The 72089-nt window shown below is 41.9% G+C and overlaps 1 protein-coding gene across 1 annotated transcript; it reads left to right on the top strand.

Moving 5' to 3' along the window:
• Positions 1 to 29282: 29282 nt before the first annotated feature.
• On the top strand, positions 29283 to 70972 carry MTAP (methylthioadenosine phosphorylase). The gene is made up of 8 exons (XM_052645082.1): positions 29283 to 29405; positions 41763 to 41849; positions 42989 to 43047; positions 46702 to 46869; positions 59810 to 59912; positions 64533 to 64772; positions 67975 to 68097; positions 70437 to 70972. Exons 1-8 carry the CDS (start codon positions 29373 to 29375, stop codon positions 70473 to 70475), a joined length of 852 nt encoding a protein of 283 aa, XP_052501042.1. The 5' UTR covers positions 29283 to 29372; the 3' UTR covers positions 70476 to 70972.
• Positions 70973 to 72089: the final 1117 nt, after the last annotated feature.

The raw sequence follows: 72089 nt of genomic DNA, 5'->3' as shown, positions 1-72089 counted from the left end.
GTCATGGTGGAGAGTTCTGACAAAACGTGGTCCACTGGAGAAAGGAATGGCAAACCACTGCAGTATTCTTGCCCTGAGAACCCCATGAACATTATGAAAAAATAATCACTACACAGCTACAATAGTAAAGGGTCTGGAAGCCTATCCTGAGTATGTATATCAATAATAACAAAACCCTCCTCTCTTCTGCCCTTAAGTCTGCTTATCATACTATGTTCCCTGTTTCAGTGATAGTTTCCACTTGTTGTTAGGCACCAAAATAAAAGCCTGGGAAGCATGCTAGACCTCACCACTGACAATTACTAGGTCTCTTGATTTCAACAAATTGTATTTCTTAAATATTTTTCAAAGTAACCTTTTGTTCTCTAGAATCACCTCTAGCCCTTGATGTTTCCCGCCTAAATAATTGCAACATTTTCCTAAGTGGGTTCCCCCTTGTCTTTTCTTTCAAATCCATCATCTATACTTCCACCGACAGGTTTATCTGAAACACAGATCAGACCAGGTCACACTCTGTCTAAACTCCTTCATCACTTTTCCAGTGCTCCTTTCAGTAGATAGCTTTTATTTCTTTTTTGAAGGGTTCTAATGGAATTTCAAATATTGTGATCCCAGAGACTTTCAGCCTGATAATGGCAGGACACCTTATATCAGACTAACAGTTCCTCAGGAAACAATTATAAACTCTGCACAAAAAAACTTTAAAAGCAATGGAGAGTGGCCAAGAGCAGCAGAAATGGGAGGTGATGTGACCCTTGAAATTATGGGATCACATTGGGTTTATGTAGCTTTTCCCCTGAGGCTCTCTCTGGTCTCTGTGGTATTTGGAATATAGAGTCAAAAAAAAAAAAAAAAAATCTGCAGCCTTAATGACCTGAGAAATGAAATTAAGTACCTTCCTCTGAGAAAAGATGAAGTCGCAGGAAGGGATGTCTTAAAAGTTGCATACAGATGTCCCCTTAAAATCCTTGCCTGTCTCCCCAGCTGCATGTGCAAGGAAGTAAGAGGGAAAATGACTGAAAGACTGAAAGCCCAAAAGAACTAACTGAATATTTTAGCTGCACCTGCTGCAGAGAGGCAATTTAGAGTTCAAGTCCAATCAAATTGGAGGGGCTAGGTAAACTTTTGGAGAAGGCAATGGCACCCCACTCCAGCACTCTTGCCTGGAAAATCCCATGGACGGAGGAGCCTGGTGGGCTGCAGTCCATGGGGTTGCTAAGAGTCGGACACGACTGAGTGACTTCACTTTTCACTTTCATGAACTGGAGAAGGAAATGGCAACCCACTCCAGTGTTCCTGCCTGGAGAATCCCAGGGATGGGGGAGCCTGGTGGGCTGCCATCTTTGGGGTCGCACAGAGTCAGACACGACTGAAGTGACTTAGCAGCAGCAGCAGCAGGTAAACTTTGGGGGTTTTCCACTGAATTCCAGAAAGTCACACATTGAAAATAAATATGACATTCCAGGACTAAGGGATTTTTCTCTTGAACTAAGGACAAAACTGAAACAGGCCTGATTAAGCAATTTGTTGAACCAAACCCTGTAAGTCCAAAATGTTCTGTCTATAATTTAACTGTCTACTAGAATAAAACTTAACTCTGAGTGAGGGTTATCAAACTATAGTCTAGGGCTTGTTTTTTATGATCTTCAAGACAAAAACGGTTTTTACATTCTTGATGGGTTAAGGAAGAAGAGAAAGCAGAAGCAGAGGCAGGAGTGGCAGCAGCAGCAGAAGCAAAAACCATAAGTGGCCCACAGAGCCTTAATTGCTTATTATCTGTTCCTGTACAGAAACTGTTTCCCAACTCATAGCATTTCTCCAAGGATAGCATAGTTGAGTATTTGTACAGAGATGCTTAAACATTTCAACTGTACTATAAGTGAAAAATAAAAACTCTGGAAGTTTCCTGGGGGTAGAGTGGTTAAGAATCCACCTTCCAATGCAGGGGGCATGGGTTCAATCCCTGGTCAGGGAACTAAGATCCCACGTGCTGCAGGGCAACTAAGCCTGAGCCCTGCAACTACTGAAACCCATGAACTGCATCTTCTGAGTCATGTGTGCCCTGGAGCCTGTGCTCTGCAGCAAGAGAAGCCATCGCGATGAGAAGCCTGCCCTCGGTAAATAGACAGGAGCCCCTGCTTGCCACAAACTAGTGAAAGGCCCGCACAGCAACGAACACCCAGCACAGTCAAAAATAAACTAATTAATTAATTAATTTCTTTAAAAAAGAGTGCTCACCTCTCCGTAAGGACAACTTGGTTCCTGGATAAAAGTAGTTGGGAAAGTAAAAAAATGAACTTTATCTTCCATTGCCAAATTTGTATACATCTATCATTTATCAAGTTTCTATTACATGTAGAATTTGATATGGCTCACAGAAGTTTGTGACTTGCATTTAAGTATAAGTTTGTCTGTAAATGAAACCTGTACTCTTTCTATTATGTTTACCTTGCTGCTGCTGCTAAGTCACTTCAGTTGTGTCCTACTCCATGCAACCCCATAGACGGCAGCCCACCAGGCTCCCCCATCCCTGGGATTCTCCAGGCAAGAACACTGGAGTGGGTTGCCATTTCCTTCTCCAATGCAGGAAAGTGAAAAGTGAAAGTGAAGTCACTCAGTCATGTCCGACCCTCAGCGATCCCATGGACTGCAGCCTTCCAGGCTCCTCCATCCATGGGATTTTCCAGGCAAGAGTACTGGAGTGGGGTGCCATTGCCTTCTCCTTAGACCCTCTCAAAATATACATATCCATACACAGAGTTCAATAATTATCTGTTAATTTAACGACTAATGCTAAACTATTATATGGAATCCAGTGACATGTGAATACTGGCCTTCCCTAGGTTTGGTCATATGTTTCCTGAAACCAGCAAGTAAAGCTATGTCTGCATACACCCTGAGCCAAAGCTGGCCAAAGCAGTTAGATATTTATAGCTTCAGCCTCATTCACTGATTCAGTCTATAATTCATCTTATTTCCCTAAACAAAGTAGTTAGTGAACCAGTATCAACCACCATGCTGCTTTCTTTGCCCAGCATCTGGCTGATGTGTTTTATAGATCCGTACTGAACTCCTATTGTAATTTACTACAATGAATTCTATTTGCCCACCTAGGCCTGAGGCTGCTGTTGGTTGAAGCCAGTCACAAGACATCTACCCTTCAGTATAAGTGGGCTCTACCTTCTTTAACCACTGGCAAGGACCCTGATCAAAACCAAATTGGCCATGTGAAGCCACACTAATGACTTGAAAACTTCTCTATCTCGCATGCTATGAAACACCAGCCTAGACTGAGTATCAGCCTACTTTCTGGTCATATGGGCATTGAAAAATGTTCTGTTATGCATGAATGACTGTCCTATCAATGAAAGTCACGTTCTGAAAATCATGGAATTTCTCAATTACCTGATTCCCTCTTTTAAGCACCAGGTAGACATGGGGGTTCCCAATTGCTTAACAGCAGAGCCTGCTTAAGATTTGGAGTTTTCAAAGTCCAATCCCAAGGAATATTTATCTGACTATGGAGAATATTTGTGGTAGTATTTGTGTTTAGTGAGCATTCAATCTGAGGTAACACTCAGAAAACCTTACATATACAAAGTAACAATAATAATATTAACTAGATGGTGATTGCACCCATGAAATTAAAAGATGCTTACTCCTTGAAAGGAAAGTTATCACCAACCTAGAGATAGCATTACTACAGAGATATTACTTTGCCAACAAAGGTCTGTCTAGTCAAGGCTATGGTTTCTCCAGTGGTCATGTATGGATGTGAGAGTTGGACTATGAAGAAAGCTGAGTGCCAAAGAATTGATGCTTTTGAACTGTGATGTTGGAAAAGACTCTAGAGAGTCCCTTGGACTGCAAGGAGATCCAACCAGTCCATCCTAAAGAAGATCAGCCCTGGGTGTTCATTGGAAGGACTGATGCTAAAGCTGAAACTCCAGTACTTTGGCCACCTCATGTGAAGAGTTGACTCGTTGGAAAAGACTCTGATGCTGGGAGGGATTGAGGTCAGGAGGAGAAGGGGACAACCAAGGATGAGATGGCTGGATGGCATCACTGACTCGATGGACATGAGTTTGAGTGAACTCCAGGAGTTGGTGATGAACAGGGAGGCCTGGTGTGCTGCGATTCATGGGGTCTCAAAGAGTCGGACACGACTGAGCAACTGAACTGAACTGAACATGTATTAAATATTTGTATGGGCCAGATTTATACATGTTTTGTCTCATTTAGTTCTCACAACAACCATAAAAGAGGAGGGTGGAAAGATGGTAATGATGGCCCTATATGCGAGACAGCAAAAGATTCACAGATGTAAAGAACAGACTTTTGGACTCTCTGGGAGAAGGTGAGGGTGGGATGATATGAGAGAATAGCATTGAAACATGTATATTACCATATGTGAAATAGATCACCAGGCCAAGTTCGATGCATGAAACAGAACACTCAAAGTCAGTGCACTGGGAAAACCCCAAGGGATGGGATATGGAGGGAGGTGGCAGGGGGGTCCAAGATGGGGGACACATGTACACCCATGGCTGATTCATGTCAGTGTATGGCAAAAACCACTACAATATTGTAAAGTAATTAGCCTCCAATTAAAATAAATTAATTAATTTAAACAAAAAATAAGAGGAGTGTGGTAGGCAGAATAATGGTCTACAAGCTGTCCACACCTTAATCCCCCAAATCTAAGAAAAGTGAAGTGAAATTGAAGCTACTCAGTCATGTCCGACTCTTTGCGATCCCGTGGACTGTAGCCTACCAAGCTTCTCCATCCATGGGATTCTCCAGGCAAGAATACTGGAGTGGGTTACCATTTCCTTCTCCAGGGGGCATTACATTATAATGCCAAGGAGAAGTAAAGTAGCATTTAAATCAAAACAGGGAGAATATTATGGGTTATTTGAGTAGCCTTGAGGTAATCAAAAGAGTTCATAAATGTGGAAGGCAGAGGCAGGAGAGTCAGTGTCAGAGTGATACAATGTGAAAAAGACTTAAATGGCCATTGATGGCTCTGAAGATGGAAGGGCATCACCAAATGAAGAATGTGGACAGCCTCTGGAAGCTGAAAAAGGCAAGAAATTGACTGTCCCTTGGGGTCTGCAGAAGGCATACAGCTCTGCCGACATCATGATTTTAGTCCAGTGAGACGCACATCAGGCTTCTCACTGACAAAACTGAAAGATAACTGTGTGTTGTTTCAAGCCACTACATTTGTGATAATTTGTACAGCAGCAATAGAAAATGAATACAAAGAGGTACTGTTATTTCTCTGAATTTAAAGTGAGAAATGTTGGGTCCCAAGTAAGGAGAGTTAATTATCTCAATGGACACATACTTTGTAATGAGACAGTCTCATAGTTTGGGATATGAAGAATGTGAAATTTCTGTTTATTTTCTTTAATGATATTATTATATCAGCTACTCCTTCTCCTAAAAATGGGTGTGAAGCTATGATTGATTGCACTTGTCATATAGCACATGGCTTTTAAAATTATAAAATTGGCCTGTATATAATAAAGGAATTCTTTCTGAAAAATCTCATCTCACAATCATGGGATGAACATTTCATGTAACTCAAGCGACAAAAGCATCTTCCCAGACCTGGTAAAATTTCCATGTAACAAGTCCAAGAACTTTAAAGAAAGTAAGTAGAAGAGAGTCAACCAAGCAAAGAAATCCATCAGAAAATGTTTTAAATCCATCAGAAAATGGCTTAAAACTGGGAAGAGCATATGGATGTTTTTAACTGAGCTAAAATGCCATTTTCTATTGTTGACTATATAAAGCAAATAGTTGTATCTCTTGAAATCAACCAGCTCATATTAGTATCTCTGGTATATAACAGAAGTTTAGTGTTTGTGCCAAATTCCTTAGGGGTGTCAGACACATCACAAGAGCATATTTCATGATAAGCCCTATGTGTGTTTTTATTAAATATCACAGTAAATCCTCACCTGCATAACTCTGAATAACATATTTCTGTGGTAAATCCTCCACCAGGCAATGATCTATACTGAGACAAAAAAAATGCCTCAAGCACCTTCATTTTTAGCACTTTGTTCCAGTGACTTTAATCTATAGCTTATTTCATCAGCAGAGTACATACTGATATATCTAATGGGGCCTAAACACTTTTTGGCTTAAAATGACATTCTCTAGGGAAATGAAATGTGCTTACTGGTATGAAGTCAGCTAGTAACATAAAAACTATCTTTAGCAATTTATTAATTTCATTTGTTAGGCTGCACAGCAGAGAGCCAAAACAACAATTGCTTTAATCTTTTGTTCCTTATCCTGTTTCTACTCACTGATAGGCCATCATTTAGGTGGCTCCTAGGGCTAAGCTTCGGAGTCTGCCTGGGGCAAAGCTTTCACACTGGTGGGGCTTTCTCTACCCTTCATCTTCAAGCTGTCCCCAGGTCCAGCAAACAAACACTCCTGAACAAGTTCTCATGTGCTTGGGCCATGTATTCAAGTCCCTTAATCACAGCCCTTCATTTCTGACTTTGTCTATGATGACTCAAGAAGACTATTTTTCATCTTATGTATCTCCAATTATTTTATGTACACATTGTGGCTGTATTAGTCACCTTGCGGCATGATATTGCTACATAACAAATGAGCCTTAAAACTCAGTGACCTACAGCAGCAAGCATTTATCCTTACATTTATGGATCTGTGCATAACATGGTTTGGCTAATCCAGGCTTTCTTTCAGGCTGTGGGTGGGCTAGCCTTGGCTCTTGGCTGTAGGTTCAGTTCAAGTCTGTCTCAAGTATTTTGTTCTGGGGCTAGGCTCATGGAGAAACCGCTGTCGAGGCCATGTTCCTCTCATGGTGGAGCACTGGAGCATAAGAAGGCAAACAGGACCATTCAGGCACATTTCTGGTCTCTGCTATGTCACCCATATCTGATTACTAAAGCAAGTTACATGTCCAGGCCCAAAGTCAGAGACTAGGAAAAATACAGTTCACACACATGAGGGAAAGGCAAGGGAGGAAATGATATAAGTATCTCATGGGAGAAGGAAGAATTGAGACCAAAAATTCAATCTACCACACTGGCCCATCTCCACAGAAAATGTTGGGCTTCCTAGTGAACCAATTCCTGGAAGGAGAGGGGTAGAGAAGTGTTTAAAAAAAGAAAAAAGCAAACTGCAGTTAGAAAAGCTATGAGTTTCCAGCAATAAATCAAATTAAACAGGTATATGATAGGTTTTATTTGCTAGCGACCTTAATCCTTGCATTTTTAGCATAGTTACAATTCATCCACACCTTCTTTTATAGTTACTGTTCCATTTTCCACCTGTGTAGGCATCCTGCTACTAGCATTGAGGTTTTTAAAAATAGTGCTAGCTCTGGAGTTTGAAAGGCCTGAATTTTAACCATAGATCTACCATGTATTTGTGAAGTAACCCTGAGTGAGTCCTTGTGTGTTTTGTGGCTTAAGGTTCCTTATCTTTAAATTATGGTGATATCTGTGCTGTTGAGTTCTTGTAAGGATTAGTCATAACACATGTAATACTTCTGGCACATAGTAGGAATCCAAAATAAGAACTTATTTTCTTATAATTTGTCCTTCATCTCTCCCCATCTCTCTGTCCTTTGCCCAGGATCCACCATAGAAATTTGTTTGTTGGTTCAGAATAGCTGGTGGACATCTGACCATCTGTCCGCGTTGACCATTTATCAGTAAACAAATAAAAACTTGGAGCCAAGCCATTTGGGGTTATCAAGAGCACACCATCTAAAGAATTTTCTCACAAATTGGCAAGTTCTTGATTTTGCTCTCATTCCTGTGAAGTATCTTAGGAAAATATAAGTATAGAATTTCAAGCATGTCATGTCTGACTGTACAATCAGCTTTCAACTAAGCAAGAAAGAAAAACGGATCCCACCTCCTACCAGGGTGCTCTAGGTCTACAGGGTTTAGAAGTTTAAAACTTCCTTTATAAGAAAGGATTCCTTGAGCTCCTACAACACCACCTCAAATGTAATGTTTAACTCCACCTCAACTTCCTAATATGTGTTCTAATTCACCAAAAAATAGTGCAATCAATTGACAAACCACAGTCTATTTTAAGAAGGTTGACTTCATCTCTCTCACCACTGTAATTTTACCATTTGGCACAACAGATGCTCTATAAATATTTGCCAAATAAATGAAAGAATTAATGACTGAATTTTTAAAAAGCTATGATGGTGGTTTGGTTGCTAAGCCATGTTCGACTCTTGTGACCCCATGGACTATAGCCTGCCAGGCGCCTCTGTCCATGGGATTCTCCAGGCAAGAATACTGGAATGGGTTGCCATTTCCTTCTCCAGATCTTCCTGACCCAGGAATCGAACCCAGATCTCTTGCATTGCAGGTAGATTCTTTACTAACTGAGCTACAAGGGAAACAAAACAAACTATAGAACTTCTAATTAAATACAAACTAAGCTAAGCCCATTATTTTTATTTCTCAACTCAAAATGTATTTTATTACTCAATTCTATTGACTTTAAGCTGATATTCAAACTGTCAGTCTTAGGCCCTAATATTTGGAGTATAATAAATTACTCTTTGAGATTTTCTGTGTAATACTCAGTTTTATACAAACCATGCATGCAGCATTTTAGGGGTTAAAGAGGAGGTCGTTATAATCTAACCAGGGATATATTTGAATTTATAAAATGAATAATAATGCTAAAATGAAGTTTTCATTATTCCATAGTTTGATCTTTAAAGAATTGGACTTCAACTTTTTAATTCTCATGAATTAAAAGAAGTCTTGCATCTAGGGGTATTTATTGTATTTTACCTGCTTTAGAATCAAAAGCAAATGTTTGGCAATCATTTAAAGGGATTATCATACTATCGCATTTCAGAATTTGAACTGAAGCAGCAGTTCAAGAGCTACTAAGGAACTGACTAAACAATGAAGTTATGTGAGTGTGTATGTGTGGGAACACATATGTGTGTGTAGACATAACATGTACAATATACTCTAATCCACCATAGGTAATCATAGGTAATATTGTAATCATAAGTAATATTGTATTCATATACTCTAATATATAATGAACCTATAATACAAAAGTTTAAATATAATTTCAAACAATGCCTTAACTCTTAGAGTCTCCTTTTTGTGAAAAGGTTTCAAAGTAACATTTGTTTATTCTAATTACATTAATTTGAAAAAAATTATAAAACTATCATAAAAATAATATATATAATGGGTATATTCCTATACACTTCATTGGCACCACCCAGGAAAAATAGTCCTATTGCATTTTTGGTATATTTCTTTTTCTTTTACTATGAGTATATATATATGGGTAGGGTGTGTGTGTGAATGTACTCAGTTGTGTCTGGCTCTTTGTGGCCCCATGGACTATAGCCCACCAGGGTCCTCTGCCCATGGAACTTTCCAGGCAAGAATACTGGAGTGGGTTGCCATTTCCTGCTCCATGGATCTTCCAGAACCAGGGGTCAAACCTGCATCTCTTGCATCTTCTGCATTGGCAGGAGGATTCTTTACCATTAGCACCACCTGGGAAGCTCATATGGGTTGGGGGAGGATTAATAAACACTGCATAAACAGCTTTGCTCTCTCTTTCTTTCACTCAACAATACATACTATATAAAAAGGATATCTTTCAAAGTTATTTATTTGCATCATTTTAATGATTGTATAATATTCTATACTACATATTTAGTCAATCCTCTAATGTTGGTCATTTAAGGTATTTCAAATTTTATAATATTATAAATGAGACAGTAATTATTGTCTGCTGCCAGCTATTCTGTTCTACCCAGAAGCAGGCTTCAACCTAAGTGGTAATGCTCCTCTTGGCCAGATTTTCAAACCAGGACAACTTGTCGGTCAGTTATCAAACAATAGAGTGGTGATTCTTCAGCTAGGTATTCACCCCTGGTTGAGCTAGTTAAGGTCAGCAGAGATCATATGTTCACAGTGTTGAAAATAGTGCTAATCAAAGTGTGGTAACTGCAGTGGTATTCAAAGGTAGACAAGATGGTTTTAGGTGGTGTATTTAACGCATAATAAAATAATATCAATAGGGTAACCTCTTTGCATGAATACTTCAGTCAGTTTCAGTGATGATTTGTGCCTTTCATACATTCTTTGAACAAACTCTCATTGAGAATCTCCTAAATCCTAGGCTCTGTTTCTAAGCATGGGGAATGCCAGTATAAACAAGATGTAAGTTTTCTAACTTCAGGAGGCTTGCATTCTAGCAAGCTGCTGCTAAGTCACTTCAGTCGTGTCCGACTCTGTGCAACCCCATAGACGGCAGCCCACCAGGCTCCCCCGTCCTTGGGATTCTCCAGGCAAGAACACTGGAGTGGGTTGCCATTTCCTTCTCCAATGCATGAAAGTGAAAAGTGAAAGTGAAGTCGCTCAGTCGTATCCGACTTCTAGCGACCCCGTGGACTGCAGCCCACCAGGCCCCTGCATCCATGGGATATTCCAGGCAAGAGTACTGGAGTGGGGTGCCATTGCTTTCTCTGATTCTAGCAAGAGAAACAATAATTAAAAAGTAAACAAATATTTAAGTTCAGGAGGAAATTAAGAGGATGGAATATGATTGGGTAGGCTTGGATTCATTTTAGGAAGAGAGATCTGAGTGTATATTTTCATTGGAGGTACCCCTTCTATGGGGAAACAGTGGAAACAGTGTCAGACTTTATTTTTGGGAGCTTCAAAATCACTGCAGATGGTGACTGCAGCCATGAAATTAAAAGACGCTTTCTCCTTGGAAAGAAAGTTATGACCAACCTAGATAGTATATTCAAAAGCAGAGACATTACTTTGCCAACAAAGGTCCGTCTAGTCAAGGCTATGGTTTTTCCAGTGGTCATGTATGGATGTGAGAGTTGGACTGTGAAGAAAGCTGAGTGCCGAAGAATTGATGCTTTTGAACTGTGGTGTTGGAGAAGACTCTTGAGAGTCCCTTGGACTGCAAGGAGATCCAACCAGTCCATTCGAAAGGAGATCAGCCCTGAGTGTTCTTTGGAAGGAATGATGCTAAAGCTGAAACTCCAGTACTTTGGCCACCTCATGCAAAGAGTTGACTCATTGGAAAAGACTCTGATGCTGGGAGGGATTGGGGGCAGGAGGAGAAGGGGACGACAGAGGATGAGATGGCTGGATGGCATCACTGACTCGATGAACATGAGTTTGAGTGAATTCCGGGAGTTGGTGATGGACAGGGAGGCCTGGCTTGCTTCGATTCATGGGGTCTCAAAGAGTCGGACACGACTGAGTGACTGAACTGAACTGAACTGACCCCTTCTATTAAATGAAGGAATGAGTCATGTAAAGATCTAGGGGATTAGCATTCTCAGCAGAGTGAGCAACAAGGACAAAGACATGAAAGAGAACAAGCCTGGTGCATTCTGGAAAACAAAACAGCCTGCTTGACTCAGTAGACTGAGCAAAGGGAAGCTGGTTAAGATGAAGTCAGGAGGGTGATTCAGGAGCCAGATTATAGAGGGCCTTGTAATCTGTGATAAGGATTAATTTCTTCAAAGTTCAATAGCAAGTATTCAAAATGTAATAGCAAGCCACAAGACAGTTTTAAGTGGATTTTAAGGAACAAATTTATATTTTGGAAATATAATCTGCTGCTGTATGGAATATAATTGGAGGAATGCAGTAACAAAAATAGGAAGGCAAATTAGGGATTTAATTGATGTCACAGCCAGTTATAATAATAACTTGAACCAACATGACAGATGGATATGATGAGAATCGTCAGATTCAAGGTATGTTTGAAAGTACAGCACACCAGACTTGTTGACAGAAGAGAAGTAATGTTTGAGAGAATAAACCACGTATTTGATTGTGTAATTCAGTAATTATGTAACTTGATGTGTGTGCTAAATACAGAAACCTCTTGAGAAGTCTTGTTATAAAGAAAAGCCCAAAAAAGCTGCTGGAACCAGAGTGTGATAATAAGTCTAGGAGGGTCATTTTATTTCATTGAGATGGGAGGTCTATTTGTATGATGATGAGAATGATCCATTATTGGGGGTGGTGGGGATGGATGTTCACAGGGTACAGCAAGAGTGGAGGGACTGTCCTTCAGAAGAGCTGGACCTGCTCGTCCTTTGTATCTAGAGGGAAGAGCATAAGGGTAGGATCAAGGAGGCTGGTAGATTTGGTAAAGGGGAAAGGAAGCAATTCTCTTGTTCTTATTTTCTTGGTGAAATTTTTAAAAGTCAAGATTATCACCTGACAGTGAGGACTGGGAAGGAATGTTGGAGCTTTGACAAATGAGAAGATATAAAGCACTCTTTTAAAAACAAAACAAAACAAAACAAAAACGTGGACAGGAAATGGATAAGAGGATTCTAGCAAAATTATCTATCCTACAGTTTTGAGATCTGTGGCAATACCCAAAAAGCAAATGTGTTTTTCTTCCATTTTACTTAGCTGCTTAAATGTAAGGGTCAAGTAAGCAGAGTTTGGGTTTGGGTTTTGCCAAAGAAGCACAATGGAGACAGGGAAGAACAAAAGAATTGACAGTATATGAAAGGGAGTTATGGTGACATCTATGGAATCTAAGATGGGTAACTAAAGAAGGACAAAGCGGAGAACTGGACAGAGCAGAGGTATGGGGTGGACCCATGAATTATTGGAGTGGTAGGGTTCTTGAGGAGACAGGAACAGATGCTCTGGATATTAGAAAGTGGGATGATGGAAAAGAAGAATTTGGAGGTTACTGATAATCATAAAATCTAGGCTATGACTGTGGGATTAGGTGAACACAGTCGAGGGTGGGGGTGGGAGGGAGGAAGAGATATTGGAGTGACGAGGTCAAAGAACTAGAATTGATCTCCCAAATAAGTGGTTCTGAATCGTTTCTGTTCATTCAGAGCAACCTGAGAGTTAAAAAAAAAAAAAAACTTAAATACTTGAATTCCATCTTGACTAATTAATCTACTGACACTGTTTGTAATAAAGGAAAGTACAGTGTTCATTTACAGCATGCCAAGCAACAAAAACAAGGTAGTTCATGCTCAGAAGATCCAAACTCCCTGGTGGATTTCAGGGAAGGGTTTTAAAGGCATTACTTGGGGTGAGTGTTGCAGCTTGTGGACCTTCTTCTGATTGGCTAATGGTGAGGTAACAGGGTGATGATTTAGGAATCTTAATCATCAGCCTTCTGGTTCTAATCAGTCTGGGGTCTGCTTGCTTGTGGTCAGCATGTTGTCAGCATCCTCCCCCAGAAGGTCTTAGTTGAACAATTCAAAGATACATGACAGACTGTTACATAGAGAAAGAATATTCTATCTGAACCATTGTCATTACTTTTCTTGCTTGACTGCTTTTCCTTTCTGCAATCCCTGTCTTCTATAATTGGTAACTGCTTGAGTCTATTCTTGGCAACCTCAGGGAAAATCTAGAAGAGTAATGCCTTTCTCTACAAACAAGAAATGGAGAACATGGGGGGCTTTTTTTACCTGAGACAACTTCATAAGGTCCTGCTTGGTTTTAACCCCCACTTCTCTTTGATACTCTTCAATCTGGAGGGGAACAAGGATGAGACAAGAAAGGGAATAAAGTTTCCAATAGAGATGTTAATCATAAACTTGGCAGGGGAACTTGGTTTTAGGGAACTCAATTTCAGAAGTAGTGGTGAAGGGAAACACAGTGAGCCAGCTGCTAAAATCTTTCATGCATGAAGCAGAATGACTGAGTAGATAGGAAATGAAAGCACTTTAACATAATCTCAAGGGAACTGGGGTTTCTGAAAGAGAAGCAATGATGAGAAACAAGGAGAATAACTATTATTCTATTCCTCCCTCTGATCTGGAAATGTGGGGCATGAAAGCAAAAACAATTGTCCTTTGAAAGGGCAGCAGGTAAGCTGGATGTAACTGGGAGAGTCAGGTCTTAGAAGGTGATGTATCCAGAGAATAGTCTGAGACAAGAATTCAGAAAAAACAATTTAGAGAAGAGTGTGAAGGTAAAAGAGGTTCAAGCCCTGAGTTCCAAAGGCTGCCCTGGCAAGGACTGCAGTTTGGGAAGGAATGAGAGAGTAGGTCAGGTAAAGGGATATTCAGAAATGTATGGATGAGAGTCCCCATGCTAATCTGAGAGGCTGGAGTTGTAGTGATTAGTCCCATGGTCTCTCAGGGAAAGGTGGAAAATTAATTCTAAGGATCACTTCCTTCTTGGGATAGGTTGCTTAGGTAGCATGTGATGAAGCAAGTGGAGGAACTGGGTAGGTGGAGTGGGAATCTGTGAATCTCAAACCCTCTGAAGTTGGACTGAGAGCAGTGTCAAAGCTGTAGAACAATCGTTCCCACAAGTGTAAGCTATGAGCTTTCCTTAAAATCTTTGACATGAGCAGTTAAATGGCCTGAAAATCAGAACTTAATGAGTCCTGTTGTATTATCTATGTATCGTTTACTAGGCTTTAAATTGCCCTAGCAGAATCTTTTTTTATTAACTTTTTATCCTCAGCACCTAGCACAGTGCTGGCTGCAAAGGAAGTGCTTAATAAATGTTTGATGTACTGAAACGAACTGCTTAAAAAGCTAAAGACAAGACTTTATTGCATCTAGAGTTAAGTAACCAAGTGAGGCACAATATTTTGTTAGCAATTCTGGACTGCAATCTTACCAGGCTGGACCTACTGCTAAGCACACTTACATTTCTAACCACAAAGAGCACTTTTATTTTTCACTTGTTAAAATAATTAAATTAAAATAGTTCCTGCCAGGAATTGGTGCCACAATATACGTGGTTAAGTATTACATTAAGAAATCAATATTTCTAGCTTGCACTAAGTACATTAGCATCCCTTAATTTTAGAAGCGTGAACAGTATGTGAGCTTAAGATTCATTTCATGAAAGTATAAATTAGATCAGCTAACCCAAGGAGAAAATGAGACCTCAACATAGTTTTTAGTTCTAAACTTTTTGTTCTATGTGGGGCACAGGTTTTCCCTTTCTTTGGAATTTGTTGTTTGGACTCTGGGCAATCTAACACAAAGCAAAAGCAAAGAGGAGAGAATCTCTGCTCAAAAAATCTGCCGTCTGATCTCAGTCTCTTGTGTTAAAACCCTGTTGTATTTCTTCCTCATTTATAATGATGTATTTCAAAAATCCAGGTACCAAGTGTTTAATCTAACATGTGATTTGCTAGTATATTATTTTTAAAAAATCTTTTTTATGCTATATATTAAAATAAAGATTTATTATGAGAGAAAAAATAAGGAAAATAGAACAAAACTATTCTAAATTTATGCAACCCAAGTGCAATAAAAAATACAAAGGAAAATATTCAAATATACAAAAATTTATAAAATCATAAATATGCAAATCACAAAACAATTGAAAGGAAAAATATTTTCATTAAATAGGAAAAAGGGTTAATAAGAAAAATAACCTCAATAGTTAAATAATCAAAAGATATGAATGACAACTTCACAAAGAGATGAAAATTGTAAAGGAAATAAACTTAAGATAACAATCAAAATAATAGTTTATACTTAACAAATGAGCCAAACTAGATTAATAAAAATACAAATGCTAGTGAAAGTGTGGTATAAAATATTTGCACAGAACTTGTAATATTGTAATTTAGGGTAACCATTATAAAAACTTATATTGAAGTGTTACTGTTTTAACATTCCTACCTTTATATTTAATGATTCTAGCTCTTCAGTTAAAAAAAGAAATCAATAGAGTGGATACAAAATTTTCCAAGATGTCCACAGACTATTTTCGATTGTAAAATCATAATAGGAACAATCCATACAAATAATAACAAAGGGATAGGTATAGTTAGAGTACTACGAAGGTTATATGAAATCCGTAGACTGACTGCTCTACAGAAAAACCCCTCTTATTTATGGTTTCACTTTCAGTTACCTATGGTCAACCGTAGTCCAAAAGCATTAAATGGAAATTTTCAGAAATAATTCATAAGCTTTTTAATTGCACACCATTCTGAGTAGCAAGAAAAAAGCTTGCTCCATCTCACTGTCCCATCCAGGATGTGCGTCATCCCTTTGTCCAGCTACCCTGCCTCTTAGTCACCTAGCAGCCATCTCAGTTATCAGATCAGCTATCACACTGTCGCAATGCCCGTGCTTAAGTCACCCTTATTTTACTTAATAATGACACCAAAGCACAGGAGTAGTGATGCTGGCAATTTGAATATGCCAAAGAGAAGCTGTAGGAAGATTCCCTTAAGTGAAAAGGTAAAAGTTCTTGACTTACTAAGGAAAAAAAAAAAAAATTGTATGCAGAGGTTGCTAAAATCTAAGTCAGAACAAATCTCTCTGTGAAATTTTAAGAAAGAAGAAGAAATTCTTGCTGGTTTTGCTGTTGTACCTCAGATTACAAAAGTTATGGTCACATTGTGTGATAAATGCTTAGTTAAGAGAAAAAATGCTGGTGACTCAGTGGTAAGGAATCTGCCTGCCAATGCAGAAGACGCTAGGAGATAGATGTGGGTTTAATCCCTGGGTCAGGAAGATCCTCTGGAGAAGGAAATGGCAACTTGATCCAATATTCTTGCCTGGGAAATTCCATGGACAGAGGAGTCTGGCGGGCTATAGCCCATGGGGTCACAAAGAGTCAGATGCGACTCAGCATGCAGGCACGCACCACAAGATGGAAAAGACATTAAGTTTATATCATGAGATATTTTTAAGAGAGAGAGAAACCATATTCACATAACTTCCATTACAGTATATTGTTATAATTGTTCTAGTTTATTATTACTGTTGTTAATCCCTTACTGTGCCAAGTTTATAAACTAAACTTGATCATACTATATATATATATATATATATATATATATATATATATAAAAACATGGTATATGTGGAGTTCAACATGGTTTCAGGCATTCAATGAGGATGTTGGAATGCACCCCACATAAGGGACTGCAGTAGTACATGACAGTGGAACAATGTCATGGATTATATTAATTATTATCAATATATATTATAATTATTATAGTAATTATAATAATTAATAATTATTATAATTAAATAAGCTTACAAAGTCTATTTAGCCACATGAAAAAATACTTCTGTAGATCAACAAAAAAAATGCGAAGTTTAAACTTATATATGCCCTGATATTACACTCAATAAAATACATGGAATTTGGATTAAGATTAAAAGGAACTAACATTTTTAATATAACTATTTCAAAATGCATAATAATAATATTGGAACCCCACTCCAGTACTCTTGCCTGGAAAATCCCATGGACGGAGGAGCCTGGTAGGCTGCAGTCCATAGGGGTCACAAAAAGTCGGACACGACTGAGCGACTTCATTTTCACTTTTCACTCTCATGCACCGGAGAGGGAAATGGCAACCTACTCCAGTGTTCTTGCCTGGAGAATCCCAGGGACGGCGGAGCCTGGTGGGCGGCCGTCTATGGGGTCGCACAGAGTCAGGCACGACTGAAGCGACTTAGCATAGCATAGCATAATATTTACTAAGCACTTACTTGGGCTAAGGACTGCTCTAAGTACTCTACGTTTTTTATCTAATGCAATCCTCAAACCACCCAATTAAGTAGGTATTATTAATATCTCCATTTTGCAGATGAGGAAATGGGAGTCCAAAGAGGTTTCATGTTTAGTAACTTTTTTCATGGTCACTCAGCTACAGTCAGAAGGCAGAGAGTCAGAATTCAACCCCTGCCAATCTGGCCTCATGGTGACATAACAATGAACTATTTTCTTTTTCAAGCTGCTTTATACTATGGTTGAGACATTGCTTAAATGATGAACAAAGAAGGGTTTTTATGCAAACTACTCTACACAGATAAATCTAAAGGTATGGAAAATAGAACTTTTAATTCTTTGCCATGGAGATTTCTCTAACTCCTAAGAATCATTTATTTAAAAGGAACTTGGAAAACAAGGAGCATTCCTTGTTTCTCCATTCCTGCTATCATTCCTAATAAACCAGTCTCCGCTATAACTGATTCAGGGAGAGTTAATACTGTCAGCTCTAGGGGACAATCAGCCCTATCTCCATACTGAGATAAAGATAACGCTTATAGGTGCTCATCCACCTGGTGAGTACTGTTACCATTCAGCTGTTGAAAAAGCTACAATCAAATCATAGAAAATCATGCTTCCTGGGGGCACATGAAGAAATGCAAAGGCACAGGCTAGAAAAAAAGATACAATAGCAGATGATATCACTTATACCTGGAATCTAAAATATGGTACAAATCAACATATCTACGGAACAGAAACAGACTCACAGACAGAAGAGACTTGCCAGTGGTGGAGGAGGGTAGAAGAGGGAAGGCATGCGAGTTCTGGATTAGCAGAGGCCAGCTATTACATATAGGATGGATAAACAACAAGGCCCTACTGTATACCACCAGGGACTATACTCAATATCCTGTGACAAAAGAATGTGAAACTGGAAAAAGAACGTGAAAAACAATGTATCTATATATATATATGTATCACTGAGTCACTTTGCTGTACAGAAGAAATTAATACAGCATTGTAAATCAACTATACTTCAATAAAATTTTTTTAAAGATTATATTAAAATGATTGAAATTTTTTCCTATTTCAAAAATAAAAAGCCTGTAGGAAATCTCGCCTTGAGCATTTTTGCCCAATGTCATAGCAATCTTCTTTTGCTTTCCCTCAAAAACAAAAGTAATCTGAGTGTCCTCCAGCACACACATGCAGTTTAGATTCATTTGAGAGGAACAGTCCACTGGTGTCTCTGGCATAGCACGAGACTGTGGGGTTGTGGAGACATTTCCAGCAGACCCAGAATACTGATTCATCACTCCAAACTAGCCCTCTTCTCTAGCTCACTCCTAAGAATCAATATTCTTTTCAAATGTTCATTATTTTAATCTACAAATAAGACAAAGAGTCTCTTTACAGTCCTAAAAATGGCATTACAGGAGGCACCAATGTGAATGCAACTCAAATGTACTCTGGGGGAAAAAGAAAACAATGGGAGCTTAAAAAGGCAACAAAGAGAAATTACACAGGTTATCTTTACAGAGCTATGATTGGTGCTGGCAGGCATTCAGTCACTGGCTGGCAGCAGATAGGTTGCTAGGCTGTGATCTCTAAGGAATAAAGCATTCTAGGTGGTCTCCAGAGGGCTGGATCCAAAGTTCATGTTGTGTTAGGGGTGGACACGTGTAAGCTCTACGTTCTTAATGACCTCCCAGCTCCCTCTCAGATCACTTTGAAATAAATGACTTCATTTCTTATTGATTTAAGCCACTGATACTTAAAGAGATTTGTGTTACAACACCTAGTACTCTCAGCTAACCATCATTTATGGCCCCCTCACCTCCCTACTCTTTTCGACTTTGGAAGGCTCACCCTACTTCTTCACCTTCTGCCTCCAGAACACACAGAATCACCAATTCAGTCTGCCACAGACTGGGCCTGTTAAGCAGCAGTCAGTGTGACTGCCAATTAGGGCCTGAAAAGGAAGAAGGTATCCTTGGACCTAGATATGTTCACCAATCTTCAGTCCAGTTAGATTTCAAAGACTATCCCGGGGACATCTCTCAGTGAAAGAAAGGGGGGGAACCTGTAAACAGAAGAAGTCTGAGATTGCTTCTCATAGGACACATCAGTTCAGTTCAGTTCACTTCAGTCGCTCAGTCGTGTCTGACCCTGCAACCTCATGGACTGCAGCACGCCAGGCCTCCCTGTCCATCACCGACTCCCGGAGTTCACTCAAACTCATGTCCATCACATTGGTTGACTTAAAGGACATGAGTTTGAGTGAACTCCGGGAGTCGGTGATGGACAGGGAGGCCTGGCGTGCTGCAGTCCATGGGCTTGCAAAGAGTCGGACACGACTGAGCGACTGAAGTGAACTGAACTGATGGTGGTGCTGGTGCTGGTGGTGTAGGCACTAAGTTGGGTCCGACTCTTTTGCGATCCCATGGGCTGTAGTCTGCCAGGCTCCTTTCTCCATGGGATTCTCCAGGCAAGAATATGGGGGTGGGTTGCCATTTCCTGCTCCAGGGGATCTTCCCAATCCAAGGACTGAACCCAAATCTCTTGCATTGCAGGTGAATTCTTAACTCCTGAGCCATTCAGGAAGCCCCTACCGTGGATGGGCCTCATCCAATTATTTGATGGCTTAAAAGAGAAAAACTGAGTTCCACTGAGGAAGAAGAAATTCTCCCCCCAGACTGTCTTCAGACTCACACCTGTAACATCAACCTACCCTGTGTCTCTAGCCTACTGCCTGCTGGCACAGCTCTCTTGCTACAAACCAACTGATGCTTTCACAGAAACTGAGAGCGTGAGCCTAGGATTAGTTCACCCCTCTCATGATTACCCTGGTGGCTCAGTGATTAAGAATCCACCTGCCATTGCAAGAGATGTGAGTTCCTTCTTTGTGTCAAGAAGATCCCCTGGAAAAGAAAATGGCAATACACTCCAGTACTTTTGCCTGGGAAATCCCATGAAGAGAGGAGCCTTGTGGGCTACAGTCCATAGGGTTGCAAGATAGGACATGACTTAGAGACTATACCACCACCCCATGATTAGCTTCCCTTCTCCCGTCCCTGACCCAAAAGAGAAGTGCGTATGAGATGCTTCATAAATGTTTCGATCGTTCTGGGCTTTGATCCCAGCACAGCTGCTTTTGCTCTGGAAAAGCACGACTGAGCGACTTCATTTTCACTTTTCACTCTCATGCACTGGAGAGATCCATGCATCTAACCTTCCAATGGTTAGCCAGGAAAACATTGGGTTTATTTGTGTCTGTCACCTCAATTTAACTCAGGTGCCTTTCTCCCAGAAAATCATGGATTATTTGAAGATGAGACATTGTCTTTATTGTAACAGTGCCTTTTATATAGCAAAACCCCTCTGCTAGAAATACTTGGCTGCTTCTCCATAACTGTTGTTTTGTACCATCCCCCTCCCCTGCTGAAATGTATGCATTCCCTTTAGCCCTTTCCAGAGGTCCTAAGATATGATTTTATCTCACTATCAATTCTGAGGGGACCATCTATTGATCCTTAAAGGAGCCGTCAAACTAGATTGAATTCTCCTCTTAAAATCCTGGACTTCTGGCATACCTTTATAAATAAAAATAACACAGAAGTGACTGGACGATTGACCACTCCCTCCCTAACAAGATTAAAAGTCATGGTTTTCAAAGAATGGAACTGATTTACTAATAAAATCATATAGTAAAAGCCAATGATATTCCATTGCCCTGTAGTGTGTCCAGTCACTTCTCCTGATAAAATGTTTGCTTTATCCTCCAGATGAAAATGCAATTAGATCACATAGAATCTCCTCCTTAAAACACTGTAATGCTCTGCACGCCCTACAGAAGAGAGTCAGAACTTCTTAGTGTATATAACATAAAGATCAAAGAAGTAACTGCTGATGGACAGGAGGCTGATGACTGTGCTGAAGGAGGAGAGACCCGGCGCAAACTGGGCGGTGCACATGCCACCCCTGTCGCTGTGCTGGAACTGCAGCAGCATTGCCAGATCCTCTAGATTTTCTGGAAAGCCCGGAATCCCTGGTTTCCCAAGTAAAACATGCTAAATTTTAAATGCCGCTGATTTAAGGAAAATATTGAATGAGCCAAACAAAACCAATCTAACTTCAAATTCAGGCCACAGGGCCCTCTTTGCAAGGCTGAACTCTGACATCTGCTGCCTGTAGGGCATCACCTCTCACTCACCCGTTAAGCGCATACCCTGTGCTCAGGTCATGTTCTGAGAAAGGCAGCTCTGTAAATGCCCTGCCTTCAGCCCCATGTTCACAAGCCCCTTCTTGCCTGTGAACACATAAGTCATATTTCATGATTCAGCTCAAGGGCCTTTCCTCAAGACACCCTTTGACCCTGACTCAGACCATATTCACCACACTGTCCTTGTACCCTTCTCTCCAAACTCCATGTATCTTCTCCCTTAATCTGTAATTTATTGCTCTTTTTTATTTATCCGACTCCTCCTAAGAGACTCTAAACTCCCCAAAGACAGGAGCAATATTTTATCAATTTCTCTCTCAATGCAGCGCCTGGTACCTCACCATCATCACTAGTACACACAGTATTTAACCGTGTTCCTGATGCCTTGCAAGTATTAACTTGAACTTTCACACCAGACTAGTAATATCCTCCTCATTTGACAGATGAGGAAACTGAAGCACAGAGTGCAAGAAGATTCAACGCCAAATAGTCTGGAATTGGACACTAATCTAGACACTTCTGGAGAAGGCCATGGCACCCCACTCCAGTACTCTTGCCTGGGAAATCCCATGGATGGAGGAGCCTGGTAGGCTACAGTCCATGGGGTCGCTAAGAGTCAGACACGACTGAGCGACTTCACTTTCACTTTTCACTTGCATGCATTGGAGAAGGAAATGGCAACCCACTCCAGTGTTCTTGCCTGGAGAATCCCAGGGACAGGGAAGCCTGGTGGGCTTCCATCCATGGGGTTGCACAAAGTCGGACTCGACTGACGCGACTTAGCAGCAGCAACTAGACACTTCTAGACACTAATCTGGAAGCATAGTCTAGACGTTAGACCACGTTAGACTATATGGAACAGCATTATTCTTTGGAAATAAAATTATATCTAACGGTCATTTTCTAATACAGGATCACTCTTTAGTACTTCTAATCCTTTTCTAATGTATCTTTCAGTTGCTAATCAGAAAAGCTGAAAGACTATTTTGTCAAGAAGGCAAAACTTCACTAAAATAATGTTTAAAGAATCTAAACCTACCCAGGTTTCTGAATTCATCTGCCCTTGATTCAGCCTTGGTGAGAAACAGTGCAGCTTGACCTGGTGATAACCCCATTAGGGAGTTTCATTTGGTGCAAATAGCAATTTAAGCAAATATGCCCTTCTGTTTTTCCTAGTGCTCTTTGTTATTACAGTAAAATCCAAGTTTGAGTTTCATGTGGGAAATCAAAGAGCCAAAGAAAGGGACTTTTCATTATATGCAGAAACGCAAAGAAATGCTTTGTATTCCCGTTCAAGCAGTTTTTATTTTTCTGCACAGCTAAGGGATGGAAATTCTGAAAAGAAACCAAGTGCTAGACTGGCCTCTCCTCTTTTACCCAGATGGAGGTTTCGCAGGCCTGTGTGAGTTTCAGGGTAAGTGCTGTCGGTCTCAAAAAACCAGTAGGTCTGCATTTTCCTTTGCAGCTCAAGTACTCAAACTGTAGACGTTGTTACTGTTTTTAATCTGATTATAAATGTCCAACTAAAGCAGTTGAATGTTTAGAAAAGGTGAAGACCTGATAATAGGTAAGAGACTTTGAGGTACTCTGTTGACACTCAAACAATGTAGCCAAGGACAACGCAGGAAGTCATTTAGTGCTATTCATCTGTAATCTAAAAGCATTGTGTCTGTGTGCAAGTGTCTTTTTCTTGGCTAACATCTGTGAAATGATCGTTGAAAAATCTGATAAGGGAACATTCTTGAAGTATGCAGGAAAATCCAAATGATTGCCATCAATTACAGCTCACCTTTTGTAAGGCTCAAACTTGACATTTTAAAACATTTTTATCACCTTGCTTCAAAATGAACAATGTACTCATGATTAAAATTCTACCCTCCTTTAATCTAGATATTTGTGACATAGAAGGTCTAATCCTCTAGTTAGTATTTTTACTTCGGTAATTTTTAAAATAAAGTTTTCATGCCATCTGTCTTTTCCCCCCTCCCCCCGCCCCAAATAGTGTTCTATATTCCTGACCCATGAAAAGTGCTGCCATCTGCTGGCCATTGATACATATAACTGCATATGAACAGTTTGGAGATTTTTGAGGAAAGAATTCTGGAAAAAAAAAAAAAGGCGCCTTGTTCTATACAAGCAATGGAAGCTGAGGACAGTTGTTTAACCTTTAAATTATCACACTCTCTTTCTCATATGAAGCTAATATGACTCAAGCGTTAAACAATGTTGACTTGCAGGGTTAAAAGCAACAAAAAAGCTAACGTTTGCTGCCCCCTGCTGTTCAAATTCCTTGGTGTTTCTGAACTTTAATTCTCGCTGAAAGCAAACATAATTAATGCATCGGTTCCTCTATTCATTCACTCATATAGCCGTTCACTCAGCTTTCATTAAATGAAAGAACGGAAGCCATCCTATGCACCTACAAACCATGCTGTCTGCAGGCAACTGAGACACAAAACTGATCAATGTGACAAGGAGAGAACAAAGAAGAATTTCAAGGCAAAATTACATGAAATCTGTTTTTACACGTCCCTAGAACCCATCAAAGATTGAAGGCAGGAGGAGAAGGGGACAAGAGAGGATGAGATGGTTGGATGGCTTCACCGACTCAGTGGACATGAGTTTGAGTGAACTCTGGGAGCTGGTGATGGACAGGGAGGCCTGGTGTGCTGCAGTCATGGGGTCGCAAAGAGTCGGACACGACTGAGCAACTGAACTAAACTGAACTGAGAACTCATCAAATCAGTTGTACAAAATCTGTGGTGCCTCGGCTTGGTAATAATATGAGGATGAGAAAGAGAGAATGGCAGGGGAGGACAGGTGAGGGGCGGGAGAGGGAGAAGCAGGGTGTAGGTAGGCACAGTGAACATGACGAAATGCAGTCTTGACAACTTGCTGCACCTCTTTAGTCCATGACAAGCATTAAAATTTTTAGTAAGGCGCTAGATGAGTTTAACACAAGCATGTTCCTTTTGGAGCAAGTTTTCTGTCTGATGTTTTAACTTTCTCCAGGATGACTAGGAAACATGCTCTGCTCTGTCCTTTCATAGTACCTAGTGGCAGTCTCTGTCCTCACCCTCACCACAATGTGTGATAATATCTGACTTCCTGACTCCTCTCACCAGATGGCAGTTCATTATGGGCTGAGAGGGGATAAAGTCATACATCTTTCTCTCTTCAGCTCTTAGCTTAAGGCCCAGCACATGGTGGGAAGGATAATACAGTCGTTAAGAATTTAGACTTTGCAGTTAGATTGAGAACTGAATCCCAATTATCTAGTTATATAAATTTGAGAAGACTTCTTAAATGTACTGAGCCTCATGTGATAATTGGCATAATAACACATACCCTTGTGCCTTCTCTAACATCACATTCCACCTAGAATTTTATTATCTTAGTTTATTTTAATCTCTGTAAAATTCCCAGATCCCTAGGAAAGGTAACATTAAAAACTGCCACTGGACATTTAAAATTTATCAAGAGTGATAGATGTGATGGACTTTTAGATGGCAGGTGAGGGTGGGAGAGAAAGACTGAAGGCCCAAACAGACAAGGAAGCTTTTGAAAAAGGTAAATAAGCAGAAAAAGCGGGGTGAGGGTGAGTCAGCTTTTCTCAGTCTCGTCAGCTTTACAATGGGGATTATAACAGCATCCAAGGTGATTGTAAGGGTTAAATCAAGAATTTGTAATTTTCAAGAAATATTAGCTGTTGTTATTGTTGTTCATAAAGATTCGCAGAAGACAAACATGACCCCATTCTCAATTTACTTTTAAGATATTATTTCCAGACAGCACATGGATTTAGCAGGGAAATAAGGAAACATTATAAGTTATTTCCTATATTTTAATTTTTCTCCACTGCCCACAGGTGTGCCTGATGTTTTAAAAGCAGAATGAAGAGAAGAAACCACAGTTTGCTATCACAAAAATACCACATATTGCGGGGCTCAAACAGCAAGCATATTTCACAGTTCAGGAGGCTGGCAAGTCTAAGGTCAAAGTTCTGACAGATTTGGCATCTAGTAAGGGTCTGCTTCCTAGTTCATAGGTGACTGTTCTCTCAAAGGGCAGAAAAGGTAAGGAAGATCTCTGGGGTCTTTTTTATAAGAGAATGAATTCCATTCATGAGATACCCCCCTCCATGCCCTAATCACCTCCCAAAGGTCTCACCTCTTAATACCATCACATGGGGACGGGTTAAGATTTCAACATACAAATATTGGAAGGACACAAACATTCAACACATAACATTTGTCATAGCTCAGATACTGACTTACTGAACAGCGCATATTACATCGCAACTGTATGTTAAAATATAGTTGAGCACTTAAAACATCCTGGGCCTTTTTCTTCCAGAGTACAGAAATGCCCATGTCTCTTTCTCTTTTCTTTCCTTTTTTTTTTTTTTTTGAGAATTCGTGATGCCTATGTTTCACAATAAGAAGGAGATACAGAGAACGATTCAGTTACGTAGATACTCTATGGCACATATTTTTATTTTCAAGCATTTTCATGTAATGTCATTTGCATCTTGTTTAAAATGTATTTATTTTTAAAGTAGGTCCTTTTTAGTTATCTATTTAAAATACAGTAGAGTGCACATGTCAATCCCAAACTCCCACTCTCCCCTACCCTTCCCCCCTGGTAACCATAAATTCACTAAGTCTGTTCCCTGTCTCTTTATGACAAGATTGCATGCTCTTTGCTTCACCAGCGGAGGTGAATAGGCTTTAGGAATTCACGTTGATATTCCTTTTCTTACAATAGAAACAATAATAACTACCTCAGAGGATGTGAGGACTTTGTAATTCCAGGATGGAGAGCCATTCTGTTAACCAGAATGCATTCCTCCTGTGCAGCATTGCTCTAGGGAGAGTGATCAAGATTTTCCTTCAACAAATCCAAATAATACATAACAATTCACCTTTGGTGGGATCTCCAGAAATGAAAGGACAGACACAATTTGAAGTGAACATGGAAGAAAAGATGACTTGAATGGAAGCTATTTCTAGGCATTTTAGGGAGAAATGAACTCATGGTAGAAATAAGTAATGGAAAAAACTAAAGAAGTAGAAATTGATTGGATGAAATAAGACAATTAAATAGAGGAATCTCCAACTATCTCGAGCACACCAAGTTCAAAATAGCTGGTCAAAACTGACCCTTATTATCTCATTTCAAATCATGTGTTTCCTCCCTCAATCAAAGATACAAGTTACATGTTATTGCTGGACACTCCATTTTTATTAAATATGGGATTGCTGGGGCTTCCCTAGTGGCTTAGCAGTAAAAGAATCTGCCTGCAATGTAGGAGACTCGGGCTCAATCCCTGAGTAGGGAAAATCCCCTGGAGGAGGAAATGGCCACACTCTCCAGTAATCTTGCCTGGGAAATCCTATGGACAGAGAAGCCTGGTGGGCTACAGTCCATGTGGTTGCAAAAGAGTCAGATACTACTTAGCAACTAAACCACTGAAATATCTATATAGTACCTTAATCAGAACTTATAAGGTGGCCTGAGTACTTTTTTAGAATTGTCTTCAGAAAGACAAGGTACAGATAAACAGAGGGAATTTACAGGGCAAGAAGAGCAGGGCAAGATAAGGTTATAGACACCTTATCTTGTTCCAGATTCTCTATGCCAATCATAAAGGGAGAGACCACTGACTATCAGAAATTTTGACCTACTTTGATTCTGGGCCTTGTTAAGAAAAAAAATTATCCAAACTTGGAAATAAGCCCAAAAGATTATTGCCTGCTTATCAAAGCGTTGTCTGACAAGCCAGCCCAAAGGTCATCTGCTTCTGGGAGGAGAGAAGTTCATTCAATTAGATATTATCTATCTTTTTCCCCTATGAGTAGTGGGCTATCAGCAACAGGACAAGCTCTCCACAGCTGACCCAGCTTTCCATCTGTTTTTGTATAGCTTCAAACTAAGGATAATTTTTACAATCTTAAGTGACTGGGTAAATATCTAAAGAATATTTTGTCACAGGTGAAAACTATATGAAATTCAAATTTAAGTGTCCATAAGGTTGCACTGGAATACAGCCAGGCTCATTCAGTTAGATATTATCTGTGTTTTTTAACTTCACACACTCCTTAATTTTTGCTTCTTTGTAGGCAAGTTTTGCAGACCTCTTACCTAAGGGCTGTAACTGTGTTTTATTGTTTTTTATTGATAAGGGTTCAAACTCTGGTGGTAGTTATCTTACATCAAAGCACCTAAGTTTGTCAAGATTCCCTAACTGTGAAGCACCATATAACCCAAGGTCTCTGTGTCCCTGCAATGGTTCCCCTCTGAGCAGACAAGCTCCTAGGAAACCACATTCAGGAGGAACTTGCAGCCCCCTGCCCTTTCAAAGGAGCACTCCAGTCTTCCACTTTGCCATTTCATTTTATAATTTAAAAGAAACAGAAGAAAACTTTACATTGCAAGAAAATTTACATCTTGAGCAAATAATGAGTGAAAATTTTTACTGTTTTAAGTAAACAGGATATGGGAAACACCCAGTGATGTCTGAATGAAGTTATACTTGTGTGGGGTTTCAGTTTTACTGCTGTAGGGAAAAAAGGAAGTTCACCCCTCCACAGCCATTCTCCCACCCCCAGAGTAAAATCTTTGCAACATTTCTGCCTATCAGAATATCACTGTCACCCAGCATTTTGTTGAAGAGAATTCAACTCATCCAAAGAGTTTAAATTGGATTATCCCAATGGAGGGCTGGTGCAACGTGAAAGGGCGGGTGGGGGTGGGGGGTGCCCAACTAGTAGTTGAGTGATGACAGAAATCCGGATTCTGAATCTAGTTGAATTGGACTTTGATCGGGTTGGTTAGGGTTGAAGTCGGCCTTGGCATTGTGGACCCAGGCTGGAAGTTAGGGAATGGTTTATCCCGTGGAAAACCTGACCCATAGCCAGAGTTTGTAGGTCAGAAAGTTTATCATTATCCAGCAGCACGTTACACTGTTTATTTTCTTTCTGTCATTCCAGAGTCTTGGGCCAGCCAACCCCACTCTGTTCTGTCTCCAACGACTTAACAGAAAGGAGCAAACCCCCGGTTGAGTAGCGGGGATGAGACGAGTCAACGGCACCCCGCCCCGCATTCGCAGCTGGAGGCAGCCTCAGCGAAGAGCCTGTCCCCTCGTCGCCACGATTCTCCCTCGTCCGCCCCCGAGAACTTCTGGAACAAGATGGGCCCGACTCTACAGATGAGGCCGAGCTTGCCGCGGATACGAGACGGCGCCAGAAGCGCTGCTCTTCCTTGTGTTCTTGCGAAAGTTAACGGAGCCGATGAGAGTGCAAAGCACAAAGTCTGGAACAGCATAAGCTGGCAATCAACGGTCCCTATTATTATCACTATCATGAACCCGTTAGCTACAACTGGGGTTAAGGCGAGGCGGGGAAATCAACCGAGAACAGAAAAGGTCTGCAGAAGAGGCGGGAGGCGGGCGTCTGGAATTGAGAGGGGAGGCGGGGGAGAGCCCACGCCAGCAGCCAATCCAGCTGTCCCCGGGAGGAAGAGGAGGAGCCACCGCCGACCCCAGGACCTCCCTGCTCAGTCCCGCGCCGCGCGCCTGCACCCGCGCAGCTGCTCTGTTCCCCGCCTCCATCCCGAGCGTGGCCGCCGCTCCTTCCTCGCCGGACATGTCCTCAGGTGCCACTCCGGCTGCCGTGAAGGTGAGATTAGACGTCCTGGCTGCTGCGATCCTCCCTGACCTGTACGCTGTCTCTCTCTTCCGGGAGGACAGCGCCTCTGGGCCGTGCGCCTAGCGGGGGCGCCCCCGCCGTGGCGGGGAGGGTCTGCGGCTTAGCCCGGGGCGGCGAGCGAGGGACAGGAAGCCACGGCAGAGTTTGCCATTGCCTTGCCTTAGGTCTCAGCGGCTCATGCAGGGCGAAGGCACGCCCTTCGGAGAGGGGCCGCGAATCGGTACTGCAAGTACCTTTCTGAGCAGATGGGTCAGGCTGGGGCTGGGTGTGCCACGGGGTGGGCACCTACAACCCCTGAGGGTCTCCTCGAGCCCTGAGCCCTGCCCGACTTAAACGCTTCCGCTCTGACTTGGCCCTCTGCCCGCGGCCCACGTGGGAAAACTGCATGCTTGCTCTTTTGCAAGCTTCCGGCTTTTTGTTTGTGTTCTAAACGTAGGCCTTCTCTGCTTTGGGAACTCTTGAGAGTTTTTACAACACCGAAATGGAGTATAGGAGTACTGGGCCGCTCCCTGTTTGGAGGCCTCTGGCTTTAACCTGCTTTGCTGTTGTTTAGTCGCTAAGTCGTGTGGGACTCTTTGGGACCGCACGGACCACCATAGCCCACCAGGCTCCTCTATCCTTGGGATTTCCCAGGCAAGAATACTGGAGTGGGTTGCCATTTCCTTCTCCATAGGATCTTCCCGACCCAGGGATAGAACCCCGACTCCCCCTTGGCAGCGAATTCTTACACCATTGAGCCACCAGGGCAGCCCAAACTGCTTTGTGGGCAACCTTGGAAGGTGGAGATCAGTTTCCTTGCCCTCGGTCTTCAGGGGTCTCCATATAAGGGATCATTGTACTGTGGAAGCTTTGACCAGTAGTTCCGAGGTTTGCAACGAGTTTCCCAGGGGCTTTTAAGCAGTTTTTCCTGTTGGTCCTGGCGGGGGTGGGGTGGGGGGTGTGGGGGGGAGGTGGGGTGGGTGTGGAGAATGTAGAATTACAGTCCACAGGAGTAAATTAATGATCAAAGTTAACATCGCTTTCAGGCCTAACCAGCTAAGAGGTCAGTTAACTTGTCTGGCTTTAGACATTCTTGGCTGATGAGATAGGAAGGTCCATGATTCCACGTTTTGTGGAATCAGTTTTCAGTTCCCCTGGAGAAAGCAAATCTGTGGTCAGTGTGTACTCAGCCAGAGTGATTACCTTAGTAGGCCCTTGCAGCTATCAGAGACACTAGATGAAAAGGGGGTGGGGTGGGCAGAGTTGCAGTCGCACTTAGGATACTAAATTCCTTTTTCCATTTCGAAAAGAATCTTGCATTAAACAAGTATTTGTAGACTACCTCTTCCTTATCAGTCACAGAGAACAAAGCAGAATTTTTACGAAGCTCTTTTTCATTTCAGTAAAATGGGAACCTTACTGTAGGGTTTGCTGGGACATTAGAATTGTATTGTCTTTTAGCATGTGGCTGAAACTTATTCAGTGGTAGCGCTTCCAAGTGGGGGAGCTAAGATTAATTTTGATGATCTTTTTTCCAAAAATTAAATTAGGTTGCAGCTTTCAGCGGGCAAGCAAGAAACTATTGCCTTTCTCTTACAGGAATGCACTTAGAGTGACGTTAAAGATCAAGAGGGGTGATATTTAAAACAGTCTCACTTTAACCTCGTTTGGCATTCTCCCTACCACACAGTTTCCCTGTAAATTAGTGCATTTAAGTGCAGAATGGGCACTGTGATTAGAACTCTGATGTAAATACTGAATGATGTATATTTGTTCTTGGCCAGCTGCTGAATATAAAATTAATAGGTCCAAAGAGTGCTGGGCCTGCCTGCTGATTTCTCTTTGGAGTCAGAACAGGTGAAAACTTTGCTGTTGCAATTCCTTTATTCCTACACCATTTCTGCCAGACTGTTGAGGCAACATCCTGTATAAAGAACACGAGATGGTAATGTCCTGAGCAAAATAAGCTAATGAAAATCATACCGTAGCCCCAGATCATAAACTGTAGAGCTAGAGTGTTCCTTAAGACCATATAACCACACATACCTCTTTTTTCAGAGGCCCAGAAAGGTCACCTAAAGAGTCCAGAATTACACAGCTGGACCTAGACAATGATTGAACTGGTGTAGACATTCCACCAGTTAGATGCTGTGAGCCATTTCTGAACTCTGACACATGTGGTCCCTGTACCCTGTTTTACTGTGTTGAGAAAGGTCATGCAGCTTTAAGGAAGAGGGAGTATAAAGTGTGTCCATAAGCAAGCAGCCTTCCAAGTGCCTTCTGGACACTCTCCCACAGAATTAATAGCAGCCAGTGTCTGAGAGGACCTCAGATATACCATATCCTACGGCACCAGGCATGGGCAGGTGGCATGCTTAACCACGTAGAAGGTTTCCAGTCTCTGCCATTCTGAGGGGCTCCTTTAATGCGCCATGGCTCCCTTAGGCAGCTGCCCAGCTTCTACTCTGAAAGATTAAAAATCAATCTTGTTTACATGATTGCTATGACAAGGAGGGGATGTGGTCCCATCATACTTGGGTAGTGGGCTGTAAACAAAATGGTAGTAAGGGGGATGATGGGCCAGTTATGGGGTGTAGACTGTGGAGGACAGGCCTTTGAAGCTCTCCCTTTTGCTGGCTGAGTGTGGACCTTACACTGAAAAGTCCTTGAGTGACCTTAAAATCTGGTAGACAACCCGCAGACCCCAACTGGAAACCACATGACAAGGAGCCTTTGTTTTCTGCCTAGAGACCCAAGGACTGGATGGTTCCTCCCTTAGTAGAACTGTCCTGAGCATTGTTGGACATAAAAGAAACACATCCTGGGTCTCTTCTCCCCACAAAATGCTGGTAGCACTCCCCCAGTCATGGTGACGGCCAGAAACGTCCCCGTGGGCTCCCAGGCACCTCCCAGGAGAGCCTCCATGCTTGGTTGGGCACCCCTGAAGCAGAGACCGCCTGGTGAGGAGATGACACAGCCAGGGTTGTGCTCTGAGTAGCAGAGAAAGACAGAGATAAGGGGCTTGTTGTTGTTGCATTAAGGAAGGCTTTTTTATTTTACTTTTGCTGGAGGTGAGAAGGTGTATAGAAACAGTGACAGATACAAATGCATTATTTCATTTGATTCTCATAGTTGTACAGATTAAGGAAAGGCTGGGCTTACCTGGTGACTAAGAATCTGCCTGCAATGCAGGAGACCCAGGTTCGATCTCTGGGTTAGAAAGATCCCCTGGAGAAGGGAATGGCAACCCACTCCAGTATCTTTGCCTGGAAAATTCTATGGACAGAGGAGCATGGCGGGCTATAGTCCATGGTGTCATACAGAGTTGGACATGACTGAGTGACTAACACTTTGACCCATTAGAATAATACCTTGACTTTGCAAGGAGAGGTGGGTTAAATTAAAACCATGATGTTCTGAACCTGCAGTTATTTTAGATTAGCACCCCCACCCCGAGACCTCAGTTAATGTTACTTGTTCAAAGACTCATTCTCCAAAAATAGTCAAATTCTGCTCAATGTCACTAATCATCAAAGAAATACAAATCAAAACCACAATGAGGTCACCTCATACCTGTCAAAATGGCTATCATCAAAAAGTCGCCAGGACTTCCCTGGTGGGCCAGTGGTTAAGAACCTGCCTGCCAGTGCAGGGGACATGGGTTCAATCCTTGGTTTGGGAAGATTCCACAGGTGCAGCAACTAAGCGCCTGCACCACAGCTGCTCAGCCTGCACTCTAGAGCTCGAGAGCCACAACTACTGAGCCCTCATACCTACAGCCCATGCGCCCCAACAAGAGAAGCTACTGCAGTGAAAGCCCACGGACCGCAGTGAAAAGTAGTAGCCCCTGCTCACCGCAACTAGAGAAAAGCCCCCATGCAACAGTGGAGACTCACACAGCCAAAAATAAATAAAGGGCCTACAAATATCATATTGATGGGAGTAACCTAAGTGCTCATCAACAGATGAATGGATAAAGAAGTGGGGGGTGTGTGTGTGTGTGTGTGTGCACAATAGAATCAGTTCAGTTCAGTTCAGTTCAGTCGCTCAGTCATGCCCAACTCTTTGCGACCCCATGAATCGCAGCACGCCAGGCCTCCCTGTCCATCACTAACTCCCGGAGTTTACCCAGACTCACGTCCATCGAGTCAGTGATGCCATCCAGCCATCTCATCCTCTGTCGTCCCCTTCTCCTCCTGCCCCCAATCCCTCCCAGCATCAGAGTCTTTTCCAATGAGTCACCTCTTCGCACGAGGTGGCCAAAGTACTGGAGTTTCAGCTTTAGTATCATTCCTTCCAAAGAAATCCCAGGGCTGATCTCCTTCAGAATGGACTGGTTGGATCTCCTTGCAGTCCAAGGGACTCTCAAGAGTCTTCTCCAACACCACAGTTCAAAAGCATCACTTCTTCGGTGCTCAGCCTTCTTCACAGTCCAACTCTCACATCCATACATGACCACAGGGAACACCATAGCCTTGACTAGACAGACTTTAGTCGGCAAAGTAATGTCTCTGCTTTTGAATATACTGTCTCGGTTGGTCATAACTTTTCTTCCACAATCGAATATTAGCCATTAAAAAAAAAGAATGAAATTCTGCCACTTGCAACAGTGTTGATGGACCTAGAAGGTATTAGGCATAGTGAAATAACTCAGAGAAAGACAAATACTCTATCACTTGTATGTGGAATCTATGAACCAATGTCTATAACAAAAAAACAGACTCAGAGAACAAGCTAGTGATTACCAGTGGGGAGAAGGAAGGGGGTGGGGTAAGATAGGGGTATAGAATTAAGAGATACAGACTACTCTGTATAAAATTAAAAACCAACAAGGATATACAACACAGGAAAATATAGCCAATATTTTGTAATAACTTTGAATAGAGTATCATTACAAAAATTGAATCACTTAGCTGGAACTCTAACACTTTGGTCACCTGATATGAACAGCCAACTCATTGGAAAAGACCCTGATGCTGGAAAAGCCTGGACACAAAAGGAGAGGGAGGCAGCAGAGGATGAGATGGTTAGATAGCATTATCAGCTCGATGGATGTGAATCTGAGTAAACTTCAGGCAGTAGTGAAGGGCGGGAAAGCCTGGAGTGCTGGAGTTCGTGAGGTGGCAAAGAGTCAGGCACAGCCTAGCGACTGGACAACAACAATGCGACACACCTGAAACGAGTATTGTAGCATGACTGTACTTCAGAAATGTTTAAATAGTCAAATTCTGAGGGGTTAGGAGTTAGAACGTCAACATATGGATTTTTAAAGCACAATGGCATCCATAACCATCACCTACTAGGGTGGCTTAGAGAGAAGGGCCTCCTGTCAGAGATGGAGCCGCTGGCTCTCACCATGGACCATATTGCAGGTTCTGGACAGGCTCCCAGACTGAGACATTCGGCCACGCTCCCCGTACAGCTGACCTTCCAAGATTTTGCAAGACTCTGGCTAGAAGGCCTCACAGCGAGGTCAGCCCATTAAGAGGAGGACTTTTGTCGGCTGTACTTTCAGACCTGTCAGTGGTGACCAAAGCTGAAGGACTGCAGTGCTCAGAGCAGGGGTTGCTGCCAGCTGGAGCTTTGGCTCTTCCCTCATCATGGGCTTGAAGAACTCAGAGGCAGCCCATCTCCCTGGCAGGGGCTAGTCTCACCTGCTCGGGGTTATGGTATTTTTGAGAGTGCCTTCATGGAGTTCTAGGTTCCTCCATGTAATATTTCCAGGCTTCAAATTGATGGTGAGTGGTTGTTGAAAACAAGTGGTGTATGTGAAATCAGTTGCTGGTAGAGTTGCACACAGAGTAGGGGTTAGCATGAACCCTTCTGGCATCATTGGAAATAACCATTCTTGCCAGGTAAGCCAACATTTAGATAGAATGCTTCCACAATCTCAGAAGTCAAGCCCTCTCTTGTTTTTGAAGAGTCTGACTTGGTCTGCAAGTGGAAAAAAAATGTGGGCAGAATCAACTTAATGTTAAAATCTAGCAGTGGCCTTAAATGACCAGGGGATTCTTCTTTCCAAACTTTATCTTGTGTAGTGAAGAAGTCCTGGCTGGGCAGAACTGGCCCAGAAATTCCATCTCAGACCTTGAACACTTCTGAGCATTCTAGGGTTGCTTGGATGCATGCAACACCTTGAAGACCTGATACATACGCATGAGGTCCTGGATGGACTGCCCCCTCCGTTCTGGGGTGGTTCACTCAGACGCCCAGAGTTGCATTTCCATGCTTGTTCTGTGACTGGTCCAGAGCTTGAACCGAGCATCAGTTTCTTCCTAACATGAAGACAGGTTTCTAATTGTTGTTGTTCAGTTGCAGTCGTGTCCAACTCTGCGACCCCAGGGACTGCAGCACGCCAGGCCTCCCTGTCCCTTACCATCTCCCAGAGTTTGCTCAAGTTCGTGTTCATTGCATCAGTTCTAATAGGGTAGGGTGTTATTATGGATTCCAGGGTATATTGGGAGGTAATACATCATAGTGGTTGAGTATGAAAACCTGGGTTCCTATCCCAGCTTTGCTCTTTATAATTTGCTCTTTGAAAATTCTTAAGTTTTGTGTTTCTGTTTGCTCTTTTGTAAAATGGGTATTAACACTATAGAGCCTATTTTACAGGATGACTGTGGAAAGTAAATGAAGTAAGGCAACTGAAGCACTTAGCACAGTGCCTATGATGTGTAAATGAGAAGACAGTTCCTTTATCAAGGCAGATACTATGTAGACCATTTGAATTTAGAGACTGGAGGGGAATGACAAACACTCTTTTCCAGCAACACAAGAGAAGACTCTACACATGGACATCACCAGATTGTCGATACTGAAATCAGATTGATTATATTCTTTGCAGCCAAAGATGGAGAAGCTCTATACAGTCAGCAAAACACAACACGGGGAGCTGACTGTGGCTCACATCATGAACTCCTTATTGCAAAATTCAGACTGAAATTGAAGAAAGTAAGGAAAACCACTAGACTATTCAGGTATGACCTAAATCAAATCCCTTATGATTATACAGTGGAAGTGACAAATAGATTCAAGGGATTAGATCTGATAGACAGAGTGCCTGAAGAACTATGGATGGAGGTTTGTAACGTTGTACAGGAGGCAGTGACCAAGACCATCCACAAAAAAAAAGAAATGCAAAAAGGCAAAATGGTTGTCTGACAAGGCCTTACAAATAGCTGAGAAAAGAAGCGAAAGGCAAAGAAGAAAAGGAAGGATACACCCATTTGAATGCAGAGTTCTGAAGAATAGCAAGGAGAGATAAGAAAGCCTTCCTCAGGGATCAATGCAAATAAATAGAGGAAAACAATAGAATGGGAAAGATAGACATTTCTTCAAGAAAATGAGAGATAACCAAGGGAACATTTCATGCAAAGATGGGCACAATAAAGGACAGAAATGGTATGGACCTAACAGAAGCAGAAGATATTAAGAAGAGGTGGCAAGAATACACAGAAGAACTATAGAAAAAGATCTTCAAAAAAAAAGAGAGAAAAAGATCTTCATGACCCAGATAACCATGATGGTGCGATCACTCACCTAGAGCCAGACATCCTGGAATGTGAAGTCAAGTGGGCCTTAGGAAGCATCACTGCGAACAAAGCTAGTGGAGGTGATGGAATCCCAGTTGAGCTATTTCAAATCCTAAAAGATGATGCTGTGAAAGTGCTGCACTCAGTATGCTAGCAAATTGGGAAAACTCAGCAGTGGCCACAGGACTGGAAAAAGTCAGTTTTCATTCCAATCCCAAAGAAAGGCAATGCCAAAGAATGCTCAAACTACTGCACAGTTGTACTCATCTCACATGCTAGCAAAGTAATACTAAAAATTCTCCAAGCCAGGCTTCAACAGAACGTGAACTGTGAAATTCCAGATGTTCAAGTTGGATTTAGAAAAAGTCAGAGGAACCAGAGAACAGATTGCCAACATCCCCTGGGTCTTTGAAAAAGCAAGAGAGTTCCAGAAAAAACATCTATTTCTGCTTTATTGACTATGCCAAAGTCTTTGACTGTGTGGATCACAACAAACTGTGGAAAATTCTGAAAGAGACAGGAATACCAGATCACCTGACCTTCCTCCTGAGTAATCTGTATGCAGGTCAAGAAGCAACAGTTAGTACTGGACATGGAACAACAGACTAGTTCCAAATCGGGAAGGGAGTACATCAAGGTTGTATATTGTCACCCTGCTTATTTAACTTATAAGCAGAGCTACATCATGAGAAATGCTGGGCTGGATGAAGCACAAGCTGGGATCAAGACTGCCGGGAGAAATATCAATAACCTCAGATATGCAGATGACATCACCCTAAGGGCAGAAAGTGAAGAAGAACTAAAGAGCCTCTTGATGAACGTGAAAGAGGAGAGTGAAAAAGTTGGCTTAAAGCTCAACATTCAGAAAACAAAATCATGGTATATGGTCCCATCACTTCATGGCAAATAGATAGGGAAACAGTGGCAGACTTTAATTTTTTGGGCTCCAAAATCGCTGCAGAAGGTGACTGCAGCCATGAAATTAAAACACGCATACTCCTTGGAAGGAAAGTTATGACCAACCTAGACAGCATATTAAAAAGCAGAGACATTTACCAACAAAGGTACATCTAGTCATATCATGGTTTTTTCAGTATCATGTTTGGATGTGAAAGTTGGACTATAAAGAACGCTAAATGCAGAAGAATTGATGCTTTTGAACTGTGGTGTTGGAGAAGACTCTTGAGAGTCCTTTGGACTGCAAGGATATCCAACCAGTCAATACTAAAGGAAATCAGTTCTGAATATTCATTGGAAGGACTAATGCTTAAGCTGACACTCCAGTACTTTGGCCAGCTGGTGCGAAGAACCAACTCATTTGAAAAGACCCTGATGTTGGAAAAAGTTGAAGGCGGGAGAAGGGGACGACAGAGGATGAGATGGTTGGATGGCATCACTGACTCGATGGACATGAGTTTGAGTAGGCTCCAGGAGTTGGTGACGGACAGGGAAGCCTGGCGTGCTGCAGTCCATGGGTCCAAACAGTTAAACAGGACATGACTGAACTGAATTGAACTGGGGAATGATAGAATTATGCCACTGGTGCTTGGGACTTTTATCCCCTAGTTGTACTTTACCATGGAACCAGCAGGTGGCGACTTTGCCACATCTTTTCACTGCTGGCCTCCATATGCAGCAAGAAAAGGGTGAGTGATTCAGTTCCCTGGTTTGGCTCAGTTGCTACACTTGTTCTGTATCCCTTATAAGATAATGGGTTTTCATAAACCGCTGAAGCCATTTTGACTGGACAGGCTCTCCTGCGGATAATTCCAGTACTAGAGACCATATCCTGGCCTTTCTGAGTTGTAACAGCTCTTGTTTTCACATCCAGTACTAAAATAAGTGAAATTAAAAGACGTTTGCTCCTTGGAAGGAAAGCTATGACCAACCTAGACAGCATATTAAAAAGCAAAGACATCACTTTGCCGACAAAGGTCTCTCTAGTCAAAGCTATAGCTTTTCCAGTAGTCATGTACAGATATGACAGTCCATAAAAGACTGAGCTTCGAAGAATTGATGCTTTCAAATTATGCTGGAGAAGACTTGAGAGTCCCTTAGACTGCAAGGCTATCAAACCAGTCGATCCTAAAGGAAATCAACACTAAATATTCACTGGAAGGACTGACACTGACACTCCAATAGTTTGGCCACCTGATGCGAAGAGCCGACTTGTTGGAAAACACCCTGATGCTGGGAAAGATTGAGGGCAGGAGGAGAAAGGGGTGGCAGAGGATGAGATGGTTGGATGGCATCATCAAGTCAGTGGACATGAATCTGAGCAAACTCCAGGAGACGGGAGGACAGAGGAGCCTGGTGTGCTGTAGTTCATGGTGTTGCAAATACTTGGACACAGCTTTGCAATTGAACAACAACTAAGTCTTGCTCACCAGGGCTGAGTGGCTCAAAGGTTAAAGCCTCTACCTGCAGTGCCGGAGACCTGGGTTCAATCTCTGGGTCAGGAAGATCCCCCGGAGAAGGAAACGGCAACCCATTCCAGTACTCTTGCCTGGAGAATCCCATGGATGGAGGAGCCTGGTGGGCTACAGTCCACGGGGTCGCAAAGAGTCGGACACGACTGAGCGACTTCACTTTCACTTTAGTGCATGGTCACTATGCAGCCAGAGTGGGATGGGCTGAAGCTTAGGGCAGCTGAGGGTGGGCTCCAGGGCACTGAACTTGAGCAAGACCCCAACTGGCATTTCTTATTCACTGCTGTGTTACTGAGCTCGCTTGCCTAAACAGAGAGTAGTCTCACAGCCAAGTCAGATTTGTTTTGTATATACGAGTGTGAGTCCATTGTTAAATCCAGAATGGCAGATGCCTTGGCCTGAGGAAACAGCCAAGTCAAAGTGGTAGTATTTTTTTTTAAATTAAAAAGAAACCCCCAAAAACCACCCGAAGTTTGCATCCGTAGCAGAATCCCCAAAAGTAGGCTGAGAGTGATTTCAGAGTCATCAACTGAATTTGGTGGTCTAGGGGATGACATGGGTTGAACAGTTCATTACATCCCCTACCCATCCCAGCTATGATCTGAGATGCCTTGGCAGTACATAAAATGATAAAAGGGGGATGCCAGCTGGAGGAAGGATTAGGATTTCATAAAACAGTGTGATCTTAAAATTTTCTTCTGAACTGGAATGATATAAACCCACTGACTTAAGTGAATGAGCACTTCCACTGATGTGAAAACTGCAACAGTGTACTGGTTAGTCTTCACCTATGATTAACAAAGCAGAAAACGTTGAACTGCTGCTGCTTGCTGCTTGTCACTTCAGTCGTGTCCGACTCTGTGCGACCCCATAGATGGCAGCCCATTAGTCTCCTCTGTCCCTGGGATTCTCCAGGCAAGAATACTGGAGTGGGTTGCCATTTCCTTCTCCAGTGCATGAAAGTGAAAAGTGAAAGTGAAGTCGCTCAGTCGTGCCCGACTCTTAGCGACCCCATGGACCGCAGCTTACCAGGCTCCTCCGTCCATGGGATTTTCCAGTCAAGAGTACTGGAGTGGGTTGCCATTGTAGTTTCAACAACGTGCCACAAGGTGGCAGCAACCTCAAAAACAGGTTTAGCCACCCAATGTGGTGGGAATGCTTTCAAAGTGCTGTCATAAACCTGATTTTGTAAAAAATTTAAAGTTCTTTGTAAAAATCTTACGCAATTGTGCTTTTTCTTACTGTGCTGATGTCTTTTTCTAGGGAATAGAGCTAGTGAGGTAAATGCTTTCCCACATATTAGTATATTCAACTTGTGTAACCCTATCTGAAAAGTATTTAATTTAGATATTCAGTTAATTCTTAACTTGGAAAATTTTTTTCTCAAGGAGCTACTTTCTCTCATTGAATAGAAATTTTACTCAAGTGACAATATATTTAAAGCTATTCATTGAAAAAAAATTGCTCAGGTGACTTTTCATTAGGTTTCTAGTAATGCATCATCTCTGTAGCTTATTGCTGACAGTTTATTATTTTTCCTTTAGGAAGTATCAGCCCAGGGAAACCTTGCTAATGATTTAAGCTATTTAATTTTTAGTTTACAGTTAATCAGTTATCTTTGTAATTGTTTTTGTTCGTGTGTCTTAATCATCAAATTAGATTAACTCTACAGGATAATATCAGGTTTTTTTAATTCAAATTAATCCCTGAGGATAAGCACAATAAAGTTAATCGCTGGAAAATGCAATGTAACACTTAAAAATAATTTAGGACTATGGCCTTTGAATTACTTATATTTACATATATATGAATGATAGCTGGATTTCATAAATATACATGAGGCTAACTTTAAATGCTTTTCCGTATTCCTCTGTGATCCCTTACAGCTCTGATTTTAGTCGCATAGGAAAGAAAATCTCTCGTTTCTTTACAAGTGGGGTAATGAGAAATCCTTACCAAATGGAAATACCAACTATTTTCTATCCTAGTTGTCTTTTGAACATTTATTCCATTACTTATTCAATAAAGATAATAAAATTGGTTAGAAAGTACTTTCTCCAACCATATTTACTTATCTTTATGTTTGGTTTTATAACTTAAAATAGTTACTTTACTATGCTAAGTTGTTATTCAAATAGTGAGCAAAAATGTGATTTAGTCCAAAAAGGTGACTCATGCTTTGGTTATTTCTCAAATACAGAAGGCTTTCGAGTATTTCTTGAATAAATGACTGCTTTTCAGTAATGCTCAGATTTTTAAAAATAATTCAGGGCTTAGCAGGAATGGAGAAGAGCATCTAAGTATGGATAAATGAATTTGCTTAAAATGATGAATTTGTTTCTACTGAAAAATGATCAAATGTGGTATCTTTTTATTGTCTCCTTTAGATTGGAATAATTGGTGGAACAGGCCTGGATGACCCAGAAATCTTAGAAGGAAGAACCGAAAAATATGTGGATACTCCATTTGGCAAGGTATCCGTTTATGGAGACATACTGGCTTTTTTCTTTTTCCTTGCTAGCTTGATTTTTTTAAGTTGCAAAAAAAGAAAAGTTTAATTGCTTTTGTCTTGGCAACACAGGGCTGCCTGCCCCAGGCGGAGAGGGGCCAGGAGTTCTGCCAACTGAGCTGGTGTCCCTAGGGATGCCTTGTACTTGACTACCAAGAACATAGCTTTTAAATACATACAAAAAATTTCTTAATTGTATCCCTAGAAGCCAGATGCTCATTTCAAACACAGGAACTGTACCCTCTAGATCAATGCATTCAAATCAGCTTCTAATTTGGGGCTTGTCGGTCATGCCACAGTCTTTAACAAATGGGAGGAAATATCAAACGGTCTTTTCTTAGTAAACCCTGGCTCAAGGGGAGATTTTAGGGGGACTGAGAGCACAACTGCAGAACTGAATTGGAAATAAAACATTCCTCCTTGTCTATTAAAAGGAGGCTGTTTAGTTTTCCCAGACCATGTGTCATCCAGCCAGGGGGAGGGTGTCTGTCTTCTCCTAATTCCATAGGGGTACTTCTAAACATGTGGTTCCTCTGATCCTCCTACAAAGATCCCTGCATCTGGCAGTCCCAACCCAAATCCCCCTTTTCAGCCAGGTCCTTAGATTTGATATCTCATCCTCCCAAGTCCTGCTGTCAACTTGCTGACATGTTTTCTTCACCTCCTAGGTTCTCAGACCTTTATCTGAGGCCTAGTTAACACAGCGAATGCTTCCAGTGCCGAGTTCATAAATTGCCTGAGAGTGGCCTCCTACTCCTTTTGCATTTCACTCTCACACCTGTTCTTGAACCTGCCAAATACCCTTGACACATCTGTGTATGATCAGTCTGGCATCAGAGTCCCCAGGGGTGCTTGCTACAAATAGATCTTACTAAATGGTACCTACCCACGCACCCTTCTAAGTCTTACATGTCTCTGTGCTGGTAGAGAGGGCTCAGTAGCTACTGAGTGATTAAGTTGAACCATCAAATCTAGACTCTTCTACGTCTTTAAAATGTATCTTCAGACCTCAAGTTTCTATGAATCCTACTGTAGTTGAGCAATTTTTGGTTGTTCTATGTATTTTCATATCACTGACTTCTAACCGTTTTTCATTATGTGCAGCCTTCTGATGCCTTAGTTTTGGGGAAGATAAAGAATGTTGATTGCGTCCTCCTTGCAAGGTAAGGTATTTCAATCTTTTGAATGTTACTACTAAAGGACAGTTTAACTTAAATTCTGAAAAGAGTATTGGTGCAGGTATGAGTTTTTAATGTGTTGGTGGAGCCATAGCATCTGGGTCATCTTTATCGCTTATGGTTTGGGGGTAGGTTTTACTGACTTTGGTGATTAAAGATCTTGCCCATACCCCCTTAGGTTGGGAAAATGCTTAGAAGAATCTAATGACCGATGCGATGATTTGACTAAACTTGAAGCTCTGCTTTCAGTTCTAGCAGCAAGAGGCAATGTTTTCTTCTGTTCTTTTTTGTCTTTTATCAAGGTCAAGAAAAACTGTTTTATTCATGACCTTTTGTTTAATAATAGTTCTGGATCTTTGGGAGGGGGTTTCAGGTCCCTGAAGTTGAGTTCTCTATGGTGTCTATACCCTTGTTCCCTTGACAAGGCTCATGCTCTTCCGTAAAGAAAAGGAACAAGTCATTTTTCACAGTTAGAAATTAGTGAGACTGCATATATTAGCTTTCTGTTGCTGCATAACAAATGACCACAGATTTAGCAGCCTAAAACAGCACACATTATCCCACAGTTTCTAAGTAACCAGAGTGTGGCCACAGCTCATCTGTGTCCTCTTCAGGGTCACACAAGGTCACATGGGTATATATAAGTGCTTGTTTTTATCCGGAGCTCCAGGTCCATGTTCAAGCTCACATAGTAATCGGCAGAACTAAGTTCCTCAGGGTTGAAGGACTGAGGCTGTCACTCCTAGAGGCTGTCCATGCTCCCTGCATTGTGGCCCTCCCCATGGTCATTTCAGGAGACAGTAACTTGCTTGTGCAAAGCCAATGGGAGGTCTCTAGTGCATGCTGGAAGGAGGGGCCTGATCATGGGAGTGACTTCCAGCTCCTGTGTGCTGTGTTATATTGGTTAGAAGCATCTCAGGTCCACCCACACTCGAGAAAGAAGGAATTATTCAGAGCATGAAAATGAAGACCACCCTAAGGTCTGTGCCACACTGCATTTTTGAAACAAGTGGCTTTGCTGAAACCAGTGAATCTAAACTTTAATTTTAGATGGTCACACAGGGTTGGTTTCAGGCAACCTTCTTGTTAATCTGTGGTCATTGCTAGAGAAACACTTAATTTCTTCCAGACTCTTAAGAGAAAGTGGTTGGTGTTGTAGCCCCGTGGTGAAGGTTTTATACTCCTACCAGCTGAACTGAAGTGTTGGATTGTGAACCACTCTATGTAGTGGTTCATAACTCCTTTTGATGTTTGAACTTCTATTGAAAATCTAATCAGAGTTGGATATGACTGAGCGACTGAACTGAACTGAATCAGAGATTTGGAGACCAGACTTAGAAAAATGCAGGTACAGTAGTAGTCCACTCTCATTGGAGATTTCAGTTACCCATAGTCAGCTGTGGTCCAAAAATATTAAATGGAAAATCCAGAAAGAATTCATAAGTTTTAATTTCTGTGCCATCCTGCTCCGTATGCTTGGACCAGGAATCACCCTTTATCCAGCGTATCCACCTGTTGTAGGACAAAACTGCATATATGGAAGTCAGTACTACCTGCATTTTCAGCAGCCTCAGGGGGTCTTGTAATGCATTTCCTGTGGCTAAGGAGGGGCTGCTGTACTTTCTGGGCATTCATGGACTTCCACCTTCGGAGAGGCCATTTTTGACCTTGGGGTAAAAACCCTGATATGCTGTGCTTATCTGCAGTTAACGTACGAATTATTTTGATAGTCTTAATTCTGTTGTTAGTGATCAGAAGAGATAAAGTTATTTCAAAATATAAATATGGAATGATATAAGAGATACTGAGTAACAACCCTGTGGTACTGGTTTCTATTATCTATTTTAACAAATCTCGTCCCCCAACCCCCGCCAAAAATCGGGGCTGAGAGAGCTGAGTGACTTTGAGGTCACACAGCTAGTAAGTGGCAGAGGTAGGATTTAAACCCAGGCAGTTTTACTTCAGAGCCCAACCTTTATATCATTATGGTACAAAGTAAGATTTTTGTGTGTCAGTTACTTCCTTGAGAGGCTGCTTATTGCGTTATGTGTGAAGACCACTGGTCTCCTGACACTTAGCCTTGTTATAGTCGAACATTACCCGTGATGTCTGTAGTTTTCCAAGCAGCTCAGGATAATTTTAACTCTGAAATACTGCTGTAAATATACCCTCTAAGGTGTGAGTTTTTAAAAAATAATATTAGAAATTGGGTTCCCTTCACTGGCTGTTTCCTGGCACCCTGGGTGGGTGGGTGTGGGTGGATGTGAGAGAGGGGGGTGGAGAAAGTGTGTGTGAGTACTCAGTTTTTTGTCCAGTGAATGACCTAATCATGGCAAGCGCAGTTCTAGGTACCAGCAGAGAAGACAGATAAGGGGCTTTCCCTCTCAGCACTGTTGCTAGTGGAAAGATGGGTGATGAGAAGGAAATAGTCTGAGTGGCCAGTAGGTGCCAAGAAGAAAAATAAGGTCAGGGGTAGTGATGTATTGTAGATGCCGTGGTCATGGAAAGCACGCCTCTGGGGAGGTGACGTGGGGGCCAAGCCTCCGCAGGAGTGGGTACAGCTGAGCAGCGAGGCCAAGCAGGCGGGGCGGGAGAAAGGTGAGGGCTGAAGCGGCCATGTGCAGGCTGGGCCCAGATGATCTGAGGGCCACGGTAAGGTGTTTGGATTTTCTGTGAAGTGTGACAGGAAATCATTAGTGGCTGTATGAAGTTTGCTGGGGCTGCCACAATAAGAAGCCACAGGCTGAGTGAAATGGGAATTTGTTCCTCACAGTTCTGGAGGCCAGAGGTCCGAGACCAAGGGATCAGCAGGGTTGGTTCCTTCTGAGGTTAGGAGCGAAGGGTCTGTTCCAGGACCCTCTCTTTGGCTTGTAGAGGACTGACTGTCTTCTCCCGGAATCTTCACATTTCTTCTCTGTGTGTGTCTGTCCAGATTTCCTTTTATAAGGACACCATTTGTATTGGATTAGGACCCACCCTAATGACCTCATTTTAACTTAATTACCTCATTAAAGAGCCTGTCTCCAAATACAGTCATGCTCTGATATACTGGGGGTTAGGACTTCAGCCTAAGAATTTGGAGGGGACATAATTCAGCTCATAACAGTGGTGATGTGTGAGGTGACCCCTTCTTGGACCATACCTGCTGATGTCAAACAACTGGGAAATCTGGTATTTTAAATGTTTCAAAATTTAAATTTATTTGGATGATCGGGCAAAAAAGAATAGAGAGATTAAACTGAAAACTTGAGTTTCTATTTCTGTCTGTCTGTTTCTTCATTGGCACCTCTTGTTTTCCGTGTTGTGGCTTAGGGGAGACCAGATGCCTCGGATTCGGGGGTATTGGTGCCTCACAGGATAGACATGGCATGTCTTCCCGGGGAGTGAATTCTAAGTTAGCTGTTAACCTACCCTCGATAGGAAAGTTAATATGGAGAGTAAAGTGAGTCTGCACTTTAAAACCAGATAGTTTATACTTAAAGTAGGCTGGTAATTGCCTGACCTGTTTGCGTTCTTCCTCTGCCAAGGAAAGCACTTTGGTGGAAAGGGCTGGAAGGCACTGCTGGAAATGAGTTTTCTTTTCCAGAAGTGTGAAAATGCCCTGCTCACTCCTCTACTGTGTGTACTCTCCTTCCTTAGGCATGGGAGGCAACACACCATCATGCCTTCGAAAGTCAACTATCAGGCGAACATCTGGGCTCTCAAGGAGGAGGGTTGCACACATGTCATCGTGACCACAGCTTGCGGTTCCTTGAAGGAAGAGATTCAGCCTGGCGATATCATCATTATTGATCAGTTCATTGACAGGTGAGCAGTCACCTAAGATGCTTCCGGCTCCTGTAAGACCATTCCCAGCCCCGGGGGATAGTGTGGGGACTTGGGGGAGAGGCGGCACAGGCCTACAGAAACAAAACAGAATAATCCCCATGAACTCTCAAGTTCCTAATTCCCAGCTTCAACATTTATCAGTTTGTAACTTTTAAACATAAGAATTCTTTAAAAAACAAATTACTTCATATTTCTTTAGAATTAGGTGTCTAGGCAGTATTTTTTTCCCTGTTGTCTCACAAACTTTTTTATAGTTGATTTGTTCAAATGAAGATCCAAAGAAGCCTGTTTTTCCTTTTTTTTTGGTCCTTTAGTCTTCCCCATGTGCTAGATTCTACTGATTGCATCCTCAAGTGTCGTTTAGTGTCTTCCTCTGTCCCGTGCATTTACCTGATAAAACAGTGCTTAATTCTGGAGGCCTGATCAGAACCAGGTCCGAATTATTGGCAAGAATCTTTCTGCGTCATATCAGGAGCCACGTAATGTCTGGTTGTCTTTTTCTGATGTTAAGATCAATAGTTTATTCATGAACTAGGGGATTTTTTGTTACTGAATTGCACAAGGAATATATAATGTTCCTTTACTAAAATATTAAACAAGGATGGACTGCCAAGATCCTGGGCTTTGCATTTAGAAGTAGGTGAAGAAATGGACGAGAGAGAGTGGGTGGTCTCCTAGGGATCCCATCCACACACTGCCTTCACCTCCCATTCCTGGTGGGAGTAACCGCCTCCCAGAATGCACTCGATAGAGACAGGTTACTGCACTCTGCTACTTGAGTTGGGGAGAAGTACCACAGAGAGTAAACGGCCCGGTAGCTCCTGTCAGAGTCCCCCACCCAGTCACCCAGACCATCACCTCGGTCCATCCTGCTCTTCCTGCTCGCGATACCCAACGCCTCTCCTACTGCATCTGTTACAGGAGGAAAGTTTATTCAGTCCTATTCTGTGCCTTCTGTTTTCATGGATTTAAAATGATCCCTAGTCCATCAGGAACATTCTCGAATGTTTCCTGATGAAATGAAGCTACTAGCTTGAACCAAATGCAGTGCTTGTTCTGTAAGGTAGAAGTGGTTGAACATCAGCAGTTTCGTGTGGTGCAGTCTGAGGATAGACTAAAGTCATTACCTGCCCCTTTCATTCTCTCCAGGCATTTCTCTGCATCTGACACTGCAGGTTTTACAATCTCCCCTCTAGAATGTAAAGTGTGAAGGTTACAGACCCCACGTCTCCTGTTTGCCACTTCATCCCCAACACCCACCACACTACCTGGCCTGGGGTAGTTCAGTCAGTAGTTTTTGAGTGATTGTGTGAACGTGGTTGTTTGAAGGGAGAGGGAGGCTGGAGTCTGTGTTTAGGGGATATCTTGATCAAAATCTCTATGGCTGTCAGACGAGTGTTTAGGGGTAATGACTTAAGAAAATGGGTGTAATGTGGTTTTTTAATAATGCAATACACAAAACTCTAGAATGATGCGGATTTATAAAGTATTATATATGATACTGGAAAGAAAAGTTTGGCTTGGTTACTAAGCCTGGGATTAATTTGTTACTTAAGTGGTGTAACTGTACGCTGTTCTATTTCCCAGATCTTTTTCTCACATAGTAAACGTAGATGTTTCACATACTGGCTCCCACGAAAGCATTTGGGACACAAAGACAATAGAAAGTGTTGCCATCAGATCTGGTTTCTTCCTGTCTTGGCACTTAGCTGTGCGACCTTAAAATCTCCTGGTATCTGTTTGCTTCTGTGTGCCATGTCCATTAACCTGCCTCCTTACACTCAACTTAGCGAGTGCCTTTAATGGAATCTAGTTGGTGTTGCTGCTGCTGCTGCTGCTGCTAAGTCGCTTCAGTCGTGTCCAACTCTGCGTTACCTGCCCAGTAAACACCTTTACTGTGAGTCTGGGCTGGAGTATGTCTACTAGTTAACATCACTTGGTAAAGACAGAAGAAATGATCTGTTAAAAGGGAGAATCCCCTAAGAATCATTTAGAATGCAATGTCAAATTTTATATTGATTATCTAACAGTAACACTTTTTATATATTAAGTTCCATAAGATATAAAGCTAATTTTTCCTATTGATGTGATTGCTAGAAAATGTTAAATGACATATGTGCCTTGCTGCTGTATAATATTGCTCTTGGAGAGCATCTTATATATTGCTGCTGCTGGCTGAGCTATGTGGTTTCTGTTACCCAGGCTTGAGAGTGTCTTATGGGATAGGAGAATCCGAACTTTTTGCCTTGTGAGAAATGGCCTATATGTGTTGTACTGATAGTACTTTATTATTTTAACAGAGTAAATGCTGGTGTGTTGAGGCAGGCACTTCCACTTACTCCTGTCATCAGGGATGAATGGTGAGCTGGAGGCTGTACTGCTTGTAGACTGAGCGCCCCTAGCTAGAACCACAGCCTCAACATGTTGAGTAGAATTGCGACACCCTGCCAAGCTGCACGGTGGATTAGTGCTGTGGGGGCAGGAGCCCTGGACTAGAAGGATTCAGTCTGGCTCTGTGTGGCCTCAGGCAGATCATTTCACCCCTGTGGGCTTTGGTCCTCTCTTGGGAATTACAAGTTGAATTCTATCACTTAAGCTCCTTTTCCTTGAACGATCCATGGGTTCTCCTCTAGGGACTGATCTCGAAACAAATACTTGCCTACTGCTATAACTTTGCCAGCACATCATCTAAGAAACAGTGTCCTCATCCTAAAGTGTCTTCAAAGGCTAGAAGGATTGTTTTAATCTCTGACATACATTCATGATAAAGAATCAAAAGGGAAGAGTGTGGCTGTTCTTTTTTTAACAGATGACAGGACTGGAACCTCTTGCTTTCTCTGCCCTTGGTGCTTAGCATAGGGAAAAAAGACATCAACCTGGCCTCTCACCTATGCTGGGCATACCTTAGAGGTCATTACAATTTAAGAGTAACAGGCAGCTTTGATTTTTATGGTTGTTTTTTAAAATCATCAGATTTTTATAAGCTAAAAATGAAAAATATCCTTGAAAGGTATCTGACAGGCTGAAAGCTCTTTTAAGAAAATAAGATCATTCTCTTCTAAAAATCATTGGGATTGCTCATGCTACCTTCCAGCCTGTGAAAACTTGAAAGCCTGGGCATGAGAAAAGGGGAATCCTGGGTGTGGCTGATCTGGAGAAATCAGGACAGCAGACAGGTGGGGAGAGGAGTGGTTCCAGTATTTTTAGGGTGTGTCCTCTCAGTCCTTCTGTTTCTCAGACCTGCAAGGAGATAACCTTTGCTAACGCGCAAAGTGAAAGTAGTCATTCTTTTGTCATTAGGGCTGCTGTCTAAAGGAAAATGGATATGGATCTAGCCCTTAAAGCTGAAAGGAGGAGTCCTTTTGTCATTTCCCATGTGTGTTACACAGTGACAGGTTTCCCAGTGAACTCTTCCCTCATCCTGACTCACATGTGCAATATTCTTCACAAACCAAAAATAGTAACTCATTCCAGGGAGCTGTAAGAGGCTCACCCACACTGAATGTCCTCAGCGCCTTGGGCCTCCTGATGCACTGCTTTGGTTAATCCCTTTCTTCTGCTTGGTGGAGGACTCCACTAACAGAGTCATGAGTCATTTGGCAATTCAGGAGAAAACATGGGTGAGCATGGGGCTTGTTCTGCTTCTTGACCATCGTTTAAGTCCATATGAACTGTGGAGAGAATGTGGCTGACCTTTCATCTGTCTTAAGAGAAAGCTGTGAGGCTGTTTCTACTTTAAAAGGATCTTATAAGGGAGATGCTCCCAAGATTCATAATCTGGGGTGCTTCTGTGGTACAAGTCTGTGTCTGAGCAGGACACACCCGGTTCTCACAGTATCACCGCTGGGGAAGCAGGACTCTCTGAGCGAGGCAGAGAAAAGATCTCATAGGAAATCCTAGTCCATCCCCTCCCCAGAATCTGGCTTTGCTCAGGAAACGGAGAGAGCAGTCTGAAAGCTCAGCTGCTCTCTCCGTTTCCACTGGGCTTTTCAGATTGTCCCTCTGTTGTGCTTCACGCCTGCCTGCATCCTTACGTCTGGTGCTCTCCCGTGTCTACTTGCCCCCGCCCAGCAAGCGCTTGGGACAGTCAGCAGGCTGTGTTTGTTCACTGGTTCTGCTCCCCTCCCTTCCTGCTGATAGAAGCGCTCCCCTCCTTTGAGCCCAGCAGGATCAGTGGTACTTGTTCTATGGAGCTGGGTCCTCCCTGCCTGAGGTTTGGTGATGGCTCCATATAAGACTAACCAAATTCTGAGATGAGACTTGGAAACTTGGAGGCATGACTATGCATTTACTTGGCTTTTGTTTCGTTTTTGCTTTTCAGCCTTGCAGGTAAAGACATAACCATCCCTCACATCCTGCCCCCACTTCAGCCTGACTTTAATGATGTGTTATAGATGGAGTGGAGAGCTGACCTCTGATGAGGTTTTTGCCATTACAGAGCAAGCAGGACTGTTTGCCCACTAGCTGCTTTTTCCAAAGCAGGAGGCATTTTGTTGTCTCTTCCTGTTTCCCTTCTGCTGCCCATCCCTGCCAGTGTGGACCAGTTAGGTACTTCTACAGATTCATTTGTCTTCGGGGTAGGGGGGTGAGCCGATTATATGGCCTTTCACTCCAAACTAGTAACTGTCCATACCATGGAAGACGCACATGGGCAGGGGATTCTAGAAGTTTCCGCAAATGACCTTTCTCCTCTTCACTGTCAATCCTGATTATTATCATTGAAGGGAATTCAACTTACACATTTATTAAAGGAACAACTGGATCTGCAGAGTGTTTGGAAAGATGCCCACATTATATTAGGTTTTAAAAAAGATGCAAACTAGTTGGATCTCTTAAATTGCTTCTGTTTCTACCAGAAATGTCTCAAGGTGAGGCTGGGTAACATCCATAAGGGTAAGAATAAGATTCTTTCTTTTTAATAGTGGCCTCTTAAGGGGTGTTTTTGTTTGTTTTTTTAATAATGAGAAAAGTATGACCAAAAAATTAAGATTAAAAAAAAAAGCAGGAAGTAATTCCTAATGCCAGGTGTTTTTTTGCAAAACGCTGTTAATACACTGGCCTCTGGCCCCCGGTTAGATTCTATTAAAAGAATGTGGTAGAAGTCCTGGCTTGGAAGTGAGGACATCCAAAATTGTTTCCTGGCTCTGCCCCCAAATTCCTGTGTCACTTAGTGTCCTCATCTGCTAAGTGAGGGTGCTGGATTGATTCCTAAGAGTTCTAATGTCCACCCTCTTAAGAGAATTCTTTTCTTTTCTCGCTAGAGTCGGGAGAGGTTGGGGGTTGGGATAAGCGTTGGCTGGTGATGCAGGCTTACTCATCAGGAAAGTCCCGCTGTAACAGTGGTAAGGGATTATGTCAGTTTATTTCCCTCTCCCAAAGACACAGCCCTGCCTTGGGCTTCCCCCACTGTGTCTCAGTGCAAAGTTCTTCTTTGCCACCCTTGGGAGGTCAGCCTGGGGAAGTTGAGATGTGTACTAATGTCAGTTCATTAGTTCTTCCGCCTCTTGGGCAGGGGGTGGGTTCTTACCAAGAGAAATGGAGGTTTATGATAAAGAATTATACGAGAAACCTTTGCTCAGTGAGCTCTTTCTCCCGTTCCTGTCAGCAGTTATTTTAAAACCTTTCTGTTCTCTCATAGCTTCCTGCTCATATCCTTCACTCTTGGTTGAAACGGTTGCCTCTTTACAAGAAAACAGATGTTATTAGGCACAAACACGTCATCTTCCTTCACCCTCCCTTTCACCAGTTACTTGCATCCCTGTTTGTCATCATGATATTGTCCTTGAAGTGGGGGCCTTTATTCCCTGGGTGAGGTTAACTCTTTTCCTTGTTCTGCAACCTACCTTCTCACCTTCTGTCCTTACTCTTATTTAAAAATGCTAATAAGCTCCCAGTGTTTGAGTTCCCACCAAGTGCCACAAATCAATTAACCCTGTTTATAGCTCAGTTGGTAAAGAATCTGCCTGCAATGCAGGAGACCTGGGTTCGATTCCTGGGTCGGGAAGATCCCCTGGAGAAGGAAATGGCAATCCACTCCAGTATTCTTACCTGGAAAATCCCATGGACAGAGGAGCCTGGTGGGCTACAGTCCATGGGGTCGCAAGAGTCAGACACGGCTTAGTGATTAAACCACCACCGCATATAAGGATCAGTTTAAATTGATGTTACTTAAGCTTAGAAATACTGGTCATTTGCTAATAAGTGGGACCTATGGGATCTGAATTTGGGTTCATCTCCAAAGACTGACCTCAGCCACTCCTGATCTGTGGACTTCCCAGATCTGTCCTCCCCCTTGAGATCCCCCTTGGCTCCCAGATACAGGACAAGGTCCCAAAGACATCTCACACTTTGTAATTCAAGTGTATGTTATCAGATCAAGTGTGTAATATTGTATGTTAGTACATATATGAACTCTAGAAATATGGTATAGATGAACCTATTTGCAAAGCAGAAATAGAGACACATAGAGAAAAAAGGTATGGACACTAAGGTGGGAAAGGAGAAGTGGGATGAACTGGGAAGTTGGGATTGACATATATCCACTACTCTGCATAAACCAGGTAACTAATGAGAACCTGCTGTACAGTGCTGGTAGCTCTTAATCCAGTCCTCTGTGGCAACCTAAATGGGGAGGAAGTCCAAAAAAGAGGGGGTGTATGTCCGCAAAGAGTCAGACACGACTGAGCGACTGAACTGAACTGAACTGATGTATAACTCCGCACTTCGCTGTACAGCAGAAACTAATACAACATGGTAAAGCAAGTATATTCCAATAAAAAGCTGTTTTTAAAAAGACTGAATTATCCCCCTTGGCTGTCTTCTAACCCACACCTCCCCCCATCCCGAGCTCCCTCCTCTCCACTTGGTAAGTTGCTGCGTTGGTCATACCACGGCACTGCCGTCCACCACGTGGTCATTGCTGAGGATCTGTCACCCCTGTATCCAGCTGGTCTCCAAGTCGTGCCCATATGTGCCCTGAATCCACCCTGTTGTCCATCACCACTGCCCTCATCTGGATTATTAAGTTTCTTAACATTTTTGCTTCTCTCAGCTTGACTCCCTGGTTTCCGTACTACTCCCTGGAAATAGAAAGAAAGACACAGTCACCAAGAGAGCTGGAAACCAAGCCCAAACATCTGCTGCCTCTGGGAGGGCTTGCCCTGAAACCTGTTACTGTAATCTGATGTAATTTTTCCTTGTTCCTTTTGTCACTGATGGTAATGATCTTTGACGTAAACTTAAAAGTGTCCCGTCCCCTTTGTGGTGGTTTCTTCACTGCTTTTCTACTTCACATCCCTGCTCATATTCCTTTCCCCAGTGAAGGATTAATGTTTATTATCTGGTCATCTCTGGTCTTTGGAACATGAAGTTATTTCTGGATATTTATGAAGGGGGTGGTGGAATACTGAGTTCTTCCCATTTATGAGGGAATGCTGTTAGGTCCTGGGTATTAACATACATATATGTGTTACTGGTAGAGATGGTTAGAATCATAAAAGGTAATCTGCCACATAACTAAAGTTTTAATGTGCATGCCTTTCCAACCAGCCTTCCCCCTTTTGCAATTTGTAGTCTTACGAATAACTGCACCAAAGGATGCGTTTTTCAATTAGGGGTTCTCCTGAGATAGACTGTTTGGATAGACCTTAAGAGATGTGGGTGGAATCATTTCCCTGAACCCAAGCTCCTCATAACGAGCCCTTGGCACTGCTTTGCTGGTAAATTAACTGCCTGGTATCCCTGTGTGCTGAGGCTTATGGACATGTCCTGTGCTCCAGAACTACCTTGGAAGTGTGTAGGTGTGTGACAGGTGTTTCTGCTGTGGGACAAGTGTTTTCTTTCAACTTGTCTGCAACTCAGCATTTCTTCAAAGGAAAACTATTAACAGACAGCAATCTTTGTTTGCAGATTCAAGGGTCTTGATCCTGAAAGAACCTACCAGTCATTCTTTCTCTGCGTTTTGTTCCCTGCTGTGTCTGAAAGTGCCCGGTGTTCTCTCCTCGATGGCCTTGAACTCATTTCCCTTGCCAGCACACACCATAATTTTGTCTCCTTCACTCTTCCATGGCAGTTCGTTGTTTGTTTTCTAACTTTTCTTATCACATATCTCTTTTTGGGGGGTATCCTTGACTTGAGGCCCATGTACAAGCCACCCTCAGAGGTTGGCAGACGAGAAGTGCAGAAGCAGATTTCGACCGGCAGTGAGGACTTGGGCTGAGCACTTGCTTCGTGTGCTCTTGTCTTCACACTGACTGTATTTCCCCTTTGTGTCCCCGTTTTAAATATGAGAAGACTGATAAGAGACAGGTAGACAGAGGTCAGGGTGACCTTCCTGCAGGCACACAGCTAGCCGGGAAGTAGTAAAGCCAGCCAGTTGGGCAGTCCCTGAAGTGTATTTCCAGTGGGTGTCCCAGGATGATGGTGCGGTTGGGAGTGAGAATTAGCAGTCCCTTAGCCCCGCTAGGAGGGTTCACCAGTTGAAGCAAGAGTTGGAGGCAGACCTTTGGCATCAGATCTTTACTACCAGAGAAATTACACTGTGTTAACCAGGTTCAATCATATCAGCACATGTATTAGCTTCCTTTTGCTGCTGGAACAAATTTCCACAAACGCAGTGGCTTAAACAACACAACATTATTAGTTAATTCTGCAGGGTAGGAGTATAACATGGGTCTCAGTGGGCTGAAATCAAGGGCTGAATTCCTCTCTGGAAGCTCAGGAGAATCCCTTTCCTTGTGTTTTGTCACCTGCATTCTTGGCTCCTGGCCCCTTCCATCTACAATGGAAGACAATATGTTCTGGGCATTGGGGTATGGATATTTGGGGGTATGGTGGGAGGCATTATTCTGCTTGCTACCACATGCCACTTTCACAGATTGGTAGGATGGAGCCACTGCCCCCAAACTGTCATCCTTGGTCTAGGTTGCTTCTAGCAACTGGGTGATCCTTCGGTTCTTCTCGCCCACAGTCTAGAACACTGCTTCCCCACGGATCCAGCCAGTCTGACGTTGTCTAAGGCTAATTTTTTTCCTATGGCCCAGCAATGTATTTCAGTTCTAGCTCTTAATGGAAGGAAAAAGATATCCCATTAAGGCCCCTGTTTATCAGGAAAAGATGCTCACTTGGGCACCGCTCCAGATCTAGAGAAATCTGCAGGTGTCTTCCATTGACGGGCTCCATATGCTTGCTTCTGCTGTGCCTGCATCCATCTGTAACGTGACTTGTGTGAGTCTGTGTGCTGGATGCTTTGTCTGTCCCCTCACTGATCCTCAGGGCAATAGTAGTAGTTCTTTGTAACAACTATTGTTTATCCCCAAACTCACACATTTGACATAAAAAAATGGAGGAGTTATTGCATCTGCCTGTTGGGATGTCACTACTGGAGATTTCTGTGACTCTGTTTTCATATTTAAACAATATTTCAATATATTTAAACATATTTAAACAAGGGTGTAAGCGTATGTTGTTAATACGTTATGAAGAAAGAACTCACAGAGGTTAAGCAGTTTTCTCAAGGACACATGAAAAATCAGTAACAAGATTGAAATCCGTGTACAAAACTGAGGATGAGCCACTATTCTGTCTACAGAAGAGCTTTTCTTTTTTGACTAGAAATTAGGAGTGAACAGGCAGGGGAGTCCCTGTCAACACAGGCTCAATCAGGTAACAGTCCCCACTGTGGGATGTCCCTTGCTTCTTGCAGACTCGTAGAACCTCTGACTTCTATTTAATGTTCTCAGGGGGAGGATAGGAGATCTTAAAATTACATGTATTTTCATTTTAGAATTTCCCTTGGGTGTGTCGTTCAGTACCTTCACTTGTGGTTGCATACCTCATTGTTCTTGATCTGAATTTCACTCAGCATAATCATGCCTCATTTTATGCAGTATCGGAATATTCACAGTGATTTAAATTCAGATCATTATTTGAATGTATTGCTGTCTGAGTTGTGCAGAACACCATGATTAGGTGGGCAGGCTGCATGAAGAGATGTTTCTTATCAGCATTTTCCTTCCTGGAATCTTAACAGTATAACCCTGAAACTATTAGACATATGGGTATTAAAGTCCCCAGGTCTTCCTTGGGGCTACCCCTCCTGCAAGGCTGGGTGTTCTGAGGGCCAACTACAGCTTCTCCTTGGTGCTGACTCCTGATTCAGCCTCCAGCTCAGACCTCAGTCCTGAGCTGCTGTGGGGTAGCTGGGCCTCAGGGCTGACTTAATCCTCATAGCACTCTTACAAATGGGTAGTGAACAATACATTTTATAACTGGAAAATGAAGAATCAAAAAGATAAGGTGGTTTTACTATAAACCGTAGAGGTGGAAGTTAGGGAGCTTTGTTTAAAGGGAAAAATGTAAAATGTTAAACTGTAGGCAGTTAACATCACATGTTTATAGCATAACATAAAGAATTACTCCTTGGAAGGAAAGTTATGACCAACCTAGACAGCATATTAAAAAGCAGAGACATTACTTTGCCAGCAAAGGTCTGTCTAGTCAAGGCTATGGTTGTTTCAGTTGTCATGTAAGGATGTGAGAGTTGGACTATAAGGAAAGCTGAGAGCCAAAGAATTGATGCTTTTGAACTGTGGTGTTGGAGAAGACTCTTGAGAGTCCCTTGGACTGCAAAGAGATCCAACCAGTCCATCCTAAAGGAGATCAGTCCTGGGGTGTTCATTGGAAGGACTGCTGTTGAAACTCCAATACTTTGGCCACCTGATGTGAAGAGTTGACTCACTGGAAAAGACCCTGATGTGAAGAGCTGACTCATTTGAAAAGACCCTGATGCTGGGAAAGATTAAGGGCAGGAGGAGAAGGGGATGACAGAGGTTGAGATGGTTGGATGGCATCACCGACTCGATGGACATGGGTTTGGGTGGACTCTGGGAGTTGGTGATGGACAGGGAGGCCTGGCGTGCTGCGGTCATGGGGTTGCAAACAGTTGGACATGACTGAGCAACTGAACTGAACTGAGCTGAAGAATAATACATAATTGTTGCTTAGTAACCAAGTCAGGTCTGACTCGTTTGCGACCCCATGGACTGTAGCCTGCCAGGCTCCTCTGTCCATGGTATTTCCCAGGCAAGTACTCTGGAGTGGGTTGCCATTTCCTTCTCCAGGGGATCTTGCCAAGCCAGGGATCAAACCTGCATCTTGTGCATCTCCTGCATTGGCAAAAAGATTCTTCACCACTGAGCCATCTAGGAAGCCCACTAATGATGTCTTAAGGTAAATGTTCAAAACAGAGAGAGGAGTAATTAGGCGAAGAAGGGACGGGGAGAGAGGGGGACAGAATAGATAAGATGGGGTGTTACTGCATAGATGTCTACTGGGACATAGCCCCTGAAGGGTTCTGTGGCCCTGTTTTTACACTTAATCATGGTTGTAAATAGGATTATTGCTAATATTTGATTCACTGAAGGCTGAAACCAAGTCAAAGCTGGAATATGTGGCACCATTTTATTGGTCAGTTTTACAAAAAGAAAACAGCCTCTGTGTATATAGGCTGGAAGAGTCATTTGACCTGTTCTTCAACCCCATCTGGAATTGCTTGGGGTTAATTTAGCCTTTCTCTTAAGACTCACGTGATAAGGGGGTTGAGAGGAGCATGGACTTTGATTTCATTCCTCCCAAGCTCTGAGGCCTAATCTCTGAGAGAGGTGGCTTTGATGCCAGCTGGTATCACTGTTTAACGTGTGATGGGAGGAAGTGACAGGTGAACTTTGAGAGGTAGACATGCCAGCTGTGTAAACTGAACCAGAATGTTTCTCCATGCTGTTCTCTGCCCTCCCAGTAGAAGTAGAAATGAAGCGATGTACCTTCAGCTGTTGGTTTTCCCATGCCCTGTTGCTACCCTGCTCTCCCCTCTCTAGGAAAATGAGGGCTCTCTCTTTCCTATATTACTCATGAGTTCAAGTTTAGAACAGTGCAATGGATATAAAAAGTGCTTTATTCTGAAAACTTTGAGAGAGAAGTTGCTGGGTGACTTGGCACTGGGTTAATTTTGGACTCTCTTATGGACTCAAAAATGTTTTATCAGAAGGTTAACTTTAGACCTTTCATGAGACTTTAGAATTAATTCTGGCAGGCAGACGCACAAGTTTAAGCAAGACAGCAGAGACAGATGCTTCGAAATGCAGAGCCGGATGAATGGCTGCTTTCTTCAATGGATCAAAGGCATGAAAAAATAAGGTTGAGGGTGGAGGGCAGGAGTTACTCTCAATTTAGTGACAAGGCAGTCAAGTGCAAAATTTGGACCTTGGACCTTGTTTAGAATATGAAACTAACCAAACCACAGTTTTTGAAAAAAGAAAAAAGACTTTATTTTTTGAGGAGGACACGAGGGAAATTGGCAGATGGTCTATAATATATTAGATAATACTTAGGAATTGTCATTTTTATCAAGTGTGATAATGACATTGCCATGGAAAATAATCCATATATTTTAGTCTCTCTGAAGTAGGGATAAAGTGACAAAGTCTGGGATTTGCAATACATGAAGTAGGTTTGATGAAATTTAGGAAATTTTTGAATCTAAATATATATAAGGGGTTCACTGTACGATCCTCTATATCTGAGATGACGGAAGATGTTCACAGTTGACTTCTTGAGTGTTTCACCTGGCCTGCTGAGCCCACAGTTGACTTTCTCCTACTGTTCAGTGTGGTTAGCCTGTCACGGTCAGCAGACCACAGATACTTCAACTCCTGTTGGGAGGCAGGTTACTACCAACCCAGAGCCAGAAAAACCAGGTACTATCAAGAAGCTCTCTCTCTTTTTAAACAGTTTCTTTCAGCTTATCCAGAACTATTGATTCTAGAGTGAGGACCAAGATCCTGACCTAGATATAACTGGTTACCAGCTCTAAAGGGTGGAGAGGTAACTTTTTAAAAAATAACTTTTTTACTTTATTTTGTAGGACTACCAGGAGGCTTCAGACCTTCTATGATGGAAATCATTCCTGTGCCAGAGGAGTGTGCCATATTCCAATGGCTGAGCCATTCTGCCCTAAAACAAGAGAGGTTCGTAATCTTCCTGGAAGGTGTGCCAGAGTAAACCATGAGGGCTTGGGGTGGCATCTACAGACAGATTAGTTGGCCAAGCATGTGGTCTCTCTTCCCCTCTCTAGTTTGATGCTTATGCAAGGTTTTAGGAAGAGTTGTTTACCTTTGTTAATAATCCCACTGTCTCAGTCATCTATAAGCTGAATTGCTCAAATTTGCAACCTTTTTTTTTTTTTTCAGTAAGTTGATTTTAGTGTCAGGATACCTGGATACCTTTTAAAATAATTTAGACAGCATAATATGGAGTATACACTCTGGAACCAGATTTCTTTAGATCAGGTCTTTATTCTTCACCTTATTGTTGCTTGTTTCTGGATCAGAACCTTGGACTCTGATTTCCTTATTTATAAAATAATGATAACATATTGATACTTCACAGGACTGTGAAAGATAAAAGAGTAACTTACTTATAAAGTGCTTTGAGTGATGCCTGTCAATTATAAGACATCTAGTGACTGGTAACTGCTTTTATGAATTAAATTATTAATAATCTATAAATAGTCAGATTGGTATCATTTGCCTTTGAGCTGAGTTTGACTTTTCCTGTCCAGCCTCCTCTCCTCTCCAGGATTATAGTAAGATCTCAGGATTGTAGAGGTAACCCTTATAAAAGCCAGTGGTGGTATAAAATAAGAAATCCTAGCCTTAGCTTTCAGAGAATAAAAATGGCTACCACAATTCACAAGTCCATCCATGGTACTTTTCTTATAACCCCAAAATTTGAAAGTCAAATGCAACCTAGTAGGTCAGAAGTACTGTCAGAAGGAGGCTGCCTAGTAAAATCTTACTTAGACAATACAAATAACTAAACATGTTACTCATTCAGATAATTTTAACACCTGATGTGAAACAGATTTATGTTCAGCCTTGCATAATCGTGTAAAACTAGCTTCTTTACAGGCAAAGCTAGAGTGCTTTAAATAACCGCACTCTGGTCTCAGAAATCTAGAGTCCGAAGCCAGGCTTTGAAGGGAGCTATTTCAGGTATATCACTGCATGTTTATTCTTTGTGACTTCTGTGAAAGCATATTTTTAAGTAGGCATTTAGATATACATTTGAGCCTTAAACAACATTCGGCATGGTTAGAGGCACTGACCCATCATCCAGTTGAAAATCTGAGCCTGAGTATAAATATACAGTTGGCCCTCCATATCTGGCGGTTCTGCATCCAAGGATTCAGCCAACCCACAGAGTGAACAGCATTGTAGCATGAATCTATTGTGAAAAAACTCCATGTAAGAGTAGACCACACAGTTCAAACCTGTGTTGTTCAAGGATCAACTATATATGTTCCTGGGTAGTTATCAGCAGAATATATCAGAATGATGTTGGCCTTAACCTCTGAAACACAGATCTCTCCGCAAAATAAATGTGCTCTCCAAGAGAAGTTAGAAGTGTATGATAACATTTTTGTCCACTTCAGATTGGGAGAAGCTTGGAAGAAATAGACTAGGGAGAGAATATGCATGTTAATAGTAAATCTGAGGTATTGCCCCAGAGATTTGGGTACTAGGAGTAGAGGTGTGTAAGGGAAGTGCTGATGAGGTATTCAGAGTACTTGTAAATGTGGTGGCTGAGTGATAGTATCCAGGAATAAATACAGTTTGGCCTCCTTTGAGACTGAATTAATTCAGCTATTATTAGTCTAGCCAAGCTAAGGACCCATAAAGATTAAGAGTGCTAGGGAAGGCAGTTTAAGAAAATGGGGAGGCGGGGAGAGGCCTTCACAATATTATTTTATTCTTATATACCCTAAAAGGCATTTTTAAAATACTATCAAAAAATGTAAAGAGTAGATGGTGTTGCCCTTCGGTAATTATCACTTAAACTTTCAGTATCCTTGTGATCTTTTGTGTACTGACGACAGATTATCAAGATGAATTGTCCAGTGGCAAGCAAGGTACATAATGGTTGTACTGTATCTTATCATTTGTGTTAAATATGTGTGTGTGTATATATATAAGGGGCTTCCCTGGTGTCTCAGCGGTAAAGATTCCACCTGCAATGCAGGAGACATGGGTTCAATCCCTGGGTCAGGAAGATCCCCTGGAGGAGGAAATGGCAACCCAATCCAGTATTCTTGCCTGGGAAATCTCATGGACAAAGGAGCCTGGCGGGCTACAGTTCATAGGGTCGCAAAGAGTCAGACGTGACTGAGCATCTGAGCGCCCACACATGTGTATATAAAAGAGATAAATATGAAAATGTTCATATGTAAATAGTGTTTCTGGAAAGCTGACCAAAAACTAGAAACAGTGATTTCCCACGGGGAAACTGAATCCCTCGTACACAGACAGAAGAAATACTTGTCAAATAAGAACCTTTGTGCTGTTTACATTTTGTACCATGGATGAGTATTACCTATTCAGAAAACAGTGTCACTTCTAGTCAAAAAGTAATCTGAAACATATTTCTTCAAAAAGTCCTGACACATTAAAAAGACCTCTCAGGCTGGAGTTGCATTTCTGGCACCTTACAATGGCATTACCTGTTTGTGCAAAGTGCTGCTTCGGGTGGCAAGCCCTCAGGGTCTAACACTGGCTGGGCCATGCCCATAAGCCTCCACTTCTCCTCCCCAGCGTGGCACCCACCCCAGGGTGATGGTGAAGACTTACATGCCATATGGCACTGGCTTGCGAGAATTGTGATCTTCCTTCATACATCTTTAGAAGCACTCTGAAGTTTGGCCAAGACATACAGCTCAGTTATTTGGGACTTTTAAAAGACATTTAATGAAGACAGGACTGGGCTGGTTATACCTTAATTTTGAAAGGGGGTGGGGACAGCAGGGGAAGGAGTGATTTAATAAGGCTTATTATTTATAACCTGTGCTCCTTAGGAAACAGTTTTGATTTAGCACAGTCTTATTTTCAGCATGTACAGGATAAATAAACATGATGGAGCATCAACTAGTCATTGGCTAGCACTTGTCATGGTTCTAAATTTAGTTGCCAAGGTCTTACTAAAATTCTTCTATTGCCATAGCACAATGTTATTTTTAAGGAAATACGTTAATTTGCCTGTGTGGTTCAGACATGTGCAGGCAAGACTTTGGCCTAGATTGGAGCCTTCTATTGACTTTGAGTCACTCCGTTTTGTATATAGTATCCTAGGAACTTTGACCAATTACTTGGGAAATGTGTAGAAGCTGCCAGTGTTAATAATTTGAAGAGGACTTCCATGGTGGTCCAGAGGTGAATAATCCACCTGCCAATGCAGGGAACATGGGTTCGATCCCTGGTCCAGGAGGATTCCATGTGTCACGGTGCAACTAAGGCTCTGCGCCACAATGAGAGAGCCTGCACTCTAGAGCCGGTGAGCTGCGACTACTGAAGCCTGCACGTCCTAGAGCCTGTGCGCCATAACAAGAGAACCCACCTGGACGAGAAGCCCAGGCGCTGCATTTAGAGAAGCCTGTGCACAGCAGCCCAGATCCAGTGCAGCCAAAATGATTAATTAAAAAAAAAATCAGAAGACCAGTTTAGCATTTATATATTGTGTTGGGCACTCCTTGCCGTTTATTCCTTGAAAGTGTTGCCCAGTCGTGTCCACCTCTTTGCAGTCCCAATGACTGTAGCCCACCAGGCTCCTCTGTCCCTGGGATTCTTCAGGCAAGAATACTGGAGTGGGTTGCCATTTCCTTCTCCAGGGGATCTTCCCAAGCCAGGGATTGAACCTGCTTCTCCTGCATTGCAGGCAGATTGTTTACTATCTGAGCCACCAGAGAACTGGAAGTGTATTCCTTAGCTCGTATCTCTGAGTTATATTATTACTACCATATCACTGATGAAAAAACTAGGGCATAGGGAAGTGAATTCTTGTCAGTACTTTAACAGTTAAGTTTAAAGGACTAACTTTTTTTCAATTAAACAGGAATGTTTAAGCACAAAGTAAGAGAAAAATGAAATTAGATTAGATATACATTATTAGACACTAGGAAAAGTGATCAAACTTTTAAATAATGTTTCTAAGCTCATATATAGCCTTGTCTCTAAAAGGATGCCAAGACAAGTTTATCTCTGGATAGAAGAAATCAGCATAGCCTCCATTCTGTTTTTTATTGTATGTCTTTAGAGAGGCAGCAGGCAAAGAGATTATGAAAGCACTTTCTACCCCAAAAAAGCTTTCACAAAAGCCCTCAGGTTTTGTATAGAAGAGCAATGAGAATGAGTTTCTCAGGAGCTTGGAAACTTTACTCTGCACATCTCTGAGATGTGGATGAGGAGGGTGCCTTGTGTCGCTTTGAAAGTTAAGAGCTCCGACTCAAGCCCACATTCACAGTCCATGATAATCTATTAAATCAGCTAAAAAGTGAGATTAAAGCATGTAAACAAATGCCTGGTGTAAAGAAAAAGCCCACTGTTTGCTCTTATTGCTGTGAGCTAGATGTTGGGTGGGACAGAGCATTATGTAAATAGATAGGGAGCTAGGAAACTCCCTTCTGTGATCACCCAGGTTCTCTTTGAGGGCCTGCAGGTACTGGGTATTTATAGCAAGAATCTTTTAAAGTAGTAGGGAAGAAAAAATAAAGCTCAGCTTCTGTTTGTATGTTTTGAGTTTGGTTCTTTCTGTTCTAGGTCCTCATAGAGACTGCTAAGAAGCTAGGACTCCGGTGCCACTCAAAAGGGACAGTGATCACCATTGAGGGGCCTCGTTTCAGCTCCCGGGCAGAAAGCATCATGTTCCAAACCTGGGGGGCGGATGTTATCAACATGACCACAGTTCCAGAGGTGGTTCTTGCTAAGGAGGCGGGAATTTGCTACGCAAGTATCGCCATGGCGACAGATTATGATTGCTGGAAGGAGCATGAGGAAGCGGTAGGTGGAATTCTCTTTGATGCATGTATGGCCTGGGTTTCCATGTGCCATGAGAGCCAGTGAGAGAGTGTCTTAACTTTTTGTTTCTATTATATTAGTTCCAAAAAGTGCCTTTATACCAAGTTTTAAAGTCAGCTTTTTATACATTGTCATTAGGTGTTACCAGATTTTTTTTCTGTAGTTCCAATTAGAAGAACAAAATCTTCATAGAGAATGAAAGGACACTTATGCAAGGATCAACAGGGAAGAGTACACTGTAAACATGTAGGTGTTTTGGGAATCTTACTGAGACTCAGCCCTTACATTACAGATAAAGATTCTTGGTTATAAGTTCTTTATGTTCCTATTTATTATGTAGCGGGAAAACCTATTAATGTACCTCTTCCCTACTCAGTTTTCTCCCTGCTACCCTCATGATTTTGAAGTAAATTTTTCTAAAAGACCTCTCTTTTAAAAATAATTTTTTAAAACCACACCACCACTGTTGTACAAAACAATGAGTGATATTAATTCTTTAATAAAATCAAATGTCCAGACTTGTCACATTTTCCCCTCCTGTCTCATGATTTTTAAGTGTTCAAATCAGGATCCCTTATAATCCACACTTTGTATTTGAATGATAAACCTCTTAAGTCTTTCATCTAATATTCTCCTCCCTTTTCATTCCTTGCATTTTACTTGAAGAAACCAGATCACTTGTGTTGTCATTTATCTCATTTTAAAAAGAGACAAGGACAAAACTGCAGCCAAGGGATTTTGAAGGAAGGAGTATGGCAGTGGCTGTTCCGGACACATCTAGGGGAGGGGACATCTTCTCCAGGGGGACCGTACCACCATCTCAGAGCTGCTTGTTTCACCATCCAGTTTCATGTAAAATGGGCTAAGATATTCTAGCTGCCTCTCCATCCATGGGTATGGAGTTTAGGTCATGGATGAACACAGATTCTTTGAGGATGTTTGTTAGTTAAGAGATTTGCAAATCCTGACCCAACGTAGTCTCTGACTTGGCAGCTTTGGTCACCTCAGGGGCAGCTCGGCCTCATGATGTTAGGAAGCTGCTTCCAATTAATAGGAGACTCCAGCCTCTGCCACTCCCCGAGAGCAGACTGCTTCCTGCCTGTGGCTTTCTGCGTGGTCTCATAACATTTGTCTCCTTTGCAGAGCTAATGGTGCTTTCATTTAGTAGGCCACATGAGGTTTGGAAAACAGTCAATTGGAGCTACTTCAGTTAAAAGCAGAAAAACTAAGCTCTGTGTAAGTGGTAAGGCATGAAAGCAAATAATGTTAAATGCCACAAGGAAAGCATAGAAAAGATGGCATCATCTCAGTCAGCTATGTGTGTCATTGTGCTTTAAACCAGATGTGCAGCCTGGCATGGAAAAAGGTTCTAGAGTTGCCTAACCCCTTCTTCAAATTCCCGTTGTTCTTTTTACTTGTAATATTGGGTGACTTATTTAACCCTTCCACATGAGTGGGGGGTGTTAATTACATTTCTGACCTTCTAGGATTCCTGGAAGGATTAAACATGATAAATACGGAGCCACTAGTACAGTGCTGGGGCTTCCCAGGTGGCACTGATGGTAAAGAACCCGCCTGCCACTGCAGGAGATGTAAGAGACACGGGTTCGATTCCTCGGTCAGGAATATCCCCTGGAGGAGGGCATGGCAGCCCACTCCAGTATTCTTGCCTGGAGAATCCCATGGACAGTGGAGCCTGGTGGACCACAGTCCATAGGGTCGCACAGAGTTGGACACGACTGAAGTGACTTAGCATGCACAGTATAGTACTGGCTTCTAAGAAGGTCGTAGTCAGATGATAGGTGTGATGGAATGGTGGAGGGATGTAGTTTCCAAAGAAATCTTTTGAGATTTAAGCTGGATGTTGACCAAGTGAGAATTTATTGTAAGAAAGCAGAAAGGACTTTCTGGGTGGAGTGCAGCAGCAAAAACACAGAGGAAAAGGAGGTCAGAATCTATATAGAAATAGCAGTCACAAAGTATGAGGAAAAGAGTAAAATACAAGGTAAATCTGGTTGTTTCACGATGCTGCATTTGGAGTTTCCTACCTGGCAGGCACCCAGCTGGCCGCCTCCTTCTGCTGTGATCCCTCCCACAGTGATGGCACTCCTCTCTGCTACGGTGCTTATCATTTTGTTGTAAACACATCTCCATGTTGTGGGAGGGGTCTAGGAAGGAATAGGAAGGTATAATCATGGTGCCCCTGAATCTTGGGTTTCTTCTCAGCATAGTTAAGTATGACAAGTACACTTTCTGGTCATCTGTCTTATGCTCAACTTCCTTCAGCTTCCTTAGGAAGCCATTTCAGTCATACACAGAAGCAGTGGGGTAAGCTTCTGTGAATCCAACATCCAACTTCAGTCATAAACATAACGATTTTAAGCCAACCATGTTTCATCTCAATGCTGATCCATGATCTTATCTGTGAACATTCTAGGAGACATCTAACATAACCACAATGCTGTTATCACACTCCAACAATAATTCCTTAATATACCCAGGCAAAGTTCAATTTTCTAGCTATCTCAAGTAGCGTGATTTTTTGCTTCCAGGTGTTCTTAAAAGAAACTAGGTCATTTGTCCTATAGAGTTTCCCACAGTCTGAATTGCTGAAATCATCTCCTTAGGATGGTTTATCCAATTTCACAGTGTTCTATATTTTCTGTAAATTGGCAGCAGGATCCAGAGATTTGATCTAATTCTGACATCATAATCCACAAGGAAACTCATGAAAGTAGACTGTTTGGTTTGGGTTTCTGGTTTTGTGATGTTAACAGCCCATCCATTAATTCACTGGGACTATAAAAATGGTGATACTTTGATTCCATTATTTTTATTAAAGGCTTCTCTAAAGGGAAATCCAGTATTTGTCCAGTATAGCAACAGTTTTAAAACTGGAATCCATTCTGTGGACATGAGAAGAGCCACAAACTTTCTAGGCCATGCCAACACATTATACAACTGAAAAGGTTTCTCAGACACCATGTTGAAAACTAGTTGTGCTTTTCAGAGATGTCATTGGATTTCTCTATGACCTCTCCCCTAATAAGTGCAGAACTTGGGTTCAAGTTCTTGGGAGTAAACTGACTTCAACAGATCAGGTAGGAACTCAGAAAAAAATGTTCTGTGAAAAGCAGTGGAATTTTAAATTGCTGGTAATAGCCTGTGCTGTTGCTTTTTCTAGGTTTCAGTGGACCGGGTCTTAAAGACCCTGAAAGAAAATGCCAATAAAGCCAAAAGCTTACTTCTCACTACCATACCTCAGATAGGATCCATGGAATGGTCAGAAACCCTCCATAACATGAAGGTAAGTATCGTCTCCATCTGCAAGCAGACACTTCCTAGACTCTCAGCTGCCCTTTGCTCTAATTTGCACTGGACCCTTGGTCCATCTGTTCATGTATTTTATACTAGACTAGATGTTCGCTACATGTTTCCATGTCATTTACTAGCATACTAACCATAAATGGAAGAGAGAGAGATTCTGGCTGGTAACGCAAGAGCACTAAAAGTGGAGGTGAAGGAGGTTTATTATCTAATCTACCAGGTTCTTGACACTGTCCTGCTTTGCAGTGTGTCCGTAAATTTTACTTCAAAAGATTGGTAGTGTTTGCTCTGTACACGTATTATGCTGCAGACAAGGCTGTCTTCTCTTTGGCAGATCCATGCTAAGTACTGGCAGCCTTTAAAGCCAGAACACTGGCATACAATACCAAAATGGTGCCAGGGATTGTCTACTTATAGTTAATGTTGCATCAGACAAACTAAGATAGTAATAAACATGTGGAGGGTTGCAGATTGGTAGCTTTTCAACTCTAGTATTAATTCCCAGAATATGATTTGAACTGATGGCTGAGCTCAGATGTATGGTTTTTATCTGGACCTCTTAAGTCTCTTGACTAACCACCTTAGATAAGGAGTTGGCTGAAACTGATCAGATGTTACATTCACCTAGTATCCAAAGAGGGTAGCCAGCATATCCAAAGGTCTCCTAGAATACATCTCTCCTCTTAGGTCTTAGAGTTGAGAGAGGATTTGAAAAGTTGATAAAAGCCCTCTCAACCTGAATAACCACCGAGGAGCCCTGGAATGACAGCTACTGTTTCAGTGTAATGACAGTACTGTGGTAGTAAATGACTGCCAACTGCTGGGCGTGGAGGAGCCGTGATTTGTCGTTTGCTGACTGCCATGGTATAAATGCTCTTGCACAGCCCATTTCAAGCTATCAACATGAAGCCACTGGTAAGCTGGGAAGTGATATACATAATGGGTTTTTACAAGCTGGTACAAGCAGGCTCCAGAAAACCAGTGTAATAAAACGTCTCTCAGCCTTGAGGACTGGCAAAGTCAGGAATACTGGCATTTTGTAATCTGTCTTCCCTACCAGATTTTAAATCCATAAGGAGCAGGAAACACATCTGTTGGTTTCAGCCTATCTGCTCCGGAGATAAATGTTCTTTAATGATAGGTCCCTTCCCTCATGAATTACTTCATCATGATTGAAATATAGGCAGCTCGTTTAAATGGATGAAGGAAAGGGGAACAGAAAATAAGGTTTAGGAATTGGAGACTATCACTTTAAACAGAAACAGCTGCCTCTGGTATTGAGTGTAACAGCATGACTTTGGCGTATCTAAACAAACACACTGTTGACTGGCAGGAAACGTGATTCATACTTTTGGTACTGCTGAGGCTGTTACATGTAGGATGGGAGGGTGAGGTTTGGGGTTTGGTTTTTTTTTTTTTTTTTGGTTTTTTGTTTTTTTAAGGTTTCTGACCCTTGGTCAGAATTTGACTAAGCCAATTTGACCATAGTCCCTTGAACTTTCAAAGATAATTTGTCAAGGAATAAATTTATTATTTCAGCTTCATTTTTAAGTAACAATGTTTGGATAGTAGATTGGTGTTCTCTATTCCTTCTGTGAAGCTTCTGAAAGTGTATGTAAAACGGCATTTTTTAAAAGGGTTAATATGTGTAGAAGAGAGAAAATGAAGAATTGCTACTCTAGACAAAATTGGGAATCATGGCCTCCATTCTGTAACATATAAGGAATACCACACTAAAAATCCCTTATTCCAAGGCAGTATTTTCAGCTCTCTGAACACTGAAGTGTGTATCATTAATTCACTAATTCATTTCAGAATCACTTAGCAAGCACCAACTATATGTCAAGCTATGGTTTACACAGATATGTAAGATGCTGTTATGGAGAAGCTCCTGGTCTATTTGGAGATACTTGCATATTAAAATTTCAATGACATTTTTCAGCAGAATAAGACAAAGGCTAGCGGTTGGTGTATAAAATATGTCCTAGTGGATGTAAAGGGGCAGGGGTGGAGATAAGTGAGAATCAGAACAGTCCTCTGAGATAAAGATTCTAAACCTCACTTTACATGAAAGGAGAATGAGGAACTAATAGTTAAAAAAGAGTTATGCTCAAAACTCCATATGTGGTTAGTGGTTATTAAACTTTCAGTGAACATGAGAATTTTCTGGAGAGTTTATTAGTGTATATCCCAGGAGTCTCACTCTATAAAAATCAAAGTGGTAATAAGCACTCCAGGTGACTATCATGCCCCCAAGCATGAGAATTCCTGCCTGTAGCAGTTTTTGATTAATCATAATCTGTGCCTGCTTCCTTTCAGAAAATGGCCCAGTTTTCTGTTTTGTTACCAAGACATTAAAATAGCATGGCTGCTCAGAAGACCAGGAGACTTTGAAATTCCAGTCCTTTTGGGAATTCCTGCTTGAGAAAACATAGAAAAGATATGCAGCTTTCATCCCCTTGCTGCCCAAGGAAGAAGTGATAAGACATTGCACTCATCAGAAATGCCTTCTCAAAGACTTGGACTGCTTTGAATAATTGAAGGAAAGCAAATTACACTTCCAGAAAAGAAAAAAAAGACGACACCTTTCACCATTCCCCTATTAAATTTGTAACAATAAAGGTAGTCAGTAATATTCCTATGCTGCGAATAATTGAAGGAAAGCAAATTACACTTCCAGAAAAGAAAAAAAAGAAGACACCTTTCACCATTCCCCTATTAAATTTGTAACAATAAAGGTAGTCAGTAATATTCCTATGCTGCCAAGGAATTTGAAGAAGCAAAGCTCTTAGACTATTTACTGGTGTGACTGTAAGTTGGTATAATCTTTTTGGAGGGCAGTTTGGTAAAATGTATCAAAGGCTTAAAAAATACTCTTCGTGCTGGTTAAACTCCTAGGAATTTATCTTTAAGGAATTATCAGAGATACATATAAATAATTATGAATAAAGAAGGATGTATAACATAGTTATCATAGCAAATGTTCAAAACAATCTGAATATCTAACAAATGAAGGTAAATCACGGTCAAGCGCTTAGATTGTGAAGCAGCCAGCTGAACATCATAGCTTCACATAATGTACAAAAGACATTGTTGCTGTAAATATGGAATGAGGATATGTAAGCATTTTACAGTACTAATTTTGTTTTAAGATTCTACATAGTTATATACAGAGAATAGAAAGAAATATATGCACTCTTCTGTCATTGTATTTGGGAAGAGGGACACTGGATAATTTTTAATTTTATTTTTCCATTTCTTCACGTTTTTCTACAATGAATATAATCGAATAGTGCAGTTTTAGAAATAAAAATGGGCTTAGAGAGATCCGGTTCTTGAAAACCCACTGTTTTTGGTAATACAGCAGAAGTTAAGACGGCACTGCCAAGAGGAGTTCTGTTGGAGTTCCATCTTTATATTGTTAAAAAGACCATTGATGACTGTATGGTTAGGACAGTATTTGGGTTTGCAACAGTGTAAGAAAAGCTGAGTGTTTAATATGGAGCTAATCTTAAATTATTTTAAGAGACCATATACACACATTATAGTGTGTCAGATATTTTTAAAACTGACATTTGACTTTTATTTCTACACCTGTTTATGATTTGATGAATTATTTTACATGAGTTGATTTTTTCTAAATAAAAAAGAATGGAAGCTTCTTACTGGTTTTTATTCTTAATTTTATGGGAATGTGGTTTGTTTTCTTATAGAAAGATCATTTTCCCCTCAGCATTACTCCCCACTGTAGTCTGTTTCTTAGTCCTTTAGTAATGTATATCTCTTGCCTGTTTAAAGAGAATGTAGAATGAATGTGTTTGTGTCTAAGGAATTGTCTTCAAGATAATGAGCGGCTAACTGTAAATAATAAACCAGTTACCCTTCAGCATTAATACAGAGCTGTTTGGGTTATATATAAGTATGGCTCTTGGACTCTGAAGCAGCGTTTCAGCTCTGTGCATGAAACAGCCA

This window comes from Budorcas taxicolor, chromosome 8 (genome assembly GCF_023091745.1).
Source record: "Budorcas taxicolor isolate Tak-1 chromosome 8, Takin1.1, whole genome shotgun sequence".
Classification (NCBI taxonomy): Eukaryota; Metazoa; Chordata; class Mammalia; order Artiodactyla; family Bovidae; genus Budorcas; species Budorcas taxicolor.
Note: the sequence above shows the minus strand (reverse complement) of the source record. Positions and strands in the feature narration are given on the sequence as shown.

What these genes read in the sequence shown, in the direction of transcription:
- MTAP (XM_052645082.1), top strand. Translation starts at nt 29,373, where the DNA reads ATGTCCTCAGGTGCCACTCCGGCTGCCGTGAAG. An exon ending in CCACTCCGGCTGCCGTGAAG is followed by an intron (nt 29,406 to 41,762) that starts GTGAGATTAGAC and finishes TGTCTCCTTTAG; the next exon opens with ATTGGAATAATTGGTGGAAC. An exon ending in GATTGCGTCCTCCTTGCAAG is followed by an intron (nt 43,048 to 46,701) that starts GTAAGGTATTTC and finishes CTCCTTCCTTAG; the next exon opens with GCATGGGAGGCAACACACCA.